Genomic DNA, 69,468 nt, shown 5'->3' with positions numbered 1-69,468 from the left:
AGAAGCTGTTCAACCACCAACAAGACTTGCCATCATACACTGCCGAGGACACCTGAAGGGTGACACTGACCAGGAAAGAGGTAACAGGTTGGCTGACTCTGAAGCTAATCAGGCAGCAGAGAGAATGCAAGAGATTTTAGCCTTAATTCCAGATAACAGAAATAGAAACCTGAGTGATCAAGAAAATGTTGAGTATTCTAAAGCTGATGAAGAATTAATAGAGGGATTAGGAGAACAAATTCCATCCCAGGGATGGGACTATTGAAGTGATGGCAGAATCATAATCCCTGCTAAACAGATATGGGGGGTGGTTAAAGAAGAACACAATAGGACACACTTGGGAGCAGACTCCCTGTATAAATTTTTAAAATCAGAAATTAATAGGGAAAAATTTGTGTACTACAGTGTGACAAGTAACCCAACAACGCGAAACATGTTTAAAAATAACCTCAATACAGGTAACCAGGTACAATTAGGAAGTATTGGGAAGGGAAGTGTACCGGGAGAACACTGGCAAACTGATTTCTCTGAACTTCCAAGAAAAGCAGGGTACAGGTACTTATCAGTACTTGCGGATACCTTTTCAGGTTGGCCAGAAGCATTCCCTTGTAGAACAAACAGAGCAAGGGAAGTAATGAAGGTATTATTAAATGAAATAATACCTCGTTTTGAGGTACCAGCAATTATCTTCTCAGATAGGGGGACACATTTTGTGCAGAAATCATGCAACAGGTCAGCAAACTATTAGGAATCGATTGGCAGTTACATACGCCCTGCAGACCACAAGCCAGTGGGCAAGTAGAAAAGATGAACCACATGATAAAACAACAGCTAGCAAAAATATGCCAAGAAGCAAACCTATATTGGTACCAAGCCTTGCCTATTGCACTACTGTGGATACGTGTAAAACCTAGGACCAAAGAAATCTGAGCCCTTTTGAGATACTGTATGGGAGACCATAGCAGGCTAAATATCAGGGGGAAGATTTGAACCAGCTGGGAAATCAGCATCTACAGAATTATCCTATATCCTTGGGAAAACTATTAGGAAAAAATTAGTCAAAATGTTTTGGGTACCAGGGCTAAGGGGTTAGATCACTCGATCCATCCATTTAGCCCTGGAGATTGCGTTTATGTTAAGAGAATTTTTCAGGTGACCCACTGAGAGAGAAGTGGAATGGGCCTTACCAGGTACTGCTGACCACTTTTACTGCAATCAAGAACGGGAACAACCGGCCTGGATCCATTATTCCCGAGTGAAGAAGACTCCTAAACAAGGATGGATGGTCGAAAAGGCTGGCAGTTTGAAACTACTGATTGTGGCGGTAACTTTGTTAAACTTAGGCTATTAGTGAACACTTGGAGTGAGAACTTCTATTACAATGCAATTCAGATGATAGCGAATGCCACAGGAGCTAAGGATTGTTGGATTTGTACTGCCTTACCAAAAGGTGACATGAGACTCCCTTTATACGGGGTAGGGTCTACTCATTGGAACTGTGACAATAATACTTGGCCCGAGTTTTGGAGGAGACATGATGGAGGATACTGCGATCACGACAACTCGACCTACATGACGTGCGGAATCAAACTTCACAGCTCAGAGAGTTATAAAGCAGGTATGTTTATTGCGGCGCCGGGTGCAAGGGGGATCGCTCCTCCTAACTTGCAGACCGAGTCACGAAGCATGCACCTATTTATTACAAAGCTTATCTAAGTAGGCTGGACTATTGTAATTATTTCTAGGAATTCATTATCATACTCCACCCCCCTTTAGCACTTGCGCAGTGTCGTCTGGTGGTCGTCTGTGGGGGTCTTCTGGATGAAGGCTCGTAGTCTTCCTCGCTGTGTGCTTTCACCTTTGGCTCAAAAATTCCTGAGTTGTCTGTGTTGGCTGAGTCCCAAACCATAGAAGCAGTTTCAGCTGGAGAGTTGCTTCTTACAGACAACAAAGTTCTGGTTATCAGTCCTTGTTTCTCTTCGTCTGTCTCGCAAGCAGCCCTTGTTAGCTACATTTGAGCCACAACAGTCCTTGTTAGCAAGATTACAAAGAACAGAACTAAACTGAATAACAGTGTTTAACTCTTACTTTAACATAGATGCAAAATTATATAACAAAATTAAACTAAAGCTATAGCAAAATCGAACTAATTGTCAATTCCCCACATCATACATAACAGGGCCAAGATTTGACCTACAGATGTTAGATAAGAACACCCAGATATTGGATTCAGTTGAGACACACAGTGATTGGAAAAGGAACAAGATTAGGCACCAAATAGAAACCGGAAAATACTTTTCCCGGACCCTTGGCGTGAAAGACTGAAGAAATTTGAAAATAATACCTACAATATAGACTAGTGAGGATTCATAGCTCTCTAGCTACAAATCCTCAAAAGAAAAGGAGGGATTGATAACTGTGAATGTAACCAATGTAACACGTAGGGGATGTTCTCACTTCAGGTGGTCAGAATCATGGCACAACCCAAACAAGCCTTGGTTCTTTGTGAGTAATTGGGACGGGGCGGGTGCAAGATAAGGGATTCCTGAATAATATTCTGAGGCAGCTGGGCCTCGGGAGAACAGGTATACCAACTGCAGAGATAAGGAGGCTGCAGGATAATCTGAAGACCCCGCTACCAGCGAGAGACGCCAAACAAAGGTGCGCGACGGACACTACCATATGCTAATGAGTTCTCGGTAAAACTGTGATAAGCATTTCTTGCAAATGTAACGAATGTGTACACTAACAATGCATAAATTCCTAGTAAGGGTGTCCTTTCGGTGCACGCGTTCGGAGGAGAGATCCCCCGTGTGCCTGGCGCCGCAATAAAGAATCCCTGTTTCATAGTGTGCCGACTCGTGAGTCTGCAGCTCCGGCTTTTCACGGCATCATTTCGTTTGTGTGTGCGCATGTGTGCATGGATGCGTGTTGCGTGTGTGTGTGCGCACCTCTGCGTGCGTGTAGCTCACAGTCACAGAGTGCTCTGGGCGGGAAGGGACCTCCAGGGGCCACCCAGCCCAGCCCCCGCAGCGAGCAGGGACATCTTCCCCTGGGTCGGGATGCCCAGAACCCCGTCCAGCCTGGCCTGGAATGGTTCCAGGGACAGGGCATCGACTGCCTCTGCGGGCAGCCTGGGCCGGGGTTTCACCACCCTCGTCCTAAAACGTTTCTTCCTGATACCCAGCCGAAATCTGCCCCCCCTCAGTGGAAAGCCGTTGCTCCTTGTCCTGTCACAGCAAGCCCTGCTGAAAGTATTTTCTGCCTCTTTCCTACAGCCCCTCCAGGCACTGGCAGCTGCTCTCAGGTCTCCCCACAGCCTTCCCTTCCCCAGGCTGCCCAGCCCCAGCTCTCCCAGCCTTTCCTCTCAGCAGAGGGGTTCCAGCCCTTGCATCATTGCTGGGGCCCCCTCTGGCCCCGCTCCCACAGCTCCAGCTCTGTCCTGTGCTGAGGGCTCCAGAGCTGGACGCAGGGCTCCCGGGGGGGTCTGAGCAGAGCAGGGCAGAGGGGCAGAATGCCCCTCCTCGCCCTGTGCCCTCGCTGCTGGGGATGTAGCCCAGGGCACGTCTGGCTTTCACACTGCTGAGTCATGTCCAGCTTTTCATCCCCCAGCACCCCCAAGTCCTTCTCAGCAGGGCCGCTCTCCATCTCTGCATCCCCTAGCCTGCTGCCCCGACCCAGATGCAGGACCTTGCGGTGAAAAAATAAAGGTTGCGGCGAAGCAATTGATGGGACTTTTTCTGCTCTCCAATCCAGTTTCCTTTATTCTAAAACCAAGTAAGCAAGTGAGCAAGCAAGCGAGAGGAGAGAGAGAGAGCAGCGGCAGCCTGGTATACTCTCCCCGCGTAATCACGTTACAGCTCGTGGGAGTCCCTAACCTTCGATCGATCCCAGTATCAGTAAAAGAACACTTTTACTGATGGACGGGCCTTGTCCGTTCCCGCAGTGATCCAGATCAGGCAAGGAGAAAAGCTCCCGAAGTGGTCCCGTTCTGACTGGGGCCCACAGCCGCACAGAGAGGGTCACGTCTGGGTCGCTGATTGAATCCAAGACCCAGCAGTGACCCAGCAGCACAACGCACACCGCTCAGCGGGTATGCTTTATTGCGGTGCTGGGCACATGGGGATCTCTCCTCCAAACATGCGCCAAACACCCTTTTCATGCCAAGTTAATTACAATCCCAAGATACAGATACATTACATTTCCGAGAAATGCTTGGCATATTCATGCTTGTCCCGTGAACCAATTAGCAGATGTTAACGTCTCTTTATCTCTGGAGCTTGGTGCCTCCGCTCTCCCAAGGCCGAGCTGTCTGGAGTGGAATTATTTAGGCGTCCCTTATCCTACAGTTACCCCAGTTCTCCACTGGGAACCAAGACGTGCTTTGGTTTTACTTCTTTTGTTGCTCCATCAGGGCCTTGCACTCGGGCTTGTTGAGCCTCCTGAGGTTCGCACGGGCCCGCCTCTCCAGCTTGTCCAGGTCCCTCTGGATGGCATCCTGTCCTTCTGGTGTGGAACCTGCATCACTCAGCGTGGCGTCGTCTGCAGACTCGGTGAGGGTGCACTCGATCTCGCTAAGTCATTGACGAGAACGTTAAACAGCCCCGGTCCCAGCACGGACCCCTGAGGGACACCGCTTGTTACCAGTGTCCATCTGGACATCGAGCCGTTGACCGCTACCCTCTGGCTGTGACCTTCCAACCAGTTCCTTAGCCGCCGAGCAGTCCGCCCATTCAATCCGTGTTTCGCCAAGTTAGAGAGAAGGATGTGGCGAGGGGCTGTGGGATGTGTTTTCGCCACTCGAGGAGTAAGGGAGCTTCACTCTGCTCAGCCAGAGAGGGGAACAGGACGAGACCACCGCTGCTGCTTGGGTTCTGCTGAGTGCGGCGTGCGTCTGTCTGCACACGTGTGGCCAGTCGTGTCTGTCTGTGTGTCTGTGCAGACGTGTACACGTGTGTGTGGGTGTGCTGGGGTCTCCGTGCGTGGGAGTGCATGCGTATGTGTGCATGCGTGTGTCGTGTGTGTCTGTGCACGTGTGTGTGTGTGCCTGCCGGGAGCCCGTGCTCGGCCTTGCTCCCGCTTGGAGCTGGGCTTGCGGAGCTGGAGCAGAGCTCGGCAGCCCCAAGCAGGGACGCGTTCCCTTTGCAGAGGGTTTACTTCCACAGCCCCTGGGCTTTTCTGGTTGACCACATCCCTTGGAGATGCATGCGTGGTCTTAATTTTTAGGTAGACAGAAAGCATCCCTTTACCGGGCTTGAACCACCAAGCCAGAACCCCAGAGAAGAAGGTTTGTTCACATCCCCAGACGGTGGGAAGTACCTGCACTGAAGACAATGAGAAGCTAAGGCTCTGACTCAAGTGTTTGTGAGTTTTCTCAAAAACCTGCTGGATGCCAGCGTGTAAAATAGCTCTGCTCTGAGTTACTCCATCAGAGACTGGAGTCTCCTGGGTCACTGGGGGGGAAGGAGCCCCCTTCCACCCTGCAGCTGGGAAGAGGGTCTTCCGACAAGGCCGCTGGGAGCATTTTCATTCTTATTAGATTCAGCCATCTAGACAAACATGCCTTTCCTCCTTGGTTTATACATTCACATACGACAGGAGTTAAAGCATCCCTTTATTGCACGAATGTAAAAGCAGCCACTGCTCACCAAGCAGCAGAACAAAGCTTAAGAAGGAGCAAACACCGTTCCAGTAGTGTCACGTTCTGTTTGTGCACCGTTTCTGGATTCAGCCTGCGTTTAAAAATAGGACTCGTGACCTAAATGGCAACACATTTCCCTTTCCTAATTGGCTTCCCAAGCCATTATTTCCTCACGGAGATGAGCCCTGCATCTTCCTGGAATGTGTTTGATCTGAGGCCTCAAGAGGTGAGAAGAAAATCCGTGTTCAGCCGGGCCAGATGTCCGTACGGGTCAGTGCCCTATCTCTCACGCCAGCCGGGAGCAGGTGCTCAGATGAATGGGAGGAGCGAGGTCGTCTTCAGCATAGTTGTTTCTCTTTGTCAACTGTACTACCCAGCTCAGTCAGAGACTGTGTCCTACTGCTACCGCAAGTGCCAGTATGCAGGTTTTGTACCAACCATGGCATTCATGGATTTTCATATTCTCTGTACTCAGCTAAGAAAGAACAAAAGAATGGAAAAAGGTGAGGGAGGGAGGGAGGGAGGGAGGAGGGGGGAGGATGGGAGAGATGAAGGAGAAGAGGAAAAGAGACAAATAGAGAGAGAAACCCTAGACGTTGGCAAGCCCTGCTAGTCAGGACGACAAAACAAACCTCGAGACAGGATCATGCAAGTAAATGGCTGAAACTCCAGCTGTAATGCACTTTTGCTAAGCTTTGTTTCTACTAAGCCGCCAGCCTTTAAGTTCTCTGCTTGCGTTGCAGTAGCGCAAAGTCCTCATAGCGTTAACAGTAGCCAGCACCCTTTCTACCAGAGCAATGCGCTGCCTTGAATTCCCCACACCCGTCCATTTTCGCTAGCCTCCGCTCCATACACACTCCCTCTTCACCATGGGTGGTCCCGAGATCAGGTGCTGCTTGCGGAGTCATTTAGCAGCCCTTGACGTAGGAACTCAGGTCTCTGCCCTCGCAATGGTTTTTCCAGCCGTACCTGGAAGAGAAATACATGATGTCAGCTGATGGGATAGGCAGTGATTGAATCCGTTCAAAAACCACACTTAGATGCAGACAGCTGGCTGGGCATGAAAGGTAGGAATCAGAGAAAATTCTGATGAGCTCTGATGATCTCAATAGAGGGAGCTGGGGGAAGGGAACCACGGGGAGAGCTCTGGGAGGGGAGGGAAAGTTAGGGTGTTAGGGCAGATGCTGGAGCCAGGACGCCTTTCAGCTCTAGGAGAAGGACTGTGCTAAACTTTACCAAATACAGCTTCCCACCCATTGGCCCCCCCAGGCCCCAGTCAACAGCAGGATTTTCTTTTGTCTGCTCTGCCCACTCTTCCCCAGTGCCCACTGCAAATATCCTTACCAGGGAGTGAGGCCGTGAGCATCTCTAGCAATCTTCTTGGCACACTTAATATCATCCTCAAGATCATTTGTCATAAGCTCTGTGGGGGCGGGAGAAAACGTCAGTATGGAGGAAAGAGGGGCAGAGGGAGAGCAGGGATAGATGGGCAGAAGGAAAGGTGTTCATTCATCAGGAAGGCTAGGAGGGATACAGAGGAGATGGATGAACATGGAGAGAAATGCCCAGAGCAGCTGCTGGGCGGATGTGATGGACAGATCAGGGTGCTTTCATCGAGAGGATGAAGGAAGGCTCGTTGTTCTGTCCCACCACTTACCTGAGCAACTGATGTGGCAGCCGTCGACGGCTCCACTGGTCTTGCCATCATTACACCAGTACTTGCTGTTGATCTGAAAGATCCCGTAGTCCCTGCTTGGACCATTGTTGTTATACGCTTCGGTGTTGTAATCGCTCTCGTGTTGCACCAGGCAGATCCCTGCAGGGGGAAGAGAGGAACGTCAAGGGATGCTCGGGGTAAATAAGAGGGAAGACATGAAGAGATTAAGGATGAATGAAGAGCTGGAGAAGTAAACCGGTGATACGGTAAGTCTGAGGAATGGATGGAGAAGTGCTTGGAAGGAGAAAGCTCTGGATGGGTATTTGTTGTGTAAGCAATAGAAGGGGGCAAGGAAGGGGATGGGGCAAGGAAGGGGATGAGGCAGAGAGATGGTGAAGTCAAAGGACTGGAGGGACAGAACAGTATTGCTGAAAGGTTGCAAAGAAGCTGAGAGGGACAAGGATGGTATAGGTGGAGAGGTGCAATGGGAGCTCATTATACTCACAGTCAGCTATGGTTGTGCCCTCGAAGCCCTCAAAGCCATGCTCACGCAGGATCTTCACCAACTCACATCGGGGGATGATTTCTCCTTCAGTGCCTGGCACAGCCAGGCCGAGGAAGGCCAGAAGAAAGCCGAAGAAGAGCATTGAGTTTCTCATAGTGCAGTCCACAGCAAGGAAGCGCCAAAGCGACTTCAGCTGTCTGTCTGTCAGGGCTGCCTTCAATTCCAGCCTTTTATTCCTGCTCCCAGGAGGAGGACCTACCAGCTAGCCAAGAATGTCTGGGAAGTGTGGAACGCCTTTATGGTAATGAGCCCATAAGGAAGCAGGCCAAAAGCCAAAGACGTGTCCTGGAGGATGCCAGTGCCTGCTCCACCAGCCCTGCAAGGCTGGGACTCTTGCACACACAGGCAGTACAGCAATCCCCAGTTGCTCCAGGAATGAAATTTAGGGGTAGCATTGAGCTTGTGGTTATAGTTGCCATAGGAGTTGAGCTGGGATTTACCTACGAAGTAAGGCTGGGAAGCCTGAAGAGTCACATCTACAACAACACAAAAGGCTGAGTTTACAATTAAATTATAGTTACCTATGGGTAAGAACCAGCCTTCGGTTTAGTCTGTTGATGCAGTATAGCGTTGTCCTATGGTTTCAGGGTAGGGTTGCTATAGGGACCGCTTTTTGGTAATCGCAAGAACTGAGGTCACCCCAGGTTCCTTTAAATGAGGGTTTGGCTGCACATGCATTAATTTTAGGATACCGTCGTTTGAAAATCTTGAGGCGGTCACCAGCTTGGCTATTGGGGTTATGGACGCTTCATGGATCAAAGGCTGTAGTTGCCTTGTGTGGGTGTTGTGGTTTAACCCCAGTAGGCTGCTAAGTTACGGAATCATAGAATCACAGAATCATGAAGAGTGGAAAAGACTTCTAAGATCATCAAGTCCAGCCGTCACGTCAACACTACCATGCCTGCTAAACCATGTCCTGAAGTGCAGCATCTACACGTGTTTTGAACTCCTTCAGGGGTGGGGACTCCACCACTTCCCTGGGCTGCCTGGTCCAATGCCTGACCACTCTTTCAGTAAAGACGTTTTCCCTCATATTCTGTCTAAACCTCCCCTGATGCAACTTGAGACCATAGACGCAACTTGAGGCTCGATCTCTCCCCACCCCTTGGTGCGAAGAGGGAGAGAATCAGAAGGGTAAAAGTGAGAAAAATGCTTGGTTGAGATAAAAGCAGTTTAGCAGGCAAAGCAAAATCTGTCCTCACAAGCACAGCGAAACAGAGGATTGATACACTACTTCCCATCAGGAGGAAGATGTTTAGCCGCCTCCAGGAAAGCAGGGCTTCATCACACAGAATGGTTACTTGGGTAGGGAAATGCCATCACTCCAAACATCCTCCCCTTCCTTCTTCTTTCCCCAGTTTTTATTGCTGAGCACGATGTCGTATGGTGTGGAATGTCCCTTTGGTCAGTCAGGGTCAGCTGTCCTGGCTGTGTGCCCTCCCAGCTTCTTGTGCACCCCAGCCCAGCCGCTGGCGGGGCAGCTTGAGAAGCCGAAAAGGCCTGTGGAAGCACTACTCAGCGATAGCTAAAGCACCTCTAGATCACCTTCACTGTTTTCAGCACAAATCCAAAACCTAGCCCCATACAGGCTGCTGTGAAGAAATTCAACTGTATCCCAAGGGCTACATTTCAAGGTATACTCAGTGACATTGAGACTGGTAAAAAAGACTTTATGTTTGTGTAGTGAGATTAGGGAAGGTGATTCTGGGTCAATAAGGGAAGGTTGTCCAGGCGGACTGTAAACACACTCACGGGACTTGCAGTTAAGGTCTTGAAAAACATGTATATCCTACTAATCACTATTTAGTCTTGTGTGCTTGACACTTGTGTTTAGATAGCGTAGGCCTGCGATAGACTCAAAGGCACCTTATCGAATATGCTTGAGATTCCTGCCCTGCGGTGGGAAGCATAGTGGAAAATTACGCCTGTGTGAATTCCCGATACAGACAGGTGAAAGTCGCAGGTTTGGTAGCTTTTTCTCTTGCTAGCAAGGACTGAGCTCTGCGGTGCCTGCATCGCCGCTCTGTGTGTGTGCCCCTGCAGAGCACCAGGTGCTGCTGCAGAGATCCCCTGGTTCGCGAGGTAACAAACATAAATTTACTCTTTGCATTTCATCTGGGGCTTTGCGGTTGTTGCTGCGTCCTGCCTGTGTCGCCACACACAGAAGGGTACGCTCGTAGTTTAGAAGGCAGGACTGGGAGCCACCCTGGCCCATGTTTGTTCCCACTGTGGAAAGTTTACAGCCTGGGCTTCTGGCTTTCAGATACCTACTAAATTGGTCATGTGCAGCTTTTAAGGGCATTCGCACTTGGGTTCACACACCATTTGCATCTCCAAGGGCAGACACGTGGACGCAGCAAAATGTCCAAGTGCCAGAACACACCTCTTTGCAGATGCCTCGAAAAAGGAATTTTACTGAAATCTCATCCTGTGGGCATCGCATTTGCTTTCTTTACCAGTCACCAAGAACCTCTCAAAGTACCGCTGCTTTCCAGACATGTTAGAGAGTAGCCACAATGATACTGGCTACGTCCTGCAGCACCTTCACAGGCATCCCATGGGGTGTCATGGACTGGTGCATGTCCAGCATCTCCAAGTCATTCCTGCATGGGGCTTCATCGATGATCATCTCGTCCAACTGCCTGGCCACTTCAGGTCTGACCAAAAGTGACAGCACGTTATTGAGGCCATTGTCCAAATGTCTCTTAAACAGCGACAGGCTTGGGGCATGGACCACCTCTCCAGGAAGCCTGTTCCACTGTTTCCCTACTCTCTTGGTAAAGAAATGCCTCCTAGTGTCCAGTCTACAGCCTGTGTAGCTCTCCCAATCTCACTGGCACGTGTGGAGACCTGCAAGCAGCTCTTGCCATTGAAGCCCAAGGTACAGGCAGCATAGATTCTCCTTCTGTGGCCTCTTCGTCACGTCATCCTGGGGAGAAGCAGGCTCCATGGTGTTTCTCCCCTAGCCATTTCTGCCCCTCCTGCCTCACGGCCGAGCCCCACTTCCCTGGGTCCCAGCCAGCTGGACATGCTCTGAGTCTCCATTCCTGCGGAGCTCGTCTTCTTCGAGCATGGGGGGAAGGCGGGAAGGGGGCAGTGGGGGCTGGAGCCTGCACTTGCGTGCACAAACACACAAAGCATGAGTTTCAATTTGTTTAAAACACTTATGAGGTGCTCTGTGTGTGAGAGAGCAACTGGAATGTATTGAGGTCTGCCTGGGGTTGGATGAAGAACGACTCGAGAGCTTATGGGATAGAATTAAGGTACAGCCTCATATGGGTGATGTTATTGTGGGTGTGTACTACAGTCCACCTGACCAAGAGGTGGAAGTTGATTGAGGCCTTCTACAAGCAGCTGCAAGCAGCCTCACAAGTCACAGGCCCTGGTTCTCATGGGGGAGTTCAACCACCCTGACATCAGCTGGGAAAACCACACAGCCAGCCACACGCAATGCAGAAGGTTCCTGCAGACCATCGATGATAACTTTCTGATGCAAGTGGTGGAGGAACCAACGAGGACAGGCACTCTGCTGGACCTTGTACTAACAAACAAGGAGGGACTGGTTGAGGATGTGAAGGTTGGAGGTAGCCTTGGCTGCAGTGACCATGAAATGGCGAACTTCAGGATCCTGCATGGAGGAAGCAGGGTGATAAGTAGGATCAAAACCTTGGACATCAAGAGAGATAACTTTGGCCTCTTCAAGGAGCTACTGGGAGGAATCCTGTGGCTTGGGGCTCTAGAAGGCAGGGGGGGTGCAAGAATGCTGGTCGCTGTTTAAACATCACTTCCTCCATGCTCAGGAGTGGTGCATCACCCTGAGAAAGAAATCTAGAAAAGGAGGCAGGAGAGCCGCATGGATGAGCAAGGAGCTTCTAGCGGAGCTCAGGTGGAAGAGGAAGGTCCATGGAATGTGGAAAGAGGGGCAGGCCACTTGGGAAGAGTACAGGAATGTTGTCAGAGCATGCAGGGATGCAACGAGGAAGGCCAAAGCCCACCTGGAATTGAAGCTGGCAAGGGATGTCAAAGACAACAAGAAGGGATTCTTCATCAGCAGCAAACGGAAGACTAGGGACAATGTGGGGCCGCTGCTGCACAAGGTGGGTTTCCTGGTGATGGAGGATGCAGAGGAGTCAGAGTTACTGAATGCCTTCTTTGCTTCAGTCTTCAGTGCTAAGGCCAGCCCTCAGGAATCCCAGGCCCTGGAGGTAAGAGAGGAAGCCTGCAGAAAGGATGATCGTCCCTTGGTCGAGGAGGACTGTGTGGGGGATCACTTAAGCAATCTGGACGCCCACAAATCCGTGGGCTCCGATGGGAAGCACCCACAAGTGCTGAGGGAGCTAGCGGATGTCATTGCAGAGCCACTCTCCATCATCTTTGAGAGGTCCTGGAGGACAGCAGAGGTGCCCGAGGACTGGAGAAAAGCCAATGTCACTCCAATGTTCAAAAAGGGCAAGAAAGAGGACCGAGGGAACTACAGGCCGGTCAGCCTCACCTCCATCCTGGGAAAGATGATGGAGCAGCTCATTCTGGAGGTCATCATCAAGCAAGTGGAGGAAAAGAAGGTTATCAGGAATAGTCAACATGGATTCACTGTCGTGGGTTTGGCCAGGACAGGGTTAATTTTCACCAGAACCCAGGAAGGGACACAGCCGGGCAGGCTGACCCAACCTGGCCAAACAGAGCAGGGTATTCCATACCATGTGCCATCATGCTGGGTTCCGGTGGGGGGGAGCTGGGTGGCGGGAACTCACTCGTGGCTCGGGAGCGCCCGGCGGCGGTTGGTGGTCGTGGAGGGCGGCTCTCTGGATTGTGCGGTTTGTGTTGTGTTTTCCCCTTATCTGTATCGTTGTTGTTCCTGTTCCCTTTGTTTGCTGTTCTGTTAAACTGCCCTTATCCCGACCCACCAGTTTTCTGCCTTTTTCTTTCCATTCTCCTCCGCACCCCAGTGGGGGGAGGGGCAGCCGCATGGCACTTTTGTTGCTGGCCGCAGCCAAACTATAACATTAAATTTGGCGCCCAAGCGTGGGGCGGGGGTAACGGCAGGGCTGAGCAGCGGGTGTTAAAACAGCATAGATTTTGTTATAATTTTTGTATGCATTTACTGTGTTAGTTAAATAGTCGACGGTAAAAAATGTTGCTGACTTTGATCAGATGGCTCTGGTATTTGAATCCTTACTTGCTGTATGTGTTCGCTGCCATGCTGTTCGTCATCACTGGGAAAAGGATCAGGATGATGATTTTGCTCTACTGTACGATATCGACTTATGACACGATAATATCACTGGGCATGAGATTAGGCTTGTATTTGCATGTGGCACTGCGGTCATCTCCATACCTCGGATCCTATGTCTTAGAATTTGTTAATAATCGAACCCACTCTCTGGGGAAAACCGGAGGGGATACCTTACCCCACTCTTTCACCCCTCCTCTCTCCTTCAGGCTAGTCCTAACGGTTTTTGAGAATTACGAGTACCCGTGGGATGCTCAGGCCAGCGTGTTTCTATTGTTCTGCCTCCTGAATGGGTTTCAGGTTTTGTTTAGGGTTAAACAAGTAGTTAACAACATCGTGCAGAGACCTGCCCTGGGGCAGGATAGCTCGGAGTGGCTGGGTGTGTGGGACAGCATGGGCAGATGTCTAGGGCAGTGGACACCCCCAATGTTTCTGAAACTCACCCCTGAGCAATTACAGAATCCTGACAAACTAGTAAATTATCTGCAAAAATTGTGCTGCCACCCTGGGAACTCCAGAGAGACACAAATCACCGCAACGTGCTGGGGTCTGGCCCATGCCTACCAAGCCCTGTTCCACCTGATTCAGTGCCCTAAAGGGGAAAGGGGGGGAAGCGAAGCGGCAGGCACTGCGCTGCCCCCCCAGCCGGCCCTGCAGCCCCTCCAGCCCAGCAGGCAGTCACAGCCCCTCCGACCAACACCAACACTGCTGCAGCCACTGGCGTTGTCCTGGCTTTCCCGGCGGGCACGGCAGTTGCTGCAGCTCCGGTTCCAGTCGCAGCCATTGCGACTGAGCCCAATGACCAACCCGTGCCAGTAGCAGTCACCCCTGTGAAACTAAAGAAAGACGCAAAGAGAGCAGATCGCTCCGGGAGGGATGACGATGAGCCAGGGTCTTCGCAGGAGACAGAGACAGAGATCATCACCCAGTCCCTGTTCCTGAGCGAGCTGTGAGACATGTGGAAAGATTTCAGCCACCACCCAGGCGAGCACATTGTCACCTGGCTGCTGCGGTGCTGGGATAACAGGGCCAGCAGCTCGGAATTAGAGGGCAAGGAAGCCAAGCACCTGGGATCTCTGGCCAGGGATAGGGGCATTGACAAGGCCATTGGGAAAAAGGAACAAGTCCTCAGCCTCTGGAGGAGACTTCTGTCAAGCGTGAGGGAGAGATACCCCTTCAGTGACGATTTTGTATGCTATCCTGGCAAGTGGACCAATATGGAAAGGGGTATTCAGTACTCGAGGGAATGAGCTGTGCGGGAGCTGGTTTACTATGACCCAGACAATGAGCAAGGTACCCACAGACCCAGATGAAATCCAGTGGAGGAAGTTTGTACAGAGTGCACCATCCTCATATGCCAGCTCACTGGCAGTAGTAGAGTGGAGAGGTGAAGAGGCACCAACAGTGGATAAGGTGGCTGTCCGACTCCAGCAATATGAGGAAAGTCTCTCTTCCTCCCTCATCTCAGCTGTGGAGAAACTGTCCCAGGAGTTCCAGCAATTCAAAGAGAATATGTCCTACTCCACACCTGTACGGGCCAGCATCTCAGCTATTAGGGGCAAGCGTTTCTCTGCTCAGGAGAGGGAATACAGAGGCTACACACCACGGGGCACCCTGTGGTTCTACCTGCGTGACCACGGAGAGGACATGAGGAAGTGGGATGGAAAACCTACCTCAAGTCTAGAGGCACGAGTGCGTGAGTTGCGAGGTAAAACAATCACAAAAGGGGATTCTCTTAGGAAAAATGCCGCTCCAGTTTCCAGCAGCCAGCTCTCCAGACCAGGTAGGCAGTCTGATCTTGATTCCGATCCTCTGGAAGGGACCTCCAAGTCATTCTTACAGCAAGGGAGCAGCAAATTCTCTGACGAGGATTAGAGGGGCCCTGCCTCCAGCCAAGTGGAGGAAAGGGACAACCGCGTTTATTGGATGGTGTGGATTCGGTGGCCTGGCATGTCAGATCCACAAGAGTATAGAGCTCTAGTGGACACTGGTGCACAGTGTACTTTAATGCCATCAGATTTCAAAGGGTCAGAGTCCATTTGCATTTTGGGAGTGACAGGGGGGTCCCAAGAGCTGAGTGTATTGGAGGCTGAAGTGAGCCTCACTGGGCAGGAGTAGCAGAAGCACCCCACTGTAACTGGCCCCGAGGTTCTGTGCATCCTTGGTATAGACTATCTTAGGAGAGGGTATTTCAAGGACCCAAAGGGGTATCGGTGGGCTTTTGGCATAGCTGCTTTGGAGACGGAAGAAATTAAACAGCTGTCCATTTTGCCTGGTCTGTCGGAGGATCCTTCCATTGTGGGGTTGCTGAGGGTTGAAGAACAACAGGTGCCAGTCGCGACCACAATGGTGCACCGGCGACAGTATCGTACCAACCGAGACTCCCTTCTCCCCGTTCATCAGCTGATCCGCCAGCTGGAGAGTCAAGGGGTGATCAGCAAAACTCGCTCACCCTTTAATAGTCCCATATGGCCAGTGAGAAAATCTACTGGAGAGTGGAGACTGACAATAGACTACCGTGGCCTGAATGAAGTCACACCACCGCTGAGTGCTGCCGTGCCAGACATGCTAGAACTTCAATATCAGCTGGAGTCAAAGGCAGCCAAGTGGTATGCGACAATTGACATCGCTAACACATTCTTCTCCATCCCTTTGGCAGCAGAGTGCAGGCCACAGTTTGCTTTCACCTGGAGGGGCATCCAGTACACCTGGAATCGACTGCCCCAGGGGTGGAAACACAGTCCCACCATTTGCATTGGCTGATCCAGACTGCACTGGAAAAGGGTGAAGCTCCAGAACATCTGCAGTACATCGATGACGTCATTGTATGGGGTGACACAGCAGAGGAAGTTTTTGAGAAAGGGGAGAAAATAGTTCAGATCCTTCTGAAAGCCGGTTTCGCCATTCAACGAAGTAAAGTCAAGGAACCTGCGCAAGAGATCCAGTTTTTGGGGATAAAATGGCAGGATGGGCGCCGTCAAATCCCAATGGATATCATCAACAAAATAGCAGCTATGTCTCCACCAACCAGCAAAAAGGAAGCACAGGCCTTCTTAGGTGTTGTGGGTTTTTGGAGGATGCACATCCCAAATTGCAGCCAGGTTGTAAGTCCTCTGTACCACGTGACCCGGAAGAAGAGTGATTTTGAATGGGGCCCTGAGCAACGACAGGCATTTGAACAAATTAAACGGGAGATAGTTGATGCTGTGTCCCTTGGTCCAGTCCAGTCAAGGCAAGATGTTAAAAACGTGCTCTACACCGCAGCCGGGGAGAATGGCCCAACCTGGACTGTCAAAGAAAGCACCAGGGGAGACTCGAGGTCGACCCCTGGGGTTTTGGAGCCAGGGATACAAAGGCTCCGAGGCCCGCTATACTCCCACTGAAAAAGATTCTGGCAGCATATGAAGGCGTTCGAGCTGCTTCAGAAGTGGTGGGCACTGAAGCACAGCTCCTCCTAGCACCACGATTGCCGGTCGTGGGCTGGATGTTCAAAGAGAGGGTCCCCTCTACGCATCATGCCACCGATGCTACGTGGAGTAAGTGGGTCGCGCTGATCACCTAGCGCCCGAATGGGATACCCCAGGAATTCTGGAGGTAATCATGGACGGGTCAGAAGGCAAAGATTTTGGAGCATCGCCAGAGGAGGAGGTGACATGTGCTGAAGAGGCCCCACTGTATAAAAAGCTGTAGGAAGATAAGAAACCGTATGCCCTGTTCACAGATGGGTCCTGTCGCATTGTGGGGAAGCAGCGGAGGTGGAAGGCTGCTGTACGGAGCCCTACACGACAAGTCGCGGAAACTGCCGAGGGAGAAGGTGAGTCGAGCCAGTTTGCAGAGGTGAAAGCCATCCAGCTGGCTTTAGACATCGCCAGTCGAGAGAAGTGGCCAGTGCTCTATCTTTACATTGAATCCTGGATGGCTAGGGGAGAAACACCATGGAGCCTGCTTCTCCCCAGGATGACGTGACGAAGAGGCCACAGAAGGAGAATCTATGCTGCCTGTACCTTGGGCTTCAATGGCAAGAGCTGCTTGCAGGTCTCCACACCTGCCAGTGAGATTGGGAGAGCTACACAGGCTGTAGACTGGACACTAGGAGGCATTTCTTTACCAAGAGAGTAGGGAAACAGCGGAACAGGCTTCCTGGAGAGGTGGTCCATGCCCCAAGCCTGTCGCTGTTTAAGAGGCATTTGGACAATGGCCTCAATAACGTGCTGTAACTTTTGGTCAGCCCTGAAGTGGCCAGGCAGTTGGACGAGATGATCATCGATGAAGCCCCATGCAGGAATGACTTGGAGATGCTGGACATGCACCAGTCCATGACACCCCATGGGATGCCTGTGAAGGTGCTGCAGGATGTACCCAGTATCATTGTGGCTACTCTCTAACATGTCTGGAAAGCAGCGGTACTTTGAGAGTTTCTTGGTGACTGGTAAAGAAAGCAAATGCGATGCCCGCAGGATGAGATTTCAGTAAAATTCCTTTTTCGAGGCATCTGCAAAGAGGTGTGTTCTGGCACTTAGACATTTTGCTGCGTCCACGTGTCTGCCCTTGGAGATGCAAATGGTGTGTGAACCCAAGTGCGAATGCCCTTAAAAGCTGCACATGACCAATTTAGTAGGTATCTGAAAGCCAGAAGCCCAGGCTGTAAACTTTCCACAGTGGGAACAAACATGGGCCAGGGTGGCACCCAGTCCTGCCTTCTAAACTACGAGCGTGCGCTTCTGTGTCTGCCGACACAGGCAGGACGCAGCAACAACCGCAAAGCCCCGGATGAAATGCAAAGAGTAAATTTATGTTTGTTACCTCGCGAACCAGGGGATCTCTGCAGCAGCACCTGGTGCTCTGCAGGGGCACACACACAGAGCGGCGATGCAGGCACCGCAGAGCTCAGTCCTTGCTAGCAAGAGAAAAAGCTACCAAACCTGCGACTTTCACCTGTCTGTATCGGGAATTCACACAGGCGTAATTTTCCACTGTGCTTCCCACCGCAGGGCAGGAATCTCAAGCATATTCGATAAGGTGCCTTTGAGTCTATCGCAGGCCTACGCTATCTAAACACAAGTGTCAAGCACACAAGACTAAATAGTGATTAGTAGGATATACATGTTTTTCAAGACCTTAACTGCAAGTCCCGTGAGTGTGTTTACAGTCCGCCTGGACAACCTTCCCTTATTGACCCAGAATCACCTTCCCTAATCTCACTACACAAACATAAAGTCTTTTTTACCAGTCTCAATGTCACTGAGTATATCTTGAAATGTAGCCCTTGGGATACAGTTGAATTTCTTCACAGCAGCCTGTATGGGGCTAGGTTTTGGATTTGTGCTGAAAACAGTGAAGGTGATCTAGAGGTGCTTTAGCTATCGCTGAGCAGTGCTTCCACAGGCCTTTTCGGCTTCTCAAGCTGCCCCGCCAGCGGCTGGGCTGGGGTGCACAAGAAGCTGGGAGGGCACACAGCCAGGACAGCTGACCCTGACTGACCAAAGGGACATTCCACACCATACAACATCGTGCTCAGCAATAAAAACTGGGGGAAGAAGAAGGAAGGGGAGGATGTTTGGAGTGATGGCATTTCCCTACCAAGTAATTGTTATGTGTGATAAAGCCCTGCTTTCTTGGAGGTGGCTAAACATCTTCCTCCTGATGGGAAGTAGTGTATCAATCCTCTGTTTCGCTGTGCTTGTGAGGACAGCTTTTGCTTTGCCTACTAAACTGCCTTTATCTCACCCACACAAGGGAACTACAGCCTTTGATCCATGAAGCATCCATAACCCCAATAGCCAAGCTGGTGACCGCCTCAAGATTTTCAAACGACGGTATCCTAAAATTAATGCATGTGCAGCCAAACCCTCATTTAAAGGAACCTGGGGTGACCTCAGTTCTTGCGATTACCAAAAAGCGGTCCCTATAGCAACCCTACCCTGAAACCATAGGACAACGCTATACTGCATCAACAGACTAAACCGAAGGCTGGTTCTTACCCATAGGTAACTATAATTTAATTGTAAACTCAGCCTTTTGTGTTGTTGTAGATGTGACTCTTCAGGCTTCCCAGCCTTTTTTCGTAGGTAAATCCCAGCTCAACTCCTATGGCAACTATAACCATAAGCTCAATGCTACCCCTAAATTTCATTCCTGGAGCAACTGGGGATTGCTGTACTGCCTGTGTGTGCACGAGTCCCAGCCTTGCAGGGCTGGTGGAGCAGGCACTGGCATTCTCCAGGACACGTCTTTGGCTTTTGGCCAGCTGCCTTATTGGCTCGTTACCATAAAGGCGTTCCACACTTCCCAGACAGTCCTCCTCCTGGGAGCAGGAATAAAAGGCTGGCATTGAAGGCAGCCCTGACAGACAGACAGCTGAAGTCGCTTTGGCGCTTCCTTGCTGTGGACTGCACTATGAGAAACTCAATGCTCTTCTTCGGCTTTCTTCTGGCCTTCCTCGGCCTGGCTGTGCCAGGCACTGAGGGAGAAATCATCCCCCGATGTGAGTTGGTGAAGATCCTGCGTGAGCATGGCTTTGAGGGCTTCGAGGGCACAACCATAGCTGACTGTGAGTATAATGATCTCCCATTGCACCTCTCCGCCTATACCACCCTTCTCCCTCTCAGCTTCTTTGCAACCTTTCAGCAATACTGTTCTGTCCCTCCAGTCCTTTGACTTCACCATCTCTCTGCCTCATCCCCTTCCTTGCCCCATCCCCTTCCTTGCCCCCTTCTATGGCTTACACAACAAATACCCATCCAGAGCTTTCTCCTTCCAAGCACTTCTCCATCCATTCCTCAGACTTACCGTATCACCGGTTTACTTCTCCAGCTCTTCATTCATCCTTAATCTCTTCATCTCTTCCCTCTTATTTACCCCGAGCATCCCTTGATGTTCCTCTCTTCCCCCTGCAGGGATCTGCCTGGTGCAACACGAGAGCGATTACAACACCGAAGCGTATAACAACAATGGTCCAAGCAGGGACTACGGGATCTTTCAGATCAACAGCAAGTACTGGTGTAATGATGGCAAGACCAGTGGAGCCGTCGACGGCTGCCACATCAGTTGCTCAGGTAAGTGGTGGGACAGAACAACGAGCCTTCCTTCATCCTCTCGATGAAAGCACCCTGATCTGTCCATCACATCCGCCCAGCAGCTGCTCTGGGCATTTCTCTCCATGTTCATCCATCTCCTCTGTATCCCTCCTAGCCTTCCTGATGAATGAACACCTTTCCTTCTGCCCATCTATCCCTGCTCTCCCTCTGCCCCTCTTTCCTCCATACTGACGTTTTCTCCCGCCCCCACAGAGCTTATGACAAATGATCTTGAGGATGATATTAAGTGTGCCAAGAAGATTGCTAGAGATGCTCACGGCCTCACTCCCTGGTAAGGATATTTGCAGTGGGCACTGGGGAAGAGTGGGCAGAGCAGACAAAAGAAAATCCTGCTGTTGACTGGGGCCTGGGGGGGCCAATGGGTGGGAAGCTGTATTTGGTAAAGTTTAGCACAGTCCTTCTCCTAGAGCTGAAAGGCGTCCTGGCTCCAGCATCTGCCCTAACACCCTAACTTTCCCTCCCCTCCCAGAGCTCTCCCCGTGGTTCCCTTCCCCCAGCTCCCTCTATTGAGATCATCAGAGCTCATCAGAATTTTCTCTGATTCCTACCTTTCATGCCCAGCCAGCTGTCTGCATCTAAGTGTGGTTTTTGAACGGATTCAATCACTGCCTATCCCGTCAGCTGACATCATGTATTTCTCTTCCAGGTACGGCTGGAAAAACCATTGCGAGGGCAGAGACCTGAGTTCCTACGTCAAGGGCTGCTAAATGACTCCGCAAGCAGCACCTGATCTCGGGACCACCCATGGTGAAGAGGGAGTGTGTATGGAGCGGAGGCTAGCGAAAATGGACGGGTGTGGGGAATTCAAGGCAGCGCACTGCTCTGGTAGAAAGGGTGCTGGCTACTGTTAACGCTATGAGGACTTTGCGCTACTGCAACGCAAGCAGAGAACTTAAAGGCTGGTGGCTTAGTAGAAACAAAGCTTAGCAAAAGTGCATTACAGCTGGAGTTTCAGCCATTTACTTGCATGATCCTGTCTCGAGGTTTGTTTTGTCGTCCTGACTAGCAGGGCTTGCCAACGTCTAGGGTTTCTCTCTCTATTTGTCTCTTTTCCTCTTCTCCTTCATCTCTCCCATCCTCCCCCCTCCTCCCTCCCTCCCTCCCTCCCTCACCTTTTTCCATTCTTTTGTTCTTTCTTAGCTGAGTACAGAGAATATGAAAATCCATGAATGCCATGGTTGGTACAAAACCTGCATACTGGCACTTGCGGTAGCAGTAGGACACAGTCTCTGACTGAGCTGGGTAGTACAGTTGACAGAGAGAAACAACTATGCTGAAGACGACCTCGCTCCTCCCATTCATCTGAGCACCTGCTCCCGGCTGGCGTGAGAGATAGGGCACTGACCCGTACGGACATCTGGCCCGGCTGAACACGGATTTTCTTCTCACCTCTTGAGGCCTCAGATCAAACACATTCCAGGAAGATGCAGGGCTCATCTCCGTGAGGAAATAATGGCTTGGGAAGCCAATTAGGAAAGGGAAATGTGTTGCCATTTAGGTCACGAGTCCTATTTTTAAACGCAGGCTGAATCCAGAAACGGTGCACAAACAGAACGTGACACTACTGGAACGGTGTTTGCTCCTTCTTAAGCTTTGTTCTGCTGCTTGGTGAGCAGTGGCTGCTTTTACATTCGTGCAATAAAGGGATGCTTTAACTCCTGTCGTATGTGAATGTATAAACCAAGGAGGAAAGGCATGTTTGTCTAGATGGCTGAATCTAATAAGAATGAAAATGCTCCCAGCGGCCTTGTCGGAAGACCCTCTTCCCAGCTGCAGGGTGGAAGGGGGCTCCTTCCCCCCCAGTGACCCAGGAGACTCCAGTCTCTGATGGAGTAACTCAGAGCAGAGCTATTTTACACGCTGGCATCCAGCAGGTTTTTGAGAAAACTCACAAACACTTGAGTCAGAGCCTTAGCTTCTCATTGTCTTCAGTGCAGGTACTTCCCACCGTCTGGGGATGTGAACAAACCTTCTTCTCTGGGGTTCTGGCTTGGTGGTTCAAGCCCGGTAAAGGGATGCTTTCTGTCTACCTAAAAATTAAGACCACGCATGCATCTCCAAGGGATGTGGTCAACCAGAAAAGCCCAGGGGCTGTGGAAGTAAACCCTCTGCAAAGGGAACGCGTCCCTGCTTGGGGCTGCCGAGCTCTGCTCCAGCTCCGCAAGCCCAGCTCCAAGCGGGAGCAAGGCCGAGCACGGGCTCCCGGCAGGCACACGCACACACGTGCACAGACACACACGACACACGCATGCACACATACGCATGCACTCCCACGCACGGAGACCCCAGCACACCCACACACACGTGTACACGTCTGCACAGACACACAGACAGACACGACTGGCCACACGTGTGCAGACAGACGCACGCCGCACTCAGCAGAACCCAAGCAGCAGCGGTGGTCTCGTCCTGTTCCCCTCTCTGGCTGAGCAGAGTGAAGCTCCCTTACTCCTCGAGTGGCGAAAACACATCCCACAGCCCCTCGCCACATCCTTCTCTCTAACTTGGCGAAACACGGATTGAATGGGCGGACTGCTCGGTGGCTAAGGAACTGGTTGGAAGGTCACAGCCAGAGGGTAGCGGTCAACGGCTCGATGTCCAGATGGACACTGGTAACAAGCGGTGTCCCTCAGGGGTCCGTGCTGGGACCGGGGCTGTTTAACGTTCTCGTCAATGACTTAGCGAGATCGAGTGCACCCTCACCGAGTCTGCAGACGACGCCACGCTGAGTGATGCAGGTTCCACACCAGAAGGACAGGATGCCATCCAGAGGGACCTGGACAAGCTGGAGAGGCGGGCCCGTGCGAACCTCAGGAGGCTCAACAAGCCCGAGTGCAAGGCCCTGATGGAGCAACAAAAGAAGTAAAACCAAAGCACGTCTTGGTTCCCAGTGGAGAACTGGGGTAACTGTAGGATAAGGGATGCCTAAATAATTCCACTCCAGACAGCTCGGCCTTGGGAGAGCGGAGGCACCAAGCTCCAGAGATAAAGAGACGTTAACATCTGCTAATTGGTTCACGGGACAAGCATGAATATGCCAAGCATTTCTCGGAAATGTAATGTATCTGTATCTTGGGATTGTAATTAACTTGGCATGAAAAGGGTGTTTGGCGCATGTTTGGAGGAGAGATCCCCATGTGCCCAGCACCGCAATAAAGCATACCCGCTGAGCGGTGTGCGTTGTGCTGCTGGGTCACTGCTGGGTCTTGGATTCAATCAGCGACCCAGACGTGACCCTCTCTGTGCGGCTGTGGGCCCCAGTCAGAACGGGACCACTTCGGGAGCTTTTCTCCTTGCCTGATCTGGATCACTGCGGGAACGGACAAGGCCCGTCCATCAGTAAAAGTGTTCTTTTACTGATACTGGGATCGATCGAAGGTTAGGGACTCCCACGAGCTGTAACGTGATTACGCGGGGAGAGTATACCAGGCTGCCGCTGCTCTCTCTCTCTCCTCTCGCTTGCTTGCTCACTTGCTTACTTGGTTTTAGAATAAAGGAAACTGGATTGGAGAGCAGAAAAAGTCCCATCAATTGCTTCGCCGCAACCTTTATTTTTTCACCGCAAGGTCCTGCATCTGGGTCGGGGCAGCAGGCTAGGGGATGCAGAGATGGAGAGCGGCCCTGCTGAGAAGGACTTGGGGGTGCTGGGGGATGAAAAGCTGGACATGACTCAGCAGTGTGAAAGCCAGACGTGCCCTGGGCTACATCCCCAGCAGCGAGGGCACAGGGCGAGGAGGGGCATTCTGCCCCTCTGCCCTGCTCTGCTCAGACCCCCCCGGGAGCCCTGCGTCCAGCTCTGGAGCCCTCAGCACAGGACAGAGCTGGAGCTGTGGGAGCGGGGCCAGAGGAGGCCCCAGCAATGATGCAAGGGCTGGAACCCCTCTGCTGGGAGGAAAGGCTGGGAGAGCTGGGGCTGGGCAGCCTGGGGAAGGGAAGGCTGTGGGGAGACCTGAGAGCAGCTGCCAGGGCCTGGAGGGGCTGTAGGAAAGAGGCAGAAAATACTTTCAGCAGGGCTTGCTGTGACAGGACAAGGAGCAACGGCTTTCCACTGAGGGGGGGCAGATTTCGGCTGGGTATCAGGAAGAAACGTTTTAGGACGAGGGTGGTGAAACCCCGGCCCAGGCTGCCCGCAGAGGCAGTCGATGCCCCGTCCCTGGAACCATTCCAGGCCAGGCTGGACGGGGCTCTGGGCATCCCGACCCAGGGGAAGATGTCCCTGTTCGCTGCGGGGGCTGGGCTGGGTGGCCCCTGGAGGTCCCTTCCCGCCCAGAGCACTCTGTGACTGTGAGCTACACGCACGCAGAGGTGCGCACACACACACGCAACACGCATCCATGCACACATGCGCACACACAAACGAAATGATGCCGTGAAAAGCCGGAGCTGCAGACTCACGAGTCGGCACACTATGAAACAGGGATTCTTTATTGCGGCGCCGGGCACACGGGGGATCTCTCCTCCGAACACGTGCACCGAAAGGACACCCTTACTAGGTATTTATGCATTGTTAACGTACACATTCGTTACATTTGCAAGAAATGCTTATCGCAGTTTTACCGAGAACTCATTAGCATATGGTAGTGTCCGTCGCGCACCTTTGTTTGGCGTCTCTCGCTGGTGGCGGGGTCTTCAGATTATCCTGCAGCCTCCTTATCTCTGCAGTTGGTATACCTGTTCTCCCGAGGCCCAGCTGCCTCAGAATATTATTCAGGAATCCCTTATCTTGCACCCGCCCCGTCCCAATTACTCACAAAGAACCAAGGCTTGTTTGGGTTGTGCCATGATTCTGACCACCTGAAGTGAGAACATCCCCTACGTGTTACATTGGTTACATTCACAGTTATCAATCCCTCCTTTTCTTTTGAGGATTTGTAGCTAGAGAGCTATGAATCCTCACTAGTCTATATTGTAGGTATTATTTTCAAATTTCTTCAGTCTTTCACGCCAAGGGTCCGGGAAAAGTATTTTCCGGTTTCTATTTGGTGCCTAATCTTGTTCCTTTTCCAATCACTGTGTGTCTCAACTGAATCCAATATCTGGGTGTTCTTATCTAACATCTGTAGGTCAAATCTTGGCCCTGTTATGTATGATGTGGGGAATTGACAATTAGTTCGATTTTGCTATAGCTTTAGTTTAATTTTGTTATATAATTTTGCATCTATGTTAAAGTAAGAGTTAAACACTGTTATTCAGTTTAGTTCTGTTCTTTGTAATCTTGCTAACAAGGACTGTTGTGGCTCAAATGTAGCTAACAAGGGCTGCTTGCGAGACAGACGAAGAGAAACAAGGACTGATAACCAGAACTTTGTTGTCTGTAAGAAGCAACTCTCCAGCTGAAACTGCTTCTATGGTTTGGGACTCAGCCAACACAGACAACTCAGGAATTTTTGAGCCAAAGGTGAAAGCACACAGCGAGGAAGACTACGAGCCTTCATCCAGAAGACCCCCACAGACGACCACCAGACGACACTGCGCAAGTGCTAAAGGGGGGTGGAGTATGATAATGAATTCCTAGAAATAATTACAATAGTCCAGCCTACTTAGATAAGCTTTGTAATAAATAGGTGCATGCTTCGTGACTCGGTCTGCAAGTTAGGAGGAGCGATCCCCCTTGCACCCGGCGCCGCAATAAACATACCTGCTTTATAACTCTCTGAGTTGTGAAGTTTGATTCCGCACGTCATGTAGGTCGAGTTGTCGTGATCGCAGTATCCTCCATCATGTCTCCTCCAAAACTCGGGCCAAGTATTATTGTCACAGTTCCAATGAGTAGACCCTACCCCGTATAAAGGGAGTCTCATGTCACCTTTTGGTAAGGCAGTACAAATCCAACAATCCTTAGCTCCTGTGGCATTCGCTATCATCTGAATTGCATTGTAATAGAAGTTCTCACTCCAAGTGTTCACTAATAGCCTAAGTTTAACAAAGTTACCGCCACAATCAGTAGTTTCAAACTGCCAGCCTTTTCGACCATCCATCCTTGTTTAGGAGTCTTCTTCACTCGGGAATAATGGATCCAGGCCGGTTGTTCCCGATTCTTGATTGCAGTAAAAGTGGTCAGCAATACCTGGTAAGGTCCATTCCACTTCTCTCTCAGTGGGTCACCTGAAAAATTCTCTTAACATAAACACAATCTCCAGGGCTAAATGGATGGATCGAGTGATCTAACCCCTTAGCCCTGGTACCCAAAACATTTTGACTAATTTTTTCTAATAGTTTTCCTAAGGATATAACATAATTCTGTAGATGCTGATTTCCCAGCTGGTTCAAATCTTCCCCCTGATATTTAGCCTGCTATTGTCTCCCATACAGTATCTCAAAAGGGCTCAGATTTTCTTTGGTCCTAGGTTTTACACATATCCGGAGTAGTGCAATAGGCAAGGCTTGGTACCAATATAGGTTTGCTTCTTGGCATATTTTTGCTAGCTGTTGTTTTATCATGTGGTTCATCTTTTCTACTTGCCCACTGGCTTGTGGTCTGCAGGGCATATGTAACTGCCAATCGATTCCTAATAGTTTGCTGACCTGTTGCATGATTTCTGCACAAAATGTGTCCCCCTATCTGAGAAGATAATTGCTGGTACCTCAAAACGAGGTATTATTTCATTTAATAATACCTTCGTTACTTCCCTTGCTTTATTTGTTCTACAAAGGAATGCTTCTGCCCAACCTGAAAAGGTATCTGCAAGTACTGATAAGTACCTGTACCCTGCTTTTCTTGGAAGTTCAGAGAAATCAGTTTGCCAGTGTTCTCCCGGTACACTTCCCTTCCCAATACTTCCTAATTGTACCTGGTTACCTGTATTGAGGTTATTTTTAAACATGTTTCGCGTTGTTGGGTTACTTGTCACACTGTAGTACACAAATTTTTCCCTATTAATTTCTGATTTAAAAATTTATACAGGGAGTCTGCTCCCAAGTATGTCCTATTGTGTTCTTCTTTACCCACCCCCCATATCTGTTTAGCAGGGATTATGATTCTGCCATCACTTCAATAGTCCCATCCCTGGGATGGAATTTGTTCTCCTAATCCCTCTATTAATTCTTCATCAGCTTTAGAATACTCAACATTTTCTTGGTCACTCAGGTTTCTATTTCTGTTATCTGGAATTAAGGCTAAAATCTCTTGCATTCTCTCTGCTGCCTGATTAGCTTCAGAGTCAGCCAACCTGTTACCTCTTTCCTGGTCAGTGTCACCCTTCAGGTGTCCTCGGCAGTGCATGATGGCAACTCTTGTTGGTGGTTGAACAGCTTCTAACAGGCAAAGGATTTCCTCAGCATATTTAATCTGCTTCCCTTGTGCAGTTAGCAGTCCTTGCTCCTTCCAAATTGTCCCATGAACATGGATAACTCCAAAGGCATATTTGGAGTCAGTCCCTATTTTTACCTTTTTTCCTTTTGTTAACTCCAAAGTCCTAGTTAGGGCAATAATTTCAGTCTTTTGAGCTGATGTTCCAGCAGGCGGTGACTGAGACTTAACTACTTCGTCTGTTGTTGTCATCGCATACCTGGCCTTTCAAATACCTTGTCCGACAATGCTGCTTCCATCCGTGAACCAGGAGTCCTGTGCATCTTCCAGGGGTTCCTCTTTCAAACCTGGCCTGCTGAAGTACACAGTCTCTATGGTTTCTAAGCAATCATGTGCCGATGGTTCAGAGATTGACCCGCTGAGAAAAGAAGCCGGGTTTGTAATATTAGTTACTACAATATTAATATTGTATGATTCAATTAGAATGGCCTGGTATCGTAGAAATTGGGATGGGGAAAGCCAGTAGTTCCCTTTTTGTTGCAGTACAGCTGATACTCTGTGGGAGTTCAGTACTGTCATCTTTTGGCCCAAGGTGAATTTTCGGGCTTCCTGAATATTCAAGACCACCGCCACCACAGCTCGCAGGCATCTTGGCCATCCTTTGCTTGCTCCATCCAGCTGTTTAGAAAAATAGGCCACAGCTCTTTTCTAGGGTCCCAGCCGTTGAGCTAGGATCCCCAGAGCTCATAAGAAAACAACCAGAAGGGTTTAGTAACACCAGGCAGGCCCAGAGCTGGGGCCTTCCTTAGATCTTTCTTAAGCATCTGAAATGCGTTTTGAGCTTCTTTGGCTCAGATCAGTCGGGTGGGGTTGTTTTTCAAAAGCTCACATAAGGGTCTCACTATTATTCCGTAATTATAAATCCATAACCGGCACCAACCTGTCAGTCCCAGAAAGGTCCTGAGCCCTTTTACCGTCTGAGGGAGGGGAGTCCTGCAGATGGCTTCATTCTGTTCTGTTCCTGGTGCTCTTTGTCCAGACACCTTGCAGCCAAGGTAGGTTACCCGTTGCCGCACCATCTGAGCTTTCTGTTCAGAGACTCGATACCCATTTAATCCCAAAAAGTTCAACAAACTGATAGGCCACTGTATACGGTCAGGTTTTGTTTCAGTTGCTATTAATAAATCGTCTACACACTGCAAAAGGGTTCCATCTCTGCAGGGAGGGTTCCATGCTTCAAGTTCTCGTGCTAGTTGATTTCTAAAGATTGTTGGGCTATTCTTAAAACCTGGGGGTAACACTGTCCAGGCAAGCTGGGTCTTTCTACCCGTGGTACGATTTTCCCACTCAAATGCAAATAAATTCAGACGTTCTTTGGCTAAAGGCAGACAGAAGAATGCATCCTTTAAATCCAATACCGCAAACCATACTTGCTACCACAGGGTGTATGTCCTTAACAATCTCCTTCACTTCTCTTAAATCCTGTACTATCTGATAAGTTCCATCAGTTTTGTGGTGGTTTTTTGTTTTTGTTTTGGGTTTTATTTGTTGGGTTTTTTTTTTCATTCTAGTAACACAGGAGTATTGCATTCTGATTCACACTCCACTAGTAGTCCATACTGTAAAAAGTTACCTTGTTTCCCCTCTTTTTCATTTTGTTTTTCTGTTGCGTAACTTCTAAGAACTTTGCTGCTTTTTTTTCCCTTCATTTAGAGCAGCAGCTAGCACAGCAGCTTGTAACTTGATGCCTTTCTGTTCTAATCACTTGACACAACCCTTGGTAAAATCTAGAGAGGGTTTCCTTTGTTTTTTTTTCTCAATACCCCGTTAAACTTTTCATCTCCTATTCTTTTTAATAGTCTACAAAACCGTATCAATTCTAACAGTGCATCGTAATTCAATTAATTGTTTGTGAGGGAATCATCTCCCTCCAAAGCTCATGTTACAATAAAATAACTTCTCAACTTCTCCACCGATCAGTTAACACAAAACACACACACACACACAGAAACCAGAAGCGATCTTTTAAAATCCTTCTGTTTGCAAACTGTATCACCTAAGTACAACAATACATACAGGCAAACTCCTTCAGTTAACATGTTTATATATATAGACACATAGACCTCATTTAAAACAATATATACAGTCTATTTGATACATACCCCAAAACCAGAGTCCCTAAGTGATCGATCAGTGCCAAATAACTAGAGAACTTGTAACCCCACAATATCTACCAACTTGTAAGTATTTTAAAACCAATCCCCAAATTCCCAGTTCAATTCCTAAATCATGCCAATTTTCTTTAAGCAAACCAAACCCCATACATTATTAAGATGTTGTCGAGTGAGGGGTCTCCCCCTGCTTTTCCCAATGTTTCCATATAGATCCTGGGAGAGACTCTCAAAATCCCCCCCCCCCCGCGGGAAGACCCTGCACTGATACTTAAGAAATCATTAACCACGGCCCCGATGAATCAGAGTTCAAATACAACAGTCCCAGGTCAAAAACCGGAAATCAGCAGAACGGACCAAACGTACGTGGTGGGGTTTGGTTTTTTTTTTTTAATTTCACTTTTTTTTTTTTCTACTTATTTGTCTTTCACACAGAGGCTTCAACACAGTCACACAATCTTTCCAACGTGCTAGGATACATCCTAAGGGGCTTTTCTTTAAAATACCACTGCTTTGCTGTCCCCCATTTTACTTTGCGGATTCTGTACTTTTGTTAGTCTTTCTACAGATTATATTAACAATTTTAACCTGTCGTCCCCTTCTATCCCACTCTGACCACGTTCCACAAATGTCACAATTAATATTCTGATGACGAAAAAAGACGTTCACGGTGCAAGGCTGGTTTTTGGGGGGGCACTTTTTGCCCCTTTTTTTTCCTCACCCCCACTTTACAGCCGTACCGCCTTTCAGTCACTCATTCATTCACCAGCTAACTCACATTCACACTCATTCACACTCAGCTGCCGGTTTTACGATGCCTGATGGGTCTGTTAACGAGCCAGTGTCCGAGATATCCGATCTGCGAGTTCAGTACTGATGCCGTGAAAAGCCGGAGCTGCAGACTCACGAGTCGGCAGACTGTTCAGCAGGGATTCTTTATTGCGGCGCCGGGCACACGGGGGATCTCTCCTCCGAACGCGTGCACCAAAAGGACACACTTACTAGGTATTTATGCTCTGTTAACGTACACATTCATTACATTTGCAAGAAATGCTTATCACAGTTTTACCGAGAACTCATTAGCATATGGTAACGTCCGTCGCGCACGTTTGTTTGGTGTCTCTCGGTGGTCGGCGGGGTCTCCAGATTACCCGCAGCCTCCTTATCTCCGCAGTTTGCACCCCTGCTCTCCCGAGGCCCAGCCGCCTCAGGGGATTATTCAGGAGTCCCTTACCTTGCCCCCGCCCCGCCCCAAGTACTCACAGAGAACCGAGGCTGTTCGGGCTGTGCCATGATCCTGACCCGCAGCGAGAACATCCCCTCCGGGTTACACTGGTGACACTCACAGGGAAGGGCACACGCACACGCACCCCCCACACGGCCGCCACCCCCGCAGCCCGCCCAGTCTCCCCAGTTGCCGGCACCCGCACACGCCAGCCCCACCCTCCCCACAGGGCCCCCCCTCCCACCCGCGCGCGCGCCTCTCCACCCCCCCCCCCGCACCTCGCGAGCTCCCGAACTCCCCGGCAGCGCCTGCGGAACCCCCAGGCCCGGAGCAGCCCCGAGCGCCGCTCCCGCTCCCGGGGGCCGGAGCTCGCCAGGGCCGGGTCCGCCCCGCGCCGCAGCGGCTCCCGGCGGGGCCAAGGGGCGGGAGCGGGGCCGGGCTGGGGACGAACGCCCCGCCTCGCCGCCGGCAGCGCCGCTCGGCCCTGCCCGGTTCGGTTCGGTTCGACTCAGCCCGGCCCGGCCCGGTTCGGTTCGGTTCGGCTCGGCTCAGCCCGGCTCGGTTCGGTTCGGCTCGGTTCGTTTCGGCTCGGCTCGGCCCGACTGGGCCCGGCCCGGCCCGGCCCCCGGCTGCCTCTCCCTGCCCGGGCACCGAGGGCGCGGAGCGGGCGCTGCCGGGACTCCGGCTCCGGCCGAGGGGCCCGGGGCGGTCGCGGGCTCTGGCTGGCGCCGGCCGGGGGCAGGGGCCGGGCGGGCCCGGGCGGGCCGGGGGCCGGCTGCCGTCTGTCCGGCCGGCTGGGGCAGGGCGGGGGCGGCGGGGGGTCCGGGGCCGGGGCGCTCGGGGCCGCGGTCGCTGCAGCGTCTCTGTCTGTGCCCGGTGCCCCTCGTCCTGTCCTGTCGCCGGGCCCCACTGCAAGGGAAGGAGGGTTCGGGGGAAAAGACGAGGACGGAATGAGCAACGGGCGCACGCGTGGAGCTGCCTCGCGTGGGGACAGGGCCGGAGCCCTCGGCGGGGACGGTTTGGCTCCGAGTTGCACCGAACGCAGCCGAGTGGTGCGGGAGGGGTCGGGTTCCCGACTGAAGCCCGTGACAGCCGCGGGCCCGCTCCTCCGAAGCGCAGCAGAGCTGGCCGGAGCAGCTGCAGGCGTTGCTCCCCCGTGCCATCTGCCTGCTGCGGGTAGAAGGGATCGGGCCCCCCTGGCCCCCGACCCAGCCTGCGGCACGGGGCGGCCGTCTCCTCCGCCGTGGGATGACCCTGCAAAGCGAAGGAGAGGAAGCTCTGAGCAAGGCCGCGAGCGGCTGGAGCAGCTCCCTGGGGTGCGTGGGCTCGGCTGGGGCACAGCTGGTCAGTGCCAGTGACGTCCCCGCAGGACAGGGACACCGTTTGCCGCGGGACGTAACTGGAAGTCATCAGATCGCTGCAATTACTTTGGTGCCTCATCCCAGAAAACCCCCAGAACCGCCCTTCCCGCTGCCTCAGTTTCCCCCGCTGAGCTGCCTCTCTCCCTCCCTGCCTTCTGGCTCAGGAGTCACCGTAACCGGTCACACCAGTCCATCCAGCTGGGCTTGCCCAAGCCCAGCCGGCCTTGCCAGGACACGGCCCGGCCCAGGCTCGTTGGGTTCCCGCATCCCCAGGCACCCTCTGCGCCCCGCAAGCAGGACTGGGGAGCAGAGGCTGAGCCAGGAGCTGGCTGAGTGACCGCTGCCGGCCGAGGGTTTCCTCTGCCTCTCCAGAAGAGCCAGCCAGAGCGCGTTCTGGACTGGCCGTGATTCCCTGCAGCTCTGAGGCTGGGGTCAAAGTCCCTGCCAGTGAGACGGAGCCAGCCCCGCTGGCCCCCCAGCCCCAGGATCGCCGGGTCCAGGGCTCAGCGGAGCAGTTTGCACCAGCTGAAGGTGACCTCCTGCAGAGAGAGGGCACTGATCCGTTTGTGGGGCAACCTTCGTGGGGAACCGCCCAGAGCCGGGTTCTCCGTCTCGCCCCGATGATGCTGTGATGCAGCCAAAGGGGCTGCAGGCGTTGCCCCGGGCGGCCGGGCTTGCCGGTTCGGGCCGGGGGGGCCGGGGGAGCTGGGAAGGAGCTGGCCTGGGACGAAGGCGCTGTTCTGGCAGAGACGGTGCGCCCAGCGCCCGGCAGCCCTGCCCAGCCCGGGTCGGTGGCACGCGAGGCACTCGCCGGCTGCCCGATGCCGGGTGGAGAAGCGACAGCTGCAGGGGCCCTTTTGCTGCCTCCGGAGCTGTGACCACTGCCGGGAGCCAGGCCGGGGTCTAAATTTAAACTCGTGCTGTGTGTGTTTGTGCATGCGAGTGCAGGCTCCAGCCCCCCCTGCCACCCACCTTCCCCCCGTGCCCGGAGGACATGGACCCTGGAGGACTGCAGAGCTGCATGGCACTTAAGGGCCTAATTCCTGTGGCAGGGCAGATGTTGGCACCCTTGGATGCTGTGTGGCTGCTGGAGAGAAAGAAGTGAGGTTGCAGGAGGATTTGACGAGGGGGATGTTGAGGCTCTGGCTCAGTGGCAGAGGTGCCATGCCCAGTGACACTACATGCCTCCTGTTGGCTCAGTCTGTCCCACTGCATTTCTACCTGACAACAGTGCCAGACTCACAGACCCGCAAGCAGCAAGCTGATTCCAGCTGCAGTTACCAGATCGGTCACCCTACAAGGAGGAGGACAGAAGTCTGTGGCTGTTTTCCCAGAGCAGGGGGACAGGCAGAGGCGCCTTCCCTTCTGCACGTCAGCGGCTGATGTGGCAGGACCTGAGCCACGATTCCTGCTTCTCTTTCCACAGCTTTCTCCAACTTGTTCCGTGACACCAGATGGTCCCGGCACCCCTCCGCCATTGCAGCTGCGTGGAGGCTGGGTGGGTGCTGGCAAGGCGGGCTGCTCCTCTCACCCTGAGAGAGCAGGCGGGGAAGCCTCTGAGCCCTGGGCTCTGCCCCACTCCCTGGAACACAGAGGGGAAGAGCGTTTCCAGCTGGTTTTGTTTTCCCAAAAGTGGGATCGTTTACCAGTGTGCGGTGTGCCAATACACACACACGCAGCAGAGGTATGGTCTTTACTGCGTATTTGTGCAGACGTGGGCGCTAGGTGATAATTCCACAAAGCCAGCACACCGCTGAGCAAAGCCACAAGGACTGTCTACGCCTATGAAAACAAGGAAATTATTCATTACCTTAAGATAAGCACTTATCTTAAAGATATATTCCTTACCTTAAAGGCAAATTCCTTCTCTCAAAGGCATATTCCTTCTGTATTTAACCACGCGTTCTGGCAAGCTGCCGGGGTGCAGTCTTTCTGGGTCTGAATGGAGTCAGTGGTCGCGATCTCCCCCTGCCACCTCTACCTTTTCCCTAGCTGCCCTGGATTTCTGTTGCCTTCGTGCTTCTTTGGCAGTCATCCAGCTTTCAACCCCTCCTGGGCTGGATATTCCCCTTTTCTCAGTCTGTCAGCTCTTCCAGGGCACAGGCGTTAGTCAGGCATGCATTGTTTGTAGGCAGTAGTCAGGCCTAAATGAAAGAGTGTCACTATGACCTAAGCACTTCTGCCCTATATCCATTTTAGTCTTTGAAGTGTCACCAAGCTGATGGACAGAAGGGTCCAGACAAGGCAAAACAACCTGTGATGAACGTAGGACACGACTGACAGCACTCAGCTGGGTCAGCAGGCCAATATGGAGCGAATGGTCCCTCCATGCCCCTTGCCCCATGACGCTGGGCTGGACAGTGGCACGGCCACTGCAGACCAAGGCAGGCTGTGGCGAATGACTTCACGGACCCCGATCTTGTGCTCGATCAGAATCATTTTATTGCTCAAGTGAATACCTTCTATTTAATGCAATAGTTACTAGAGCCAATCAGCTTTGGATTCGCGGCTTTGCGAATGCCAGTTCACGGTTGCTGTTTTCCAGGATCTTTTGCAGCTGGATGTGTGCAAACAGCTTATCTCCTGAGAACGGAGAAGGGAGGCACAGGAGGCGCTGATCCTTCCGGGTCATGAGACAGTGCTGTTCTGTCTCAAATTATATGGGTTCCCACATCTCCCCCTTTTTTGTTTAGCCAGACACTGTTGATGATAAGAGCTGACATAATTCGGCCTTCAGCTTGCTACCACTTTCTCAGAGGCCCACACAAACTACAATATTAAAAACAGACATAAGAACACAAATGCTAATGGAAGACATAGAGATGTGAAGTGCATACCATGACCTGCTGGGTGTAAAGAAACATCAAATTAGCCTGAGAATAATACATATTGATGGCAAATCTTGTATCTAACATATGGATGTAGATTGATTTACTTGTATCCAATTTTCTTCCTGTGTGGATGGTGAGACCCAAGCACTGCCTGACCACAACGTATCATTATTGCCAATCAGAGGGAATGCATCCCACTGTGTCAGGAGTCATAATAATGGTGGATCAATGATATAAGCTCAGTAAATTTGCACTTGGGTTATAGGTATACTCATCACACATATAAACATCCATCACAGTTAGTATTGGCTATTCATATTAATCACCTAGGCGAATATCAATGTATCTAAGGGTATAACTGATTAACTACATAAGCTAAAGTCAAAAGCATAAATCTGCAAACTTCAGCCCATCTGTTCCCTGCTGCATGAAGTGCTTCTGCAGCCCCGAGAAATCAGAATCCAGATACAACAATCCAAAGTCAAAAACCAGAAATAATCAATACCTGCAGAACTCACCAAATCAGAAGACGCAAAGACAGTTACTTAGTCCAGACAAATCCGTTAGATCACAGAAACCAAATAAATCCATCACAACACAGAAATACAAACACCACGACAACAAACACATAAAACCACACAATCATAGTCACGACCGCGCACGCACAAGCACACCAAGTTTTCAACATAAATCCAAATATTACAAATAGACAGAGACTTACAATAATATTCAACATTTAACAGACAAATTCCCGAGCCTCGGTTTCAGGAAGAGTTCTCTCTTTTTAATTCTGTTTTAGGAAGGGCACTTTCCCTTCTCCCCAGGGATGTAGCCCAATGCTGTGAAGCTTTCACTACAACTAACGGGCAAGCAACAAGAAATAATACTAGAAGAATGCCTTTAGCTTATTGATGATCCTTGCTCAGAACTTCTCGGCCCAGGGATCGGAGGTTCTCCCTGAGAATCCCTCGGTGCCGGCTGGAGGTCCTGCGATCCCTCGGATCGTTGAGGTTCAGGAGCAGGGTCCCATCTGGGGTGCCAAAATCTGTTACTGGAAAGCAGCAAAATAATTAACTCTCTAAAACTTAACTTTGGAGTTCTAGAAAGCAGGCATTCTTTACTGCAGTACTGGACACACCGGGGATAGTTCCACCCAAATGTGCGTACCGAAAAGACACCACTACTAGATATTTATGCCATGTTAACATACATAATCATTACATTTCTGAGAAGTGCTTATCATTTTCCCCCGCTTTTTTTTAAATACATATATATTAATATCCTTTGCACATGTCTATTGGCACCTCTGGGCAGTTGTCAGGAACCCTCAGATGAAGGTTCATAGTTTTCCTCACGGTGTCTGCTAGTTGACCTTTGCTCTTGTGCAAACTCAGTTCTAAAATCACGTATACCGTGTCCTCCACGATTGCTTCGTTATACAAAAGCTGTTGTGGGAGATAATTGCCAAATATGCAAGGAATGTATTAATCGGAGTGGGTGGTGCAACCACTGCAGCCATCAGAGTACTTGCGTTTGCTGTAATTTTTTCAGTTTTCCCTGTGTAGTAGGATCATCCAGAGTGGATCTCTTCTGCTTCCACGTCAGAGATTGCTCCTTGAGAGTGAGCGTGGTCATCATCGGATTCTGTGTTGTGTTCTTTCAGCTCCTGATATGGTTTCACATATTTTGCTGGTGACCATCGAGGGCCTGTTGAAAGGAGAACACACGCATACCCTCTTCCCCACGTTACTAGTTCTACAGGACCTGTCCACTGTGATTCCCCAAATTCTTTATACCATACCTTTGGTCGAGCCACAAATGAGGGGACCATCCCGAATTGGTGGTCAGCTGCTGTTATAAATAACTGATGACCAGACTGTGTAACGTCACTCTGCCACAACTGACTAGTTCGTAAACCACGAGGGTTCACTCCTGTACATGATGATACAGGTGTAACGTTGACAATCAGGGCATGCACAAACAATTTCTGTGGCTTGCCCTTGAGACAAAGCAAATTGTTTAAGCAAGGAAGAGGCATTCTGATGAAAGAAGCCGTGAGATAATCGGGCTTGCTCAAAACTGCATGGCAGTACTGCTGCCAATGTCAATTTGTCTGCTACAGCATTTCCTTCAGTTATTGGTCCTGGTAGAGAAGTATGTGACCGTATATGCACTATGAAATATAAATGTACACGATTTTTAAGTAGTGTAGCTAATTTCAATAGCAAGGAAAAAAGTTGTTTGTTATTGACCTCTTTTATCATTGCATCTTCAATGCGTTGAACAATACCCACAACTTATGCAGAATCTGTGACAACATTGAGTGGTTCAGTCGAAAACAATTCAAAGGCGTGCAAGGCCGCTGATAGTTCAACAATTTGTGTGGATCCTTCAACGATTAAAATAGATGATTGCCAATCTGACGAATCTGTTTGTTTCCACACAGCTACAGCTTTGTGTGTTTTCCCTGATCCGTCCAGAAACACTGTTCGCGGTCCTTTAATAGGAACAGGAACACATCGGTTTTTTGGCTGCAATGGAATTTGAGAGAGGGAATGTAAGAGCTTATGTTGTGGAAGGGTGTAACGTATGTCATTCAAATAATCAGCTAGAGCGGCTTGCAGCGATAAGGATTCCCTGTTTAATACCACAAAGTCATCTTCAGCCAGCAGCAGGTAAATAGCATCAGGATCACATCCTGTCAGTTGCTGACAGCGATTCCGACCTTGTGCTATTAAGGACACTATCATGTCTACCTTTGTGGTGAATGTTTTCGTGGGCGTATGAGACAAAAAGATCCATTGCAGAGTCTTCAACTCCTGCGTGTTAACACACCACTGACCTAAAAGAGCATAAGGCTGGAAAAAGCATAAATTATATACAAATCTATGGGTAACTTGAGATTGATTCTGGAGGCAAAGGAAGTTGCGATTTTATCAGAAACTTTCTGCAAGACAGTTTTTGCTTCTGGTGTCAATCTCCTGGAAGATAGGAAATCTGAGTCCCCTTTCAACAAGGTAAACAGAGGGGACAACTCTTCAGTTGTGATGCCTAAAAGAGGTCGTACCCAATTAATTGTTCCTAATAATTTCTGTAAATCATGAAGAGTGGTGACCTGATCAACAATACGCAATGGTTGTGGGAACACTTGTGAAGTCAAAAGTTTCCATCCTCGATACTTCCAGGGCTGCTCTGTCTGCACCTTTTCCGGGGCTATCTGTAACCTCTAGATCTTTAATGACTATTCTAATTTAGCAAAAGCAGTGAGCAGCACAGGATGTTGTCCATATAGTGATATAAGTAGATCTGATTGAAAGATTGCTGCTCTTCTTTTAGTGCTGCATCCATGACTACCTGGCAAATCATGGGGCTATTCATCGTGCCTTGTGGCAGAACGACCCAGCGGTATCGCTGCATGGGTTTACTGTTGTTAAATGAAGGCACAGAAAATGCAAAATGAGCACAATGATCAGGGTGTAAAAAAATTGTAAAAACCCAGTCCTTTCAATCAATAACAAAAAGAGGCCAATCTTCTGGGATCACAGCTGGGTTAGGGACACCAGGTTGTAGTGGCTGCATTGGGGTCATCACTGCATTTATAGCCTGCAGATCCTGTAATAATCTCCATTTACAAGACTTTTTTGGAATGACAGATCTAGGGGTGTTCCGTGGGCTGGTAGATGGCACCAGGTGACCTAATGCCAGCTGCTTGTCCACAAGGAGTTCTACGGCAGTAGTTGAATTGTACACACTTTTTCCAACCAAGGGCTTGGACGTAAGGAAAATGGTTCTCGCCATGCCGCTTCTGGGTCGCGCCGGGCTGGATGGGTGCGCCGGGAGTGGGGCAGGGGGGGGCGCCGTGCCGTGCCGCCATTTGCCGGTTGAGAGGAGCCCGCTGGCTCAGCAGGAAGGGGCAGCGCGCAGGGGGTCGTGTGCCCCTCAGTGCCAGGTTCGCGGAGCCGCCTGGTGCGGTGGCTGCTGGTGCTGTGGGCTGTGCGGTGCCGGAGGGGCTGCGCGGCTTTAGGCTGGAATTCACCCTGCTCTGATCTCAGGTCTGGTTCGCCAACTGCTGCAGAGGGACCCTGATGTACTTTTGCGGTTGCAAGCTGAGATAGCAAGATCTCAGCGGCTTCCTCTTGTTCAGTTTGCCTCGTAATAACAGTTTGTAGCTGATCTAAAATCTGAACGTAGGGTTCCTGAGATCGCTGTCGAATTGATACAAAAGATGTTTCTCGCCGGCCAGGATCTGGCACCTTTCGCAAGGCCTTGAGAGTTAAATCCCTGGCTTGCAGAAATACCGGACTGGCAGTGTCACTTGTGCTCCCCCCATGGCGTAATTTTCTTGACCCAGCAACTCGTTTTCTCCAATACCTAATCCAGCAGAAATATTCTCCATAACTTGCACAATCACAAGTTCCTTATATTCTGATGCCCAGACAGTATATTGTGCAGATGACAGAACCATGCGAAGTACTGATCGCCAGTCAGAAGGGGTCATGACAGAAGATTCTCCTATAGCATGTATGAGGTTCATAGTAGACGAAGCCTGGAGACCATAGTCTTGTATGGATTTCCAAACTTCCTTAATAGCCTCGTATGGTAAATAAGCATACTCTGGGGCTTGGTTAGGGTTATATACTACAGGCATAGCTTGAAGGATAGAAACATCTCCTTTGCAGAGTGCATCAATCCTACATTTATCTAACAATACGTTCAACTGTCCGACAACATTCAGTGGTCCCGTACGAGTCAGAGGCTGTGTAGGAGCCAAAGGGGGGGGGGGGTGTAGAAGCAGAAGGGAGCACTTTAGGAGCAAATCCGGGGGCGGTTAATGAGTGAGATACGCGATATTGATTTTTGTCATTGTGCCTGTAAAATTTCATCTGCTGTGGGGGCAGGGGTTGCCGTAACCTTCACCGGAGTTAGTGGTGGGTATAAATCAGCTCCATCCTCGGTGTCTATTTCTCCGGGATCAAAAGGATCGTCAGATTCTGGCGGATCTACTCCCCGCATTCCCTGTGTGGAGTTAGGGGTTTCATCGTACGCAGGACTAAATATTTCAGAAGACTGCAGCTCAGTCTGTTCCTGCTTTTGCAAAGAACGGAGGAGGGGCAGCCGATGCTTGTAAGATAGTCTCTGCGAGCTGTAGAATATATAAAGCTGTATACACTGTTTTCCAAGTAATAATGATTTCCTCAGGGACTTCAAGCTGCAAGTCCTGTTCTGTGTGCAATTCCTCCCCCACCTTAGGCCACAACAAGCTATCATATCAACCTGAGGAAGGGTACCACGAGCAATAGTCTCTTATCCACACTAACAATTTAACCAACTTTGTAACTGATACCGCAGGCCCTTGTCCTTTCAAAATTCTCTGTAAAATCTCTTGATGGAGCTTTTGCTCCTTTGTAGCTGACTGTCCCATCTTATAAATCCGCAGCCGCTCACCTCAATCATTCCAGCGAAGGGTGATGTCTCCCCTTATGTGTGCGCACGCGTGCATATGTCTCTTCTCTTGGTCCCAGCTGCAGTTCACCACTGGTAATAATCTCCAACTCTGAATATCTTCATGTCTACATATCTTTATATCCAAATATCTTTATGTCCGAACATCTGCATGTTCGAAAACCCATGTTCGGGCACCATTTGTGGCAAATGGCTTCACGGACCCCGATCTTGTGCTTGATCAGAATCATTTTATTGCTCAAGTGAATACCTTCTATTTAATGCAATAGTTACTAGAGCCAATCAGCTTTGGATTCACGGCTTTGCGAATGCCAGTTCACGGTTGCTGTTTTCCAGGATCTTTTGCAGCTGGATGTGTGCAAACAGCTTATCTCCTGAGAACGAAGAAGGGAGGCACAGGAGGCGCTGATCCTTCAGGGTCATGAGACAGTGCTGTTCTGCCTCAAATTATATGGGTTCCCACAGCAGGCCTCAGCATAATTATCTGAAAGCTGAGCTAATCACTTGATTAACAATGGTGCAGGGAAGCATCGGTACGGCTGGGGTGCTGAGTTTTGAGGGCTGTGGTGGTATCAGTATGTGTGGCTGAGATGTAGGATCTTGGTGACTGGTAAAGAAAGTAAATGCGATGCCCGCAGGATGAGATTTCAGTAAAAATTCGAGTTTCGAGGCATCTGCAAAGAGGTGTGTTCTGGCACTTGGACATTTTGCTGTGTCCACGTGTCTGCCCTCGGAGATGCGAATGGTGTGTGAACCTGAGTGCGAATGCCCTTAAAAGCTGCACATGACCAATTTAGTAGGTATCTGAAAGACAGAAGCCCAGGCCCAGCCCCAACCTTGCAGGGCTGGTGGAGCAGGCACTGGCATCCTCCAGGACACGTCTTTGGCTTTTGGCCTGCTTCCTTATTGGCTCGTTACCATAAAGGCGCTCCACACTTCCCAGACATGCTTGGCTAGCTGGTAGGTCCTCCTCCTGGGAGCAGGAATAAAAGGCTGGCATTGAAGGCAGCCCTGACAGACAGACAGCTGAAGTCGCTTTGGCACTTCCTTGCTGTGGACTGCACTATGAGAAACTCAGTGCTCTTCTTCGGCTTTCTTCTGGCCTTCCTCGGCCTGGCTGTGCCAGGCACTGAGGGAAAAACCATCCGCCGATGTGAGTTGGTGAAGATCCTGCGTAAGCATGGCTTAGAGGGCTTCAAGGGCACGACCATAGCTGACTGTGAGTATAATGAGCTCCCATTGCACCTCTCCACCTATACCACCCTTGTCCCTCTCAGCTTCTTTGCAACCTTCCAGCAGTACTGTTCTGTCCCTCCAGTCCTTTGACTTCACCATCTCTCTGCCTCATCCCCTTCCTTGCCCCATCCCCTTCCTTGCCCCCTTCTATGGCTTACACAACAAATACCCATCCAGAGCTTTCTCCTTCCAAGCACTTCTCCATCCATTCCTCAGACTTACCGTATCACCGGTTTACATCTCCAGCTCTTCATCCGTCCTTAATCTCTTCATCTCTTCCCTCTTATTTACCCCGAGCATCCCTTGACGTTCCTCTCTTCCCCCTGCAGGGATTTGCCTGGTGAAACACGAGAGCAATTACAACACCAAAGCGTATAACGACAATGGTCCAAGCAGGGACTACGGGATCTTTCAGATCAACAGCAAGTACTGGTGTGATGATGGCAAGACCCGTGGAGCCGTCAATGGCTGCCGTATCAATTGCTCAAGTAAGTGGTGGGACAGAACAACGAGCCTTCCTTCATCCTCTCGATGAAAGCACCCTGATCTGTCCATCACATCCACCTAGCAGCTGCTCTGGGCATTTCTCTCCATGTTCATCCATCTCCTCGGTATCCCTCCTAGCCTTCCTGATGAATGAACACCTTTCCTTCTGCCCATCTATCCCTGCTCTCCCTCTGCCCCTCTTTCCTCCACACTGACTTTTTCTCCCTTCTCTACAGAGCTTCTGAATAATAATCTTGAGGACGATATTAAGTGTGCCAAGAAGATTGCTGAACAGGCTCGTGGCCTCACTCCCTGGTAAGGATATTTGCAGTGGGCACTGGGGACAAAAGAAAATCCTGCTGTTGACTGGGGCCTGGGGGGGCCAGTGGGTGGGAAGCTGTATTTGGTAAAGTTTAGCACAGTCCTTCTCCTAGAGCTGAAAGGCGTCCTGGCTCCCAGCATCTGCCCTAACACCCTAACTTTCCCTCCCCTCCCAGAGCTCTCCCCGTGGTTCCCTTCCCCCAGCTCCCTAGACTGAGCTCATCAGAATTTTCTCTGATTCCTACCTTTCATGCCCAGCCAGCTGTCTGCACCTAAGTGTGGTTTTTGAACGAATTCAATCACTGCCTATCCCCTCAGCTGGTATCATGTATTTCTCTTCCAGGTACGGCTGGAAAAACCATTGCAAAGGCAAAAACCTGAGTTCCTACGTCAAGGGCTGCTAAATGACTCCGCAAGCAGCACCTGATCTCAGGACCACCCATGGTGAAGAGGGAGTGTGTATGGAGCGGAGGCTAGCGGAAATGGACGGGTGTGGGGAATTCAAGGCAGCGCATTGCTCTGGTAGAAAGGGTGCTGGCTACTGTTAACGCTATGAGGACTTTGCTCTACTGCAACGCAAGCAGAGAACTTAAAGGCTGGCGGTTTAGTAGAAACAAAGCTTAGCAAAAGTGCATTACAGCTGGAGTTTCAGCCATTTACTTGCATGATCCTGTCTCGAGGTTTGTTTTGTCGTCCTGACTAGCAGGGCTTGCCAACGTCTAGGGTTTCTCTCTCTATTTGTCTCTTCCTCTTCTCCTTCATCTCTCCCATCCTCCCCCCTCCTCCCTCCCTCCCTCACCTTTTTCCATTCTTTTGTTCTTTCTTAGCTGAGTACAGAGAATATGAAAATCCATGAATGCCATGTTTGGTACAAAACCTGCATACTGGCACTTGCGGTAGCAGTAGGACACAGTCTCTGACTGAGCTGGGTAGTACAGTTGACAGAGAGAATCAACTATGCTGAAGACGACCTCGCTCCTCCCATTCATCTGAGCACCTGCTCCCGGCTGGCGTGAGAGATAGGGCACTGACCTGTACGGACATCTGGCCCGGCTGAACACAGCTTTTCTTCTCACCTCTTGAGGCCTCAGATCAAACACATTCCAGGGAAGATGCAGGGCACATCTCTGTGAGGAAATAATGGCTTGGGAAGCCAATTAGGAAAGGGAAATGTGTTGCCATTTAGGTCACGAGTCCTATTTTTAAACGCAGGCTGAATCCAGAAACGGTGCACAAACGGAAGGTGACAATACTGGAACGGTGTTTGCTCCTTCATAAGCTTTGTTCTGCTGCTTGGTGAGCAGTGGCTGCTTTTACGTTCGTGCAATAAAGGGATGCTTTAACTCCTGTCGTATGTGAATGTATAAACCAAGGAGGAAAGGCATGTTTGTCTAGATGGCTGAATCTAATAAGAATGAAAATGCTCCCAGCGGCCTTGTCGGAAGACCCTCTTCCCAGCTGCAGGGTGGAAGGGGGCTCCTTCCCCCCCAGTGACCCAGGAGACTCCAGTCTCTGATGGAGTAACTCAGAGCAGAGCTATTTTACACGCTGGCATCCAGCAGGTTTTTGAGAAAACTCACAAACACTTGAGTCAGAGCCTTAGCTTCTCATTGTCTTCAGTGCAGGTACTTCCCACCGTCCGGGGATGTGAACAAACCTTCTTCTCTGGGGTTCTGGCTTGGCGGTTCAAGCCCGGTAAAGGGATGCTTTCTGTCTACCTAAAAATTAAGACCACGCATGCATCTCCAAGGGACGTGGTCAGCCAGAAAATCCCAGGGGCTGTGGAAGTAAACCCTCTGCGAACGGAACGCGTCCCTGCTTGGGGCTGCTGAGCCCTGCTCCAGCTCCGCAAGCCCAGCTCCAAGCGGGAGCAAGGCCGAGCACGGGCTCCCGGCAGGCACACGCACACACACATGCACGCACATGCGCACACACACACACACACGTACACACACACGTGCAGAGACAAACAGGACACGCACGCACACATACGCATGCACTCCCGCGCACAGAGACCCCAGCACACCCACACACACGTGTACACGTATGCACAGACACACAGACAGACACGACTGGCCACACGCGTGCAGACAGACGCACACCGCGCTCAGCAGAACCAAAGCAGCAGCGGTGGCCTCATCCTGTTCCCCTCTCTGGCTGAGCAGAGTGAAGCTCCCTTACTCCTCGAGTGGCGAAAACACATCCCACAGCCCCTCGCCACATCCTTCTCTCTAACTTGGCGAAACACGGATTGGATGGGCGGACTGCTCGGCGGCTAAGGAACTGGTTGGAAGGTCACAGCCAGAGGGTAGTGGTCAACGGCTCGATGTCCAGATGGACACTGGTAACAAGCGGTGTCCCTCAGGGGTCCGTGCTGGGACTGGGGCTGTTTAACGTTCTCGTCAATGACTTAGCGAGATCGAGTGCACCCTCACCGAGTCTGCAGACGACGCCACGCTGAGTGGTGCAGGTTCCACACCAGAAGGACGGGATGCCATCCAGAGGGACCTGGACAAGCTGGAGAGGCGGGCCCGTGTGAACCTCAGGAGGCTCAACAAGCCCAAGTGCAAGGCTCTGATGGAGCAACAAAAGAAGTAAAACCAAAGCACGTCTTGGTTCCCAGTGGAGAACTGGGGTAGCTGTAGGATAAGGGACGCCTAAATAATTCCACTCCAGACAGCTCGGCCTTGGGAGGGCGGAGGCACCAAGCTCCAGAGATAGAGAGGCACCAAGAGGGCAACGAGATGAGAGCAAAGCAACCTGGAGGGACGCGGCATAGGTGATCTTAGAGCTGAGCTGGCGCAGACACAAAGGTCAACCAGCGGACACTGCGACGAAGAGCACGGGCCTTCATCTGAAGCCCCCTGACAACCACCTGGAGGCACCAGCAGACATGAGCAAAAGACGTTAACATCTGCTAATTGGTTCACGGGACAAGCATGAATATGCCAAGCATTTCTCGGAAATGTAATGAATCTGTATCTTGGGATTGTAATTAACCTGGCATGAAAAGGGTGTTTGGCGCACGTTTGGAGGAGAGATCCCCATGTGCCCGGCACCACAATAAAGCATACCCACTGAGCGGTGTGCGTTGTGCTGCTGGGTCACTGCCGGGTCTTGGAATCAACTGGTGACCCAGACGGGACCCTCTCTGTTCGCAGCAGGAGGCTGGGGGATGCAGGGATGGAGAGCGGCCCTGACGAGAAGGACTTGGGGGTGCTGCGGGATGAAAAGCTGGACATGACTCAGCAGTGTGAAAGCCAGCTGTGCCCTGGGCTGCATCCCCAGCAGCGAGGGCACAGGGCGAGGGGAGGCTTCTGCCCCTCTGCCCTGCTCTGCTGAGACCCCCCGTGAGCCCTGCGTCCAGCTCTGGAGCCCTCAGCACAGGACAGAGCTGGAGCTGTGGGAGCGGGGCCAGAGGGGGCCCCAGCAATGATGCAAGGGCTGGAACCCCTCTGCTGGGAGGAAAGGCTGGGAGAGCTGCGGCTGGGCAGCCTGGGGAAGGGAAGGCTGCGGGGAGACCTGAGAGCAGCTGCCAGTGCCTGGAGGGGCTATAGGAAAGAGGCAGAAAATACTTTCAGCAGGGCTTGCTGTGACAGGACAAGGAGCAACGGCTTTCCACTGAGGGGGGGCAGATTTCGGCTGGGTATCAGGAAGAAACGTTTTAGGACGAGGGTGGTGAAACGCCGGCCCAGGCTGCCCGCAGAGGCAGTTGATGCCCCGTCCCTGGAACCATTCCAGGCCAGGCTGGATGGGGCTCTGGGCATCCAGACCCAGGGGAAGATGTCCCTGCTCGCTGCGGGGGCTGGGCTGGGTGGCCCCTGGAGGTCCCTTCCCGCCCAGAGCACTCTGTGACTGTGAGCTACACGCACGCAGAGGTGCGCACACACACACGCAACACGCATCCATGCACACACGTGCACACAAAAATGAAATGATGCCATGAAAAGCCGGAGCTGCAGACTCACGAGTCGGCACACTATGAAACAAGGATTCTTTATTGCGGCGCCGGGCACACGGGGGATCTCTCCTCCGAACGCGTGCACCGAAAGGACACCCTTACTAGGTATTTATGCATTGTTAACGTACACATTCGTTACATTTGCAAGAAATGCTTATCACCAGCGGGGGTTTCCAGATTACCCGCAGCCTCCTTATCTCCGCAGTTTGCACCCCTGCTCTCCCGAGGCCCAGCCGCCTCAGGGGATTATTCAGGAGTCCCTTACCTTGCCCCCGCCCCGCCCCAAGTACTCACAGAGAACCGAGGCTGTTCGGGCTGTGCCATGATCCTGACCCGCAGTGAGAACAGCCCCTCCGGGTTACACTGGTGACACTCACAGGGATCACTGGGGGGGCTCCTCCGCGATGGGGGGGGGCGTGACTGGGGAGACCTCCCCGGGAACCGCCTGGGACAGGGGGACCCCGAAAGGGAGGGTCGGCGGGGAGCCCCCAGGGTCAGCCCTGACTGGGGGGGGCAAAGGGGTCCCCCCGCCAACCCCTGGGCTGTTTAGAGGGGGGTGGACCCGAGTTGGGGCTCACCTGGGGGCGGGAGTGCTTGTTTCCAGACGCCTGGGTCCTCCAGGCGCTCAACTCCTCCCAGCCTCAGTTTCCCTGGTTGAAAGGGGGGGGTACTTGCCCCCCCAGACTGCGGGTACTGGGAGGTTCAGACCATACTGAGAGGGGCAGGGAGCCCATCCCAGCGTGGGCCACGTGTCACCCTGGAGACAAAGTCTGTGTCCCCAGAATGAAGGCACACATGTTGATGTCGTGGGCCTTGAGGTGACCTTGGTGTCCCCAACATGGGGGGACATTGGTGTCATCAAATCTGGGGGGACTGTGATGGGCCCAGGGTGGGAGGACTTTGGTGTCCCCAGATCTGGGGGGACTTTGGTGTCCCCAAAGTTGGGGGGACTCATGTTGATATCATTGATCTTGAGGGGACCTTGATGTCCCCAACACGGGGGGATGCTGTTGTCAGGGACACTGGTGGTGCTGGTTCTGGGGGCACTTCAGCGTCCCCAAAGCAGGGGGGACCCCGGTACCCTCAGTCACAGGACGTGACCTCAGTGTCCTCCGTCCTGGGGAGAGCTCAGTGTCCCCAGCGTTGATGGGGGGACACGCCGGTGTTCCCAGCCTGGTGGGATGGGCTGTACCCCGAGGTGTCCCGACTGTCCCCGGGGAGGGAGGGGTGACATCGGATGTCCCTGGGGGTGACGGAATGTCCTCGCAGGTGGTGAAGCTGGAGCAGATCGAGCACACACTGAACGAGAAGCTGTCGCCTTCCCCTTCCTCATCCACCTCGGGTACTCCTTCAAGGTGGGCACCAAGGCCACCGTCACCCTCCCACGGTGGCCGCAGGGCCCCAGCATGGTCCCTGGGGTGGTCCCTGTCGCTCCCAAGATGGTCCCCATGGCCATGGGGTGGTCCCCATCACCTCCAGGAGGTCCCCATGGCCTCGGGGTAGTCCTCATTGCTCCTGGGATGGTTCCCATCACTCCCAAGATGGTCCCCATGACCTCAGGGTGGTCCCCATCACCTCCAGGAGGTCCCCATTGCTCCTGGGATGGTCCCCACCACCCCCAGGTTGTCCCTATGACTTCAGGGTGGTCCCCACCACCCCCAGCATGGTCCCTGGGGTGGTCCCCACCACCCCCCCAGGATGTCCCTGTGACCTCAGGTGACAGATTTCGGCTTCATCAAGCGAGTAAAGGGCCGTTCCTGGACGCTGTGCGGCACCCCCGAGTACCTAGCACCCAAAATCATCCTCAGCAAGGTGAGGGGGGGCGTTAGTTCAGGTGACAGTGGAGGAAAAGAAGGTTATCAGGAGTAATCACCATGGATTCACCAAGGGGAAATCATGCCTGACCAATCTGGTAGCTTTCTATGACGGCATGACTGGCTGGGTAGATGAAGGGAGAGCCGTGGATGTTGTCTACCTAGACTTCAGCAGGGCTTTTGACACTGTCTCCCATAACATCCTCCTAGGGAAGCTCAGGAAGTCTGGGCTGGACGAGTGGTCGGTGAGGTGGATTGAGAACTGGCTGAATGGCGGAACTCAGAGGGTTGTCAGCGGCGCTGAGTCTAGTTGGAGGCCGGTAACGAGTGGTGTCCCTCAGCGGTCAGTACTGGGCCGAGTCTTCTTTAACTTCATCAACGACCTGGATGAAGAGTTAGAATGTACCCTCAGCAAGTTTCTGATGACACCAAACTGGGAGGTGGGGTAGATACACCAGAAGGCTGTGCTGCCATTCAGCGTGACCTGGACAGGCTGGAGAGTGGGGCAGAGAGGAACCTGATGAGGTTCAACAAAGGCAAATGCAGGGTCCTGCACCTGGGGAGGAACAACCCCATGCATCAGTACAGGCTTGGGGCAAACCTGCTGAAGAGCAGCACTGCGGAGAAGGACCTGGGAGTGCTGGTGGACGACAGGTTGACCATGAGCCAGCAGCGTGCCCTGGCTGCCAAGAAGGCCAATGGCATCTTGGGGTGCATTAGGAGGAGTGTGTCCAGCAGGTAGAAGGAGGTTCTCCTTCCCCTCTACACTGCCCTAGTGAGGCCTCATCTGGAGTACTCTGTCCAGTTCTGGGCTCCCCACTTCAGGAAAGATGAGGAGCTACTGGAGAGAGTCCAGCACAGGGCTGCAAGGATGAGGAGGTGACTGGAGCATCTCTCCTACGAGGAGAGGCTGAGGGAGCTGGGCTTGTTCAGCCTGGAGAAGAGAAGGCTGAGAGGGGACCTTAGAAATGCCTCTAAATATCTGCAGGGTGGGGGTCGGGAAGACGGGGCCAGACTCTTTGCAGTGGTGCCCAGTGACAGGACAAGAGGCAGTGGGCACAAAGTGAAGCAGAGAAAGCTCCAGCTGAACCCGAGGAAGAACTTCTTCCCTCTGAGGGTGACGGAGCCCTGGCCCAGGCTGCCCAGGGAGGCTGTGGAGTCTCCTTCTCTGGACATATTCAAGACCCGCCTGGATGCGGTGCTGTGCAGTCTGCTCTGGGTGACCCTGCTTCGGCAGGAGGGTTGGACTGGGTGACCCACAGAGGTCCCTGCCAACCCTGAACATTCTGTGATTCTGTGATTCTGTGACCAGGAGGGCTAGGAAAGGGATTTGGAGCACTGGAAGAAGGACTGAGAGTACTAGGGGGACTGGGAGAGAGACTGGGAGCCCTTGGAGAAAGACTAGGGGGACTGGGAGCACTGGGAGAGGCCCGTGGGGGCCTGCAGAGGGACTGGGAGCAGTGGGGGGAACTGGGAAAGAGCCTAGGGGCACTGGCAGCGACTGGGGGAGGGACCAAGGGTATCGGGATAGAAACTGGGAGCACTGGTGCTACTGGGAGAGAGCCTGGTGGTGGATCCTATCATTTCAGGAGAAGGACAGACACAGGCCAGACCCAAATGGTCTCACTCCTTCCACTGAGAACCATCGTCCTGTCTTTCGGCCTCTACTTACAGGGAAGTTCAGCTTGACGGCGTCCACAGGCTGCTGGAAAGGCCACACAAACTGGTGCTTCCATAGCGTCTTCAGCACCACCTTGAGCAGATACTGCAGCTGGTTGCTCTGTCGCTTGGGTTTGTTGGGGTTGGAGGTCTCCGGCGGAGGGGGATTAACGCTTACAGCGCTGCCTTGTTGGGGTTGAGCCCGTGACTGCGTCATAGACATTTGGGTGGTTTCTAGTCCATCCCCCATTACCGGCAAATTTCTCAGTCTCGTTCGAGGGCCGCTCTCCGCCGACATTGCTATTGATCCCATTGCATTCCTCACTGGACACCCTGCAAAACAACGAGGGAGACGAGCTCACTACAACCCCAGGCTTTTGGTACAACGCGTAGCTTAAAAATAAATGGGCGGATTCCGCCAGAGTAGCTCGGGCAACTAGACCTTGCGCCCCGCTCGCTGAACAACAGCGTTGTCTCCTCCCAACAAACGATGTCAGGGTTCTGCATCCTGCGGTAAGAAAGGATATTCTGAGGCAACTGGCTGTCTCTGCTCCTTAGTGAGTGAGTTTTATCCCTGTTATTGTCTAATCTAGTCAACAAGGGAATGGTCTCCATCAAGAGCCTTCATTACCTCTTGAGGAGGCTCTAACGACCAAAACGCTGCTCGCTCTCAGCAGGTACCAGCTTTAGCTCCAGGGTTGGGTTCGCCATCACTGGGACTAGACGTTAATTTGGCACTGGCCAACTTTTAGCTCCAGCTAAATGAGCGGAGGCTGACAAATTTACCTCCTTTCAGCTTCTGGGTAGCCCCCATCCTGCCATCAAGGGTCAGCTCACCCCAACGTCATGCCAAAGACTGTCTTTCAGGTGAATGTTGAGCTTCCGCGGGATGCTTCATCTGAACCATGCAGCGGGCAAACCCACGTTTAATTTGGTAGATAATCTAGGTATATAATCTTTAGGCAGATAACATCTTCAGGTGGTTAATTTAGGTAGATAATCTAGGTGGAAAATTCAGGTGGATGATCTTTAGGTAGATCATCTAGGGAGATAATGTAGGCAGATAATATTTAGGTAGATGGGATAGATAATCTAGGCAGATAATCTTCAAGTAAACAATCTTTAGGTCAGTGATCTTTACTAGGTAATCAAGGTAGGCCATTTAGGTCAGTGATCTTTACTAGGTAATCGAGGTAGATCATTTAGGTCAACGATCTTTACCAGGTAATCTAGGTAGATCATCTAGGTCGATAGGTGTGTATACGCTCACGCCAAGGGTCTGGCCACAAGTTTGGGTTCTTATTCTGCTGCTGTAGAGCAGCCCCGCGTCTCGGGTCGCGGTCTGGACCTGCAGACGTGGTCTCCGCACGTAACGCAGCAAGGGACGAACAGCCAGAGAGATGCAGCGTCTCTGCAATTTTACCTGCCACGTCTCCCAGCTGCTTCCAAGCGCCCATAAAACCTCAGCCAGTCTTAAACCCCTGCTTAAAGTCTGTGGTCCGTTGCTTTTACCGGCCTCAAACCAACACCGGCTTAAGAAAACTCAAACGTAGATGCACATTAACCTACAGATTAAGAAAATTATAATTAAGAATAATTAATCTATAGCTAAAGAAAACCCGCCGGTAGCACCACCTCGGAACACAGTGACCTAAATGCCTTCGTTAACCTCACCGCTCATTGCCGGACTGACCACTCCACACCGTACCTTCTTGTTTGGCAGAAAACACCACGTTCCTTCACGGCAACGGGGCAAAGAAATGGGAAAACCGCTTTGCTGATTACTGCGATGAACATTTCGGCGCTTTGTTAGGCAAAGCTCCACGTGAGCTGCAGGAGGACGGAGCTCGCTGGGACAGAGTCTGGTGAAGTGAGGCTCAAATTCACCAGGACTGCGCTCGCCCGGATCCATGTGATTTTAATGCTGCCTGCCAAAATAATAATCCTATTTTTCCCCCCCTGGGGATGGGGACGGGCAGGGGCAGGGGCAGGGCAGGGCAGGTCTGGAAAACTCCCTGTGTTGCTGGGGTAAAGGGAAGGCGGCCACGGGGCCCGGGGAGGAGGTCAGCTCCAGAGGACGCCGGAGATGGGAACTGCCCAGAGGAATCACCAGAGAATCCATTCCATGGCTTCGCCGGGCTCGAGGCAGCGGTTGGGATGTGGGAAGGAGAGAAACTCCTTGCTCTACGCGTTGGCGGAAGAGCAGCAATGGGGACAAAGCCTGGAGACGGGGGGGCTGGCGAGGGACGGAGGGAGCGTGGGCATGTCCGATTTGGGAGGGCAGCAGGCGCCAACGCTCATGTGGAAACAAGAGCAGGGATATTTTCCAGCTGAAAAGCAGGAGAAATTAATAACCGGGAAGGCACAACAGGTTGTCAGAGTGCCAAAAAAACATCTTAAGGGGGGGGGGGGGGAAATCTCCTGGTGACTTGAGGAGGGTGGTACATGCAAGAAACGGCTGCTTTTTATTTGGGCAGATGATGCTAAACTGGGAGGAGTGGTGGATGCACTGTCAGGCTGTGCTGGATCCAGCGACACCTGGACAGGCTGGAAAGTTGGGCAGAGAGGAACCTGATGGAGCTCAACAAGGGCAAGGGCAGGGTCCTGCACCTGGGGAGGAACAACCCCAGGCACCAGTACAGGCTGGGGTGGACCTGCTGGAGAGCAGCTCTGCGGAGAGGGACTGGGAGTGCTGGGGGACGACAGGGTGACCATGAGCCAGCAGTGTGCCCTGGCTGCCAAGAAGGCCAATGGGATCCTGGGGTGCATCAAGAAGAGTGTGTCCAGCAGGTAGAAGGAGGTTCTCCTCCCCCTCTGCTCTGCCCTGGGGAGGCCCCATCTGCAGTACTGGGTCCAGTGCTGGGCTCCCCAGTTCAAGAAAGATGAGGAGCTACTGGAGAGAGTCCAGCACAGGGCTGCAAGGATGAGGAGGTGACTGGAGCATCTCTCCTACGAGGAGAGGCTGAGGGAGCTGGGCTTGTTCAGCCTGGAGAAGAGAAGGCTGAGAGGGGACCTTAGAAATGCTGACCAATATCTGCAGGGTAGGGGTCAGGAGGACGGGGCCAGACTCTTTCCAGCGACAGGACAAGGGGCAACGGGCACAAACTGAAGCAGAGGAAGCTCCAGCTGAACGCGAGGAAGAACTTCTTCCCTCTGAGGGTGACGGAGCCCTGGCCCAGGCTGCCCAGAGGGGCTGTGGAGTCTCCTTCTCTGGACATATTCAAGCCCCGCCTGGACACGGTGCTCTGCAGCCTGCTCTGGGTGACCCTGCTTGGGCAGGGGGTTGGGCTGGGTGACCCACAGAGGTCCCTGCCAACCCCCGCCACGCTGGGATTCTGGGATTCTTTCAGGCTGGCTTCAAAGGGCAGACGCCGAAGACTGAAATCAGAGGCAGAGCTGCACGAGGAGAGCGGCTGTAAAAGAAGTCGTGCCGAGGATTCAGCTCCTCATACCCCTCACAGGGGCGAAAACCTGCCGATGACTCTCCCCCCCACCTCAGGGGAGCGACCGAGAAAGATGCTGAACGTGAGCGGCTGCAAGAAGCCGCCCCAAACGCTCCTCCTCTCTTGCCTCAGCCTAAAGAAAAAGATTTAGAGATCAGTCTTCAAAAATAAAAAACCCTGAGAAATGAGCGTTATCAAGTTAAAAAGCAATTTTGTAGGTGGGTTTTATTTTTAAACTCTTTACTTGGAGGTTATCTGCCCGCCCTGCTGAAGTGGAAAATGGATTTTCTTCGCTTTTGAGCCAGCGACGTTGAACTGCGGACATGGAAAGGTGTTGGGGTCGATGTAGCTTGAGCGTCAGCACGACTAGGCCGCTTAAGCAAAACAGTTAGCATAACTGAACAGGCCGCTGGAAAGGACAGCTAAGAATAGCAATTGAGAAAGTTCTGATAACCCACATCATGTGCACTACCAAAAACAAGATGTGTTCAAGGACGTGGAGGCAGTCGGTTGCTATTAGCACTAGTGCATAGTTACCAATCATAAGGGAATACGGGGTGCGTGAACAGTGTGTGATTCACATCTGTAGCCTATCCGAATAAGCGTGATCGCGTGTACAGATATGAAAAATGTATATAACCACGCAAGGGGAGCAATAAAGGGAATCGACTGTGCATTGCATCAATGTGTGAGAGTCGCTCCTGTCCCTGCACGGATGCTGAAACTTGGCAGAAAGGATTTTCTTTGCTTTTGAGACGGCGATTTTGAGTCGGTGACATTGAACTGAGGATATTAAATCCAATTCTTTCTAGCGCGCAGACAGCCAGACGCAGCTTACAGCAACGTCTGTGGGGTGGAATCCATCCACAGCAACTTCATCAGAATTTCAACAAGACAGAAATGCTTAAACCCCGCTTTCAGAAGACACACAAGGTTTAGGACACCCAAGCAGCAAAACGAAGCCGGTACGGTCTCGCTGGAGCAGCCGAGGCAGGCACGCACGTGGATTAGCGACTGAATTTAATCCTGAACGCCATTTCTGCTCCAATAACCGGATCACTGCTGCTCCGTTCTCCACACTAACCAGCTCGCTTCGCACGCGTACTCCAAAATCAGCACGATTTGGCGGGTAAGACGCAAAAATCAGCGGTGAAAAATGTAGCAGAGAAAGCATCGCGCATGAGAAAGGGCTAAAAATCCAGCAGTCCGCGTTGATTCGTGCGTGGAGCAAGACGTTCTGCTCCCCGGGGGTTAGTGATGGGTAAGTACAAACCAGAGAGGATTGGCATCGTCCTCCGGTTTCGGAATCTCATGTTCCTTGCAGTCGTATCCGGCGGCACTCGCGCTGATTCACTCCGCCCACAGCCTAAAGGCGACTTCTCAACCCTCTGCGGCACACGAAAGCTGCGTTTTCCAGGGAAAATAAAGCCGCAGGTTTCTCCCGCCGGGGCGCAGGAGGAGAGGACGGCTGGGATTTGGTTTGGGAAGGCAAAGCCAAGCGGCGTAATCCAAGCTGGGGGCGGTTACAGCAGGGAAAACGCCGAGCTACGAGCGGTAACATTGCAATTCGTGGTTCAGTTGCATCATTACGGGTCCCCCCCCAGGACGTGTTATCTACAAACAGCCTGGAAAAGGCGGCTCAGCCAGAAAATCCAGCCGCTGAAAAGAATAACTAGAAAATCTGTGGTGGCCAGCACTCCCTTTAATTCTGGCCCTGCTGAGCCAGGAGCCGGGGATCAACACGTGCCACAAGCATCCCACGCCTTCAACAGGCAACACCGAGAGAGGTGACGACAACAGCTAACGGCGCCTCCAACGCTTCCTGACCTCCAAATTCTCGGGTGAAGGTTTAATTGATGACATTTGAGCCTATTTTTAATTGATGACTCCGGTGATGGCCACGGGGAAAACGCAGCGGCTTGCTCCTAACCCGAGACAGCAACGTTCAGCTGATGTTACCAAAAAAACCTACACCCGGAGCCTTCCCAGCAGCCAGCCCCACAGGTGCTGCTCCCCTCCGGAAGAATTTACCAACAAAGCAACCGTGCCACTTCCATTTTCATTTGAAAAACGCCAAAAAGAGGTTTGCTCCCAGCTCCCGTGTTATTAAGCGTTATTTTTTTATGTATAGCGTGATGAAAAAGGGAAAGGGATGAAGAGCAGCGTCCGCTCCTCAAGACCTGCTTGGTATTGGTTTAAAGTGGAGTTTGAATCCCAGCTCAAAGAGTCTCTCTCTCTCGTACATCTCCCGTCCTCCATTTCTGGAGCCACATCCCGAAGCCACAACCTGAGCCAGAAAACTCGCACGAGGGGAAAATTCCCCACCCCAAATTCAATCCTGTGATGAAATGAATTTCCCCTGTACTCAAAGCTCCAAGGTTGAAGCTGCTGCATCGCATCCCCAAGTGCCCCAAGCACTGCGAGCAACTTGCCGTGAAGCTGGCTCAAAAATCCCAGTGGATAAAGCGGCGCGAGGGTCAGCGCATCCTCCTTTCCTTAGGGAGCCGGCTGGGAAACCTCCCGGAGAGAGAGACAAAGCGCCGCAGCCAACGGCGACAAAGACCTGTGTACACACCATAAAGAGATCTCGTAAAACATTTCTGGAGATGGATTAGCGCTGGCGTGTGCCTGTTTTTCCCCTTGAACCCCTATTAAAGAGATGCTAATTATCCCCCTTAATGCGTGGAAACGGTGACCGGAGTCCTCCGGGATCATCCAGAATTAAGAAATGCCGCTTCCACGGGGGCAATGGGGGTGGTTTAACGAAGGTAAAGGTGGAAAGACCCAAAGCAGGAAGGTTTTTTGCTATTTACACATGAGCAGCAGGGATTAATTAGTTGGGAAAGGCAGCGGTGGTGTCTCTGTACCAGAAAACATTCCGTTTTTAATAGGATAAAGGTCCATGGACGTGATTCGAGAAAGCCAGCACGGCTTCGCCAAGGACAATTCCTGCCTGCCCAACCTGTGGGCTTTCTCTGCCAGCGTGGCAAGATCAGGGGACAAGGGAAAAGCGGCGGCTGGGATCTATCCGGACATCCGCAAAGCCTTCGCTGCAGCCCCTCCCGGGATCCCGCTCTCTAAACTGCAGGTTTTGCCAAGCTATGCATCGCTCGGCAGAAATCACCCGCGTGCAGCCCTGCTACCCAAAAATATTTATTAGAGACTGAAGGGGAAACTCGTTTCCATCTGTCATCATTATTAATGATGTCGAATTAACGTCATTTAGGAAGGGATTGGGGAAAAAAAAAAACCAAACCACAAGTGAGGAGGGCGCAGCTTGCCCTTGTGCCCCGGTGTTCACGCGGAGATGGGCATCAATAACCTCGGCTCAGCGGTTCGCTCCCTCTCCCCCGGTGCTGCGATTATTTGGGGGGGGGGAAATAAAGCAGGAACAACGTGCAGCAGGATACTGAGGAAAAAAAATGCCGTATTAATTGAATTTTTCAGGGTTTAGCTTTTGATTACGCAGCAGTATGTACGCTTTTCTTAAAAAAACAGAAGACTGGGGAGTGTTTCCACAGCACTGGGGATCTTGAAGCGGTCCAGACACCTCGTACACCCAAGTTACATCAGATTGATGTACCCAAGACATCGAATTCCCAAATTCCCAGACTCGGCGGTGAAGAAAACCCTTTTTTCCTGGCAGGTACCCGCAACATCAGACCGGGCAACGTTAGGCAACGTTCAATCGCGCTGGATGCTGCAGCGCATGAACAGAATCCAGGTCCCTGGCGGAATTCAACTCCGTCGCAGACCAGACTCGGGCCGGGGAGAAGTATTTTACCCCAAGTTCGACACACACACGGTGGGGGCTGGGTATTTTAGGGCGATTCTGAAAAAAGAGACGCCCCAAGCGGCGCAGAAAGAGAGAGAGAAGTGCCCCCTCAGTATCTCCTCTCACCCTGTAAAATTCGAGGGTCAAAGGCTCGAGCTTGCCTGTGGCATGACAGCGTTTTCACCGGGCTCTTGCCGAAACTCCCTCGGTACAGTCCAGCCAACGCTCCGCGCTTTCCATTTCTTCAGCCCTACCTGACCTGCTGGGGTGGTTTCCAGCGCAGAAATTACTTCGCCGCCGCCGCCACCAAGTTCGTGTCTTTACACCCAGAGGAAGAGAATTTGCAGCCCTCGCCCCACAGCGTCGCCTCCCACCTCCGAGCTCTTAGCCTTTTGTTTTCCACTTTCGTTTTTAACCGTTCCCCGCAGAAACGGGAGCGGGAAATCCTCGCTTTGCGGCCTGCCGTCGGTAGTCGGCGCCTGTTGCTGCCTTTCCTAGTTGGATCCCTCTAAAGAAAAAATCCGCTCATCGTTAATTCATCATCGCTGTTCCGTTTTAATGACGCGATCTGTGTCAGCGGGGAAGCACAAAGGGGATGGACTTCTTCCCGGCCGGCATCGCCTGGGTCTGACCCAACCCTAGAGACGCAGGCAGCCGTTCTCAGCATCCCTGACCCCCGCCCCTCTGCCGACGGGGACGTGCTCACCTCCCCAGCTACCCACGCCGGCTTATTTTTCACTTCCCTCTGTCCGTGCGGACGTTAGCCCGGCGTTTCCCAGCTCCTTTTGGTGCCCCACGGGAGTCAGACGCCGAATTCCACCATCGCTTCGCTCTGCTCCGTGCCCTAAATACAGGTTTCCATGCCAGGAGAGTTTATTTACTCCTGCGCCCTAAACCACAGGGCTTCCCTCTGCTTTTTGGGATGTCTACACCACTGGGACAGCAAGAAAAGTCTTCACCTAAGTTTATTCCGCTGTCCCTGCTGTCTTTTTGGGGGGAGAAGCTATTTATAGGCTGATTTTGGGGGAAAAAAGGTAAGGGTAAAGTAGAATTTGCGCAGTTTTACACCTGATGTAAGAGCCAAAATAGACACAGACGCACGCGGTGTTGCACTACAACTCCCAGCTGCTGAACAGCGACCAAGCCCCACCTGCAAAAACCATCCGTGGGGTGTGCTTACCTGACAGGTCCATTGTGGAGCCAGTGCCCACCCCGCAAGCCGTGGGGAAGGCCACGGTGGAGCAGGTTGTCCCCCCTGTAGCCCGTGAGAGGTCCACGGTGGGGTAATGTTCACACTCTGCAAGCTGAAGGAGGTCCAGGTGGAGCCAGCTGTCCCCCTACAACCCCACCGAGGTCCACAGTGGAGCAAACATCCACCCCACAAGCCATGGAGGACCCCACGCCAGAGCACGTGGACATGCCGGAAGAAGGTTGTGACCCTGTGGAGAGGAGCCCGTGCCAGAGCAGCTTTTCTGGCAGGTCCTGGGACCCCGCAGGGGACCCACGCTGAAGCAGTTGGTGAAGAACTACAGCCCGTGGGAAGGATTCATGTTGGACAAGTTCATGGAGAACTATCTCCCGTGGGTAGGACCCCATGCTGGAGCCAGGGAGGAGCATGAGGAGGAAGGAGCAGCACAGACAACGCGTGATGAACTGACTGCAACCCCCATTTCCCATCCCCCCGTCAACCCAGAGCGTCCCCATCCAGCGGGATCAACGCCCACATCCCCAGCACCACCGAGTGATGGCTCCTCCGTCCACTGGCCCGGGATCTAGAGGCGGCAACCGAAGGTCCCACCACCACTCTACGACACCGTCCGAGCTCAGCAGTATGTCCCCACTTGCTGGCACATCCCAAACTGCCACCGGCTCCTGTTACGGCAGATGGATGGTGCTGGAGGACACGGATTTGCATGGCAGCGTGTCTCACCGTACCTGCCCTGTGACCAAAGTCCCAACTAGTTGGCTGCTGGTCATCTTCGTAGTTAACTTATCAAGACTGAGCCTTCCCCCAGTGATGTATTTGCAGACAGCGGCACCCAACATCGTTATCCCAAACTCAACTCCACCCATCCCCGACCACCCGGCGCACCAAGATGGATGGAGAAGAGGCCAAGCCCTGGGAGTAGGCGACTATGCAACCGAGAAAAGTTGCTGAAGTTTGTCTATTTTCAACCAGAAAAATGTCTATTTTTACCCATTCTACTACCAGTTTCCAACCACACTGCCAAAGTTAAGCATCCTATAGGTACAACCCAAGCGTGAGGCTATTTCCACCCTCACAGCTTGAGAACAAAAAGGATTTGAGGCCCACTCTCTACTCCAGCCTAATATTCCCAAGAGCTGCTCTTTTCCTGGAAAGGTGCAGGATTTCCACCCCCCATTTTGCCTCTTGCTGTCCACTAACAAAAAATCCTCTGAGGTCAAGGCATTCCCAGAGCAGCCAGATATTTAAAATACGCACTTTATCACCCGAGACTTCAGAAAGCCGATGGCTCGTCGTGTCTGGGCTACGTCCGTAACCACACACAACTTGGAGATGCTTAGAAGAGCAAATTTTGGGTAAAGGACACCAAAACCGTCCCATCTGTAGCCTGTCCCCCTGTGCTGGGTGCAATGCAAAGCCCCAGGAGAAGGCAGCGCTGTCTGATCGGCGTCCGAGGTGGAAGGCGGCTCCCCAGAGCGCCTGACTGAGCAGAAAGCGGCCAAATTGCCACTCGGTGGCAGCCGCGGGGAGACCACCCGGACTCACTCAAAGCGTTGGCCAAGGGGTGTGGGAGAGAGGTACAGCTGGACGCGTATGCGAAGGGGAGCAAAAGAACTTGTGTCTGACGTTATTAAATACCAGAGAAATACACCAAGATACAGAAAACTCTGAATTATTTCACGTGTGTGAAGCTTCTCCCCGACCTCGCGCTGTCGCCTTGGCTCTCTGCTGTTTCTGTCTCTTCTTTTCCCTGCCGGAATCAGCTCCCTTGGTAAAACGGATTTAAATTTGGCATCTAACGAAGTATCAGGACGATCAAGTTCGATCCAGGCTTAACGACGCTGCAAGTTCACATAACCCACTCCCTACTGACCCGCAAACGCCTATTGGTACATCTGGTAAATCCAGGGACACGTTTCGCCGCAGCTCCTACGAGATTTACCCAAACCAAAGCACCCAAAGGCAACGAGCGTGGCTCACCCCGGTTGTAATTAATTCCTGCAGATCTGCTTTACATCGCCTTCTCTCCAGTGACACCCCCAAAAAGAGACGTTACTGCCCCAAAATGCTGAAAATAAGCAGCACCCCGTAACTCACGCATCTACGGGCACAGTAGTAAAATTCAGGATAATTACCTGAAATCAGAGCTGACCCTTCGAGGTGTTCGGTTCTTCTTCACCAGCCGAATCCTCTGACCTTCCTTTTCGAAGCTCCTATCGAAAGAAAGATCTGCAAGGGAAAGAAACGCACGTCAATTCAGAATTACAGCCAAAAAAACATCGCTAACTTTTTCTCCTTTGCCTTTTTGCTCTCCAGATTTCTACTCTTCACAGGAAACGCCACGCGCGAGTCGGCAAACCAGAAACCCTTGATGATGAAAAGCATCGCATGGCAGATGTGGATGGGCGAAGGGATCCAAGACAATGCTCCAGACCATGAGCCAAAGCACGCACGCTTCAAAAATTGAAATATATGGAGAAAAAAGGATTTCAGTTGAGCTACCCAACCCAACAAACCTCCTTCTGGGAGCTCCAATAAGCACAGCTCCATTCCCTCGCATTGCGCTTTCCCCAAACAAGGAAAAATAACCGGCCGATTAACCGAAAAAGGTCTTTCCAGCCCAAAAAGTCCTTTAAGCTGGTTCCAAGACCTGGGTTTAACCCATCACCTGGGAGCGCTGCCCAGCTTTAGGCACCTCAAAGCCTGGCTTTGCAGCTCGCGAGACATCTCGAACTCACTGGCAGCCCCAACGGCAAGAACAGCAATCGCTCACGCTCCAGCTTTTCACACAAATTACCCCCCCAAAAAAGGCACCAAACGAGTGATTTAAGCTCCTACCGCAAAGGCGATCTCTGGGAAGAAGACTGTAACCACAACCAACGCCTTTTTAACCTTACTCACGCTTGTGAAGTACCCGCCACACCTCCGGAGCCGGCTTGCACTGGAACCAATAAAGAGAATAAACTATTTACAAAAAATAAAATTTTTCATTTCATTTGCAGGGGCAGCACAGACCATCAAGGATAGGCAAAAGGCAACAGTTCCCCCCTCCCCAACAAAAAGAATTCAGCAGGTACTAACGCATACGGAATTTAAGTGGCCAAACGAGGCCCGGCTTCACAGCCCTGCCTAACTTTAAGCTAAGACCTAGCAAGTGGGCGTGGAAAATTCAGCTCAAGCAAAGCAAAGACTCACCTGCCCCCGGGGGCAAGAAATACCAAAGCCACATCTGGAGGTCTCCTGCTCTCAGCAGGACTGACTTCAGAAGTTCAGACCGGTTGCTCAGGGCTTTGGCACGCCGCATGAATTCCTGCTGGGTTTTAATTGCTATTTTAGCGCTGGTGTTTCAGTGGTGAAGCTGATCTTACGGGTGCTGTGCTCGCTTTTCGCTGCCGGTTCGGCTTCCGAACGAAGCCCACCCTGGAGGGAGGTGGACACCGAAGCAGCTCGAAGGATGAAACACGTAGGAAGCGCTGTACTCCGACTAAACGAGCTCATTAATTACTCCCACCGCTGTTTCTTCTGGGAGAACCTCCCTGCAGGCAGCAAGATCCACTGCAAGCTCGAGGCACCCAATGGCACTGCGCTTATCTGCCTATCCGTGCTTTCTGATCCAACTCATCATCCGTTCTGGCCACTTCTGGCTCTTTTTAGCCATTCTAAACCTAAAAAAATCCCTAATTTTGTTAGCTTTGCTATCTCCATTAACAGACCTGCTCCGTGAGCATCATGAGTGACAACTGTATCACGAACCATGCTCATCTGCTAACACAAACCAGGTGAAATCGCAAACACGGGCTGGTTTTCTTCTTGCCAATACTATTTGTTTTCCAGCTAGCGACAGCCCCAGCCTCGAGCCGACGCACAAGGGACTTGCTTTCACCTCTGGTTCCCAACAAACCAACTCAGAAGCTTGGAGGAAGAGGCCATTTACTTAAAACGCTTATTTTTTTAACAATGTAATTTACCTTCTGTGCCTTCAGTGGCTTTTAAATTCCTTGGGAGGCGTGGGAAGAATAACTCCAAAGAGCAAATCCTCCTTCATTAGCAGAATTCACCCCAAAACCACTCCCATAGCAAAGTACTGAAGTAAATAAATCGCTATTTTCAGCCTTCTCAAAAATCTACACAATTTGAAAGCCGCAGCACCGGTAATTTCAGTTTTTAGACTTATTTGATGAAGCTTTCACCAGCATCCTCTGCACTGTACCGCCAAGAACACCACTGACTTACACGAGGCAGACACCACATCTCCGAATCAGCTTTGCGGTTACAAAAACAAACTAAAAATTGGCGATTTAAACGGTTTATGCTAATAATTCTTGCTGGTTTCCCACTCTCCCCATAAGGATAAATCTGAATGAGCAGGTACCACTCACAGGCTGGGAATCACGTTAACTCCGGGGGAAAGTATTTCATTTCATGTATTAATCAAGATTGAAGTCAAGCCTTGAAGACTACAAGGTGTAAAGGATGTTCTAAAAACCCCAGAAACAGTGAAAATACAGATTTTTCCCTAAACAAAGGCTAAGACCAAGAAAAAAACCACTGCTATGCTAGCAAACGACTCCTGTAGTATCTGAAATATGAAAAAAAAAAAAGTGATTCTCCACCACAGAGATCCCCAGCGAGGATTTCAACGTGCGTACAAATTCGCATCAAAACCTCCATTTCCCAGCAAATGGGGTTAGGAAAACCCACCTCAAGGAAGCCCCAGAAGGGAGAACAATTAGCATAAGCATCCAAGAAACACAGGCATCTCGTTTTGTGATAACCATCCGCAAAATAAATTCCAAGGTCGCGCCGGGTCCAAGAAGTTGTGCGAGTACAGAACATGGCTCCAGGCAGTACCATGTAGCCCGGTGGTCACTGATTTCGTCCAGCAAGCGTCCTCCAATTTTTTAAGACCCCGACAACCCGGGCAGCTCTGCCACAACACAGCGGAAAGCGAAATTTCAGTTCCATATAGACGCATGTACCTTTTCTAGACCTTTTTCTAGGCTTGCGGCCACGCTCTTTCTCTTCAGAGATGCCCTGGAGCCAGCACCGAGTCTCAGCCCTCCACATCTGAATTCATTCATCTACCTAACGAGCCTCACTCCGGAAGCTCAGACACTCCCATACCAGGTTTTTCTATTAATTAATGCTTCCTAACTTCTTGTGCGTAGCCCTTTTTTCCCCTCCCTCTCCATAGTTGTGGTTTATACTCAAAGTCCAACTTCTTTGGACCTCAGCACTCCTTTAGTAACGCCCCGAGTCTGACACTCGAAAGAGAAGCAGCAACCGAGCAACCTCTGATCCAAGAACCCTTCCTGCAAACACCGCAAACAAAGGAAAGAAAAATATTGACTTTGATCCGGGAATTGAATTTGAAAGCTTCAGTACAAGTTGATTTGTTCGTAACGTCGCTGCCAAGCTGGTCGTGACAGGAAGAGTTGACTTCAGGGAAAATCAAAGCCAGTTTTGCTCCGTATACCGCTTTGCGCTGCATTTTTTTACTCCACGACCAGGTTGCTCTGTACCGAAAACAGCCACCACACCGATGAAGACACCAGCACGCCATCTGACTGCACGACTCGTGCACTGGTACAGGCTGGGGCGGACCTGCTGGAGAGCAGCTCTGCGGAGAGGGACTGGGAGTGCTGGGGGACGACAGGGTGACCATGAGCCAGCAGTGTGCCCTGGCTGCCAAGAAGGCCAACGGGATCCTGGGGTGCATCAAGAGGAGTGTGACCAGCAGGTAGAAGGAGGTTCTCCTCCCCCTCTGCTCTGCCCTGGGGAGTCCCCATCTGCAGTACTGGGTCCAGTGCTGGGCTCCCCAGTTCAAGAAAGATGAGGAGCTACTGGAGAGAGTCCAGCACAGGGCTGCAAGTATGAGGAGGGGACTGGAGCATCTCTCCTACGAGGAAAGGCTGAGGGAGCTGGGTTTGTTGAGCCTGGAGAAGAGAAGGCTGCGAGGGGACCTTAGAAATGCCGATCAATATCTGCAGGGTGGGGGTCAGGAAGATGGGGCCAGACTCTTTGCAGTGGTGCCCAGCGACAGGACAAGGGGCAACGGGCACAAACTGAAGCAGAGAAGTTACAGCTGAACACGAGAAAGAACTTCTTCCCTCTGAGGGTGACAGAGTCCTGGCACAGGCTGCCCAGGGAGGCTGTGGAGTCTCCTTCTCTGGAGATATTCAAGCCCCGCCTGGACGTGGTGCTCTGCAGCCTGCTCTGGGTGACCCTGCTTGGGCAGGGGGTTGGGCTGGGTGATCCCCAGAGGTCCCTGCCAACCCCGACCATGCTGGGATTCGGTGACTCGAAAGCAGCCCCATCTCTCCCCCGTTTGCTTCCACAAACCCCACAAACCCCAAAAGGAGAAGCGATGCTGAAGGAAACGGGGAGGATTTAACTAAACCCATCGCTGTCGCAGTCCACAACAGCCGCTCTCACGCTCTTCTGCGGTAAGAGAATAAAAACCAAGTGCTTTCGGTACACGATTCACCTGGATATCCGAATTCCCGCATCAGCATCCAAGCCAACAGCAGCCGCAAGCCTGCAAACGTTATTTCGACGATCCAAAGTCCGAGTCCGTACGTTGGCTATTGCTTACTGAGGGCAGGCAGCCTGGGCTGAAGCCGGCAGTGTGACTAACGCCCGGCCGTAACATGGAGAGCACGTTTCTACTCCCACTTCAAACGAAAATGGGAGCGAGCGTCTCGGCGGAGAAGAAAACCCGGCGATCTGCTTCAGGGTCAGCGTGCCACAAGCATGAGGGTGCTGTTACAGGAGAGCTGGGGCTGCAGGCAGCTCCAAGCTCCTCGCAAATTAACAGGGATTCTCACACCACCAACAGACTAACGAGCAACCCAAACTCGTTTGTAAATCACTCCATCACTGACAAGAAAATAAAACTTTCTCGGGCGAGATGCGGAGGGACATGTCCTCCTGGGTATGCTCCGAGTTGCAGGAAGGTTACTCAGCACCGAGATATTCCTGCTAATCCTTACCATGGAGTAAATTAATCCTTTCAGCCTAAATTAGCTCGTAGGTGAGGCCAGAGAACTCCAAAACACAACGTGGCAAAAGCCCCGAACTCACGTTCACCGCGCTGAACAACAGCGGAATCCTCCCTGAGATGTCAAGCTCAGGTCGTGGTTCAACCACATCAACCCCCTCCCACGGAGCGGCCCGACCTTCCAACCGCCCCGCCGAACACCGGGAACAGTCCAGAGCGGAGTATCGATGTGGTTTTGGGTTCATCAAGCAGTTTCTTAATGGCGTGGAATAAGTCCATGGGTTTCCAAAGGCCGTCTCCATCCCGGTGACAGGAGAAAAGCAGGAAGGAGAAGTAGACGGGGCCATAGAGGAGCACATGAAACATCAACGATCCTATCTCCAGTAAAAAAAATAAGAGTGACCCTTGGCAAATCCATCCTCCACACATGCAAGACACACTCCAGAATGCTTATTATTCAAAATAATTAAAGATCCCAGTCTTCAGTAGGGACTTTCTGACTGTTTATCTCCTTTCTACTGGTAAAAAGTCGCACCTCGGCTCTTTTCTGGACCTTTTCTGGGTTTGTTTTGCAAACAGCAAGCTCATTTATCCCTTTGCCTACGTTATTTTTCCAAGCGCACTGAAAAACCACGCGTGTAAGCAGCTGGATCTCCCCCCACTGCTGTGTGTTCCTACCTTGAGTCTCTTCGCAAGTCGTTAATTCATGGAGGGGTTTTCAACCTCCTTAAGCTTAGTTCTTCAAGAAAACAGTGCGGCCTGAGCTCTCGGGGGATGCTTCAGCGTATTTTATCAATAAGCAGCCTTAACACGAACATCAAAAAGACAAATTTCTTCTACAGCAGTCAGGTTAACCAAAAGGATTACAAACCCATACTCAAACGCCAAGTATAAATATTCTCACCTTTAGGCCAAGCTTTTTTAGCAGCACATTTTGGGCTCTGAACCTTTCAAACTCAGCCACGCTCAGCCCCACAGCTCTAGTTGAAGTCCTGCTCCTCTTCAGCCCACGTCTGCCGATACCGAGAAGCCACAACCGCTCAGTGTCACGTTTTTCAGGCGCTATCGAGAGGCCGCAAGAACATGGGGCTCCCGAACAGCCGCCTTTCCCGGAGAAACCTCACTACAAGCCGAGGTAGAAAGGACGAGCCAAGGTCAGACCGAAAATAGCTGATAAAATAAAAAAAGAGAAGGCAAAACAAGCGTGTTTGTAAAATGTGAAAAATCTGGCACCCTCAGCTGGTTAAATCCATCCCGAGACACAAAAAAAACCACGTTAAACCCAGCAGGATGGTTAAACCAGCTGAAAGCAAAGCTGCCAGGCTTAGAACAGAAGGACATTAAATCGCATCTAACGATGCACCCGGGCTCTCAACGCTCGGGTTTGACTGGCGGGGCCAGCGCATACAACCTAGAAACAAATTTGAAAAAGACAACCATAAACATCTCGGGTAACCTTTGGACGGGCGATTTGCACTCTAATCCCGTCCTCCCCCCACCGGTATTCAACTCTGAGCTCCGAGAACTGACTCTGCTGACGCTCGGCAACGGAATGAAGACGCAGCTTTGCCGCTCATATCGTAAAAACAAAATATATTTGCTGCGGCATGCAGCGGGTTCGAGGTCTTACGACCGGCGCGTTCCCGCCGCTGTTCTTCCAGTAGAGAAATACGAGTGTTTTATCACCCAGATCTTCCAAACAAGGAAATACCTACCGAAGAGGATTTAAAAACACTTTATAAAAGCAAACATCATCCAGCCTGACATGATAATTTATACTGCTGGTGACTTTTGTGCCAGCAAAGAACCCGCCTCTGGCACCGAAACCTTTAACTGCAGCAGCGGGGGAACGAATATTCCTTGTGCTGAGTTTCAGAAAATTTCCACTGCTCTCTCCCTGTTTTTTTTTCCCCTCTCCCTTATCGGGGGATGAGATACAGGGGAGGGCAGCGAGCGCCTCGACTCAGAGGATTAGGGCAAGTGATTTAAATGGATTTCTTCTGATTTACGTGGAAAATGAGCACCGTCAAGTCGTTCCAGTCCAGAGGAGTCGGGGAAAACCCCGCGTGAGCCAGCGAGCTCCCTCCAATACCTCGGCAGGGCTCCCCGGCTTGGATTTCTTACAGTTTCACCTTCCAAAAAAAAAAAAAAAGCTACTCACAGACAATTTGAGCACAAATCTCAACCCCGACCGCGCCACAGCCCATCTACACCATGTAATTAACTGGGAGATACCACAAGCAGCGCAAGTTCCTACTTCCGAGGCAGAAATTCGTTATAAATTGAACACGAACAGCGCGTCGGGGTTCAGAGCCGTCCACGGGCGCCGACTGCAGCTCCCCGTTACGGCGCCGTCTCCAAATCACAAGGAACCAGTTGTTCCGCCTCTCGGGCGCAGCCCAGCCAGATGGAAGCAAATACGATTTTCAGCTCACCGTTTGCTTTTGAAACTGAGCTGTTTTCAACCCTACTCAGCAATGCTGCAAGAGGAACGTTAAAATTAAACCTAAAATTCTGATTCTTCCCAAAAAACAAGGCTTCACATACGAAATACGATGCTTTTAAAGATTTTTGTCAGTAGGAAGAGGAGGCAGAAGAGCTTTTATAAGGAGACGAATTTAATGTGCAGCCTTGCTACGAGGCTGATGTCTCCTCCGGGTCGCTGGCGAGCCAGGGCTGTGACGTTGGGATGTTTCCAAAGCGCAGTTGCTGCCTATTTCATCATCACCCTGCGAGGTTCAGCTCCGCGGGACCCAAGCTCACCCTGCCTCCGCAGCTACCTTTCCCCAGAGCAGTCGGATAACCAGATAAACCAGCCCGGCAAAGCCTTTCCAAAGCCGGGATGGTGGTAGCCCTGACCCATCCGCAGCTGCTGGGCACTTTGCTCCTTAAAAAAAGGAATCGTGATAAGCAATTTAATGTTTTATGTAGTTTTTTGTAATTACAATCAAGACCTGCCAGCCAAAAAAAATAACAAAGCTCCTATAAATTATGCTCCTTTCAAATCCTTCTCTTCCAAAACAAGAGTTCATATGGAAAAGATGAAGAATGACTGGTTTTAGCTAATTTAGGAAAAAAAAGAGGTGCATTGAGCTTGGGAAAGCTGGAGCTCTGAGGACAAAGAGTCTCACAGCAGTTATTTAGTACCGGTTTTTAGCAAGCCTGCAGCTCAACTCTCTTTTTCTGGTTGAGTAGCTTCCATTTGATTGATCACCGCTAAATAAAGACGTTAATTAATGGGTCTGCTTTCCCATCGCGCTGGTCTTATGCAAGTAAGGGGTGTAGGCGTGGAGTAAAAGGAACTTTGCGCCGCAGAGCTTTCAGCTGAGCTTCAAGTTGCAGGAGCAGATCAGCCAAGCACAGCCAGGCCGTCTCGCAGCCCCAAGCATATTATTTTTTTAAGGGTTATTCCTCTCGCTGTAATACCTCCTCAGCTTGTCAAATTAGCATAAAAAGGATGACTGGGTGATTAAGTGCTGTCTCATGACTTTCCAAGAGAGAAGGTGCTTCAGGAAGGTGGCTCTGTTTGCCCCGCTCAGTGTTTTAACTCGCTGCACTGCCTGTTCCCAGCAAAAATGCGGAAATAAAAGGAGCTCTGCAACCCACCAAGCGTGAAAACCTGAGCACTCCTACCCAGCCCGGCTGAGCTTCTGTCCCTGCATTTAACTTAAACAGCGCAAAGCCTACATTCTGCGCTCTGGTTTTGCAAATTCAAAGTAACGAGGACGGGCACTGCACAGATAATCCACCAAAAAGCATTCTGTGTTAAGGATAGCCCCAAGGAAAACGTCTCCATGCTGCGGGACGAGTGGCTGCGGGGTTAAGCCAAGGCTGACTCCACAAACCCCCAACTCGAGCCAAGCACAAAGCAGGCGAGACCACGGCGCGACGTCCTCCCACCCCAGGAGACAGCGGCAGAAGAGCTGTGCCCGTCGGATCGCCTCCCCACCGGGTCCGCAGCGGCCAGAAATGCGGAAGAAGACCTTCCGGCAGCAGAAATAATGGAGAGGGGAAGAAATGAGGAAGACACGCTTCTTTTGAGAAGTTTGGGGGCTGCTGAAGTTTGGTTTTCTGGC

General features: G+C 51.6%; 4 protein-coding genes across 11 annotated transcripts; 2 read left to right on the top strand and 2 right to left on the bottom strand.

Moving 5' to 3' along the window:
* Positions 1 to 6,549: 6,549 nt before the first annotated feature.
* Positions 6,550 to 7,957, bottom strand: LOC142364144 (lysozyme C). The gene is made up of 4 exons (XM_075443025.1): positions 7,804 to 7,957; positions 7,299 to 7,457; positions 6,986 to 7,064; positions 6,550 to 6,610 (listed from the first exon to the last, which is right to left on the bottom strand). The coding sequence occupies exons 1-4, from the start codon at positions 7,955 to 7,957 to the stop codon at positions 6,550 to 6,552; spliced, it is 453 nt and encodes a 150-aa protein (XP_075299140.1).
* An 11,532-nt stretch (positions 7,958 to 19,489) lies between these two features.
* LOC142364142 (lysozyme C) lies at positions 19,490 to 20,897 on the top strand. The gene is made up of 4 exons (XM_075442993.1): positions 19,490 to 19,643; positions 19,990 to 20,148; positions 20,383 to 20,461; positions 20,837 to 20,897. The coding sequence occupies exons 1-4, from the start codon at positions 19,490 to 19,492 to the stop codon at positions 20,895 to 20,897; spliced, it is 453 nt and encodes a 150-aa protein (XP_075299108.1).
* Positions 20,898 to 34,622: 13,725 nt separating this feature from the next.
* On the bottom strand, positions 34,623 to 66,823 carry LOC142364099 (bromodomain-containing protein 4-like). 8 transcript variants are annotated; one of them, XR_012766175.1, is made up of 4 exons: positions 60,528 to 61,333; positions 49,981 to 50,300; positions 48,368 to 48,691; positions 34,623 to 36,072 (listed from the first exon to the last, which is right to left on the bottom strand). XR_012766175.1 is itself a non-coding variant. In XM_075442685.1 (3 exons), the coding sequence occupies exons 2-3, from the start codon at positions 50,278 to 50,280 to the stop codon at positions 48,653 to 48,655; spliced, it is 339 nt and encodes a 112-aa protein (XP_075298800.1). In that variant the 5' UTR covers positions 50,281 to 50,300; positions 66,297 to 66,823; the 3' UTR covers positions 46,513 to 48,652. The 8 variants fall into 8 exon arrangements, 2 of the variants coding, with proteins under 2 accessions (XP_075298800.1, XP_075298798.1); XR_012766177.1 differs by having other exon boundaries at positions 48,470 to 48,691; XR_012766176.1 differs by lacking the exon at positions 34,623 to 36,072 and adding an exon at positions 44,258 to 45,050.
* LOC142364179 (lysozyme C-like) lies at positions 38,824 to 42,937 on the top strand. The gene is made up of 6 exons (XM_075443301.1): positions 38,824 to 38,855; positions 40,550 to 40,565; positions 41,448 to 41,709; positions 42,056 to 42,214; positions 42,449 to 42,527; positions 42,877 to 42,937. Exons 1-6 carry the CDS (start codon positions 38,824 to 38,826, stop codon positions 42,935 to 42,937), a joined length of 609 nt encoding a protein of 202 aa, XP_075299416.1.
* Positions 66,824 to 69,468: the final 2,645 nt, after the last annotated feature.

This window comes from Opisthocomus hoazin, chromosome 25, assembly GCF_030867145.1.
Source record: "Opisthocomus hoazin isolate bOpiHoa1 chromosome 25, bOpiHoa1.hap1, whole genome shotgun sequence".
NCBI classification, from domain to species: Eukaryota; Metazoa; Chordata; class Aves; order Opisthocomiformes; family Opisthocomidae; genus Opisthocomus; species Opisthocomus hoazin.
This window is presented reverse-complemented; position numbering and strand designations above follow the sequence as displayed.

Bases quoted from the DNA above. Each gene is read 5' to 3' on its own strand.
- LOC142364144 (XM_075443025.1), bottom strand. From the start codon at position 7,957: ATGAGAAACTCAATGCTCTTCTTCGGCTTTCTTCTGGCCTTCCTCGGC. The intron at 7,065-7,298 runs GTAAGTGGTGGG...CCGCCCCCACAG, and splicing joins CTGCCACATCAGTTGCTCAG to AGCTTATGACAAATGATCTT. The intron at 6,611-6,985 runs GTAAGGATATTT...TTTCTCTTCCAG, and splicing joins GCTCACGGCCTCACTCCCTG to GTACGGCTGGAAAAACCATT.
- LOC142364142 (XM_075442993.1), top strand. From the start codon at position 19,490: ATGAGAAACTCAATGCTCTTCTTCGGCTTTCTTCTGGCCTTCCTCGGC. The intron at 19,644-19,989 runs GTGAGTATAATG...TTCCCCCTGCAG, and splicing joins GGGCACAACCATAGCTGACT to GGATCTGCCTGGTGCAACAC. The intron at 20,462-20,836 runs GTAAGGATATTT...TTTCTCTTCCAG, and splicing joins GCTCACGGCCTCACTCCCTG to GTACGGCTGGAAAAACCATT.
- LOC142364179 (XM_075443301.1), top strand. From the start codon at position 38,824: ATGCCGCTTCTGGGTCGCGCCGGGCTGGATGG. The intron at 41,710-42,055 runs GTGAGTATAATG...TTCCCCCTGCAG, and splicing joins GGGCACGACCATAGCTGACT to GGATTTGCCTGGTGAAACAC. The intron at 42,215-42,448 runs GTAAGTGGTGGG...CCTTCTCTACAG, and splicing joins CTGCCGTATCAATTGCTCAA to AGCTTCTGAATAATAATCTT.
- LOC142364099 (XM_075442685.1), bottom strand. From the start codon at position 50,280: ATGGGATCAATAGCAATGTCGGCGGAGAGCGGCCCTCGAACGAGACTG. The intron at 48,692-49,980 runs GTAAGTAGAGGC...CTCTTCATCCAG, and splicing joins CCGTCAAGCTGAACTTCCCT to GTCGTTGATGAAGTTAAAGA.